This window comes from Amblyomma maculatum, chromosome 2 (assembly GCF_055883805.1).
Source record: "Amblyomma maculatum isolate TAMU_Amacu chromosome 2, ASM5588380v1, whole genome shotgun sequence".
Lineage (NCBI taxonomy): Eukaryota > Metazoa > Arthropoda > Arachnida > Ixodida > Ixodidae > Amblyomma > Amblyomma maculatum.
The window spans coordinates 130,613,371-130,685,459 of record NC_139345.1 but is presented as its reverse complement, the minus strand read 5'-3'; the positions used below and the strand labels follow the sequence as shown (position 1 = coordinate 130,685,459).

General features: G+C 45.3%; 1 protein-coding gene across 1 annotated transcript; it reads left to right on the top strand.

The window, feature by feature from the left end:
• The first annotated feature begins 28,976 nt into the window (after positions 1-28,976).
• LOC146199886 (uncharacterized) lies at positions 28,977-47,923 on the top strand. The gene is made up of 5 exons (XM_084592215.1): positions 28,977-28,991; positions 32,489-32,596; positions 36,423-36,590; positions 39,866-39,973; positions 47,607-47,923. Exons 1-5 carry the CDS (start codon positions 28,977-28,979, stop codon positions 47,694-47,696), a joined length of 489 nt encoding a protein of 162 aa, XP_084448341.1. The 3' UTR covers positions 47,697-47,923.
• The last annotated feature ends 24,166 nt before the right edge of the window (positions 47,924-72,089 follow it).

Below are 72,089 nucleotides of genomic sequence, written 5' to 3'. Positions count from 1 at the left end.
CTTCCAGGCGTCAAAAGGGCTGCGATAGTGGGGTTATGAGATTGTAAGCGGTGTTTTCAAATTTTATCCTCACTTTCCAATGAACGTTGTCTTCCTGGTAACAATAAGATATCCTAATCACAACCTTCAAATTCGCTGAAAATGACGTTTAGTGCACAGGATACAATGCCTGTTCGCTTCTTTCAAGCAGAAATTTTGAACCCTCGCAATTGTACGCCAGGGCTATTTTCTTCCACGCCATTAAACGCATACGAATGGTATCGCCTACCGTTGGCACCGAAAGTATGGAGGCACTAATAAGCAGTACTAGGGGACTAACTGCTTTAACTTTAAACCGCCTTACTGTTAGACAATCAGATTATGTAGTTACTGTAAAATGAGAGAAATAGTTATCCTGTCGACGCTAGGTCTCGATCCATCATCCTTATATGCTCCAGCCGAGGGCGCTAACCGCTACTCTATGACGACTACCTGAGAAGTCAGTAATTCGCCTAGTCCACCTTAAAAGAGCTGCCGGTCGTTCAGGGAGAGAACTACAGCTCTGGGAGGAGGTGGAAAGCAATAATCAACTGGCGGCACGGTCGCAGCGCGCTCGCCCGCCATGTATACGTCGCCACGTGATATCGGAGCTGATAAGATTGATTTAAAATTGAAAGCAGAAAAAAAGGCGAAACGAAATAAAAACAAAAACAATGGTAGACAAGAAATACAATATAAAATAAAGAAAACAAAAGCACCTAAATAAATAGGCACCTATAGGAAGTAAGTAAAGGGAAGTACACTTCGGGGGGAAATGCAACGAGACGCTTGCAGAGCCCATAATAGAACTCAGCGCGAAACTCGCAATGCATGCGCATTTCCGCACTTAAGCAGGCATGACTGCACCCCTGTAGTTGTTTTTTTTTTTCGGTCGTGCCACACATCGCGTTGAAACATTCGCTGTTTAATTTAACTTTGCCACTGTGTTGTATGCTGCCAATTTCATATTTGTGGAACAGCTTGAAAAGGGCGGGCTAATTACCTCAGCTTCTATTTTTTACTTATGCCACGCATTTTTTTTGTAACCTTCGTTGCTAGAAAAAACGAGTTAGTTGTAATAAATATGAGAGACGATTACTGAATGCTCGTCTGGGAAAAACATTTTTAGTAATCTCGCATTGAAGCCGCTTAAAATTTGCCAAGGTGGGATGGAATGCAGATGTTTTATTTCTTGGTAACAAAAAAGTAGAAAGCAACTGATTCGATAGCGAGGGTTTGAAATAATGTTTTTTTTTTTTTAATTTTCATGAGAACCTGCGTATTTTAAATCTCTGCTGCTGGTGGTGCATCAGCTGCAGAATATACCGAATATACGTGCACCTCTTGAAAATGAAAATGGCAATTTAACATGGCGGCTCCACGAAATATATTATGCCATAGCCATTGGAAAACGGAAGTTCACTGTGATTGTTAATCAAAAGAATTCCCGTTTAATTTCGACGTAGGAAAGCAACCCACTAGACCGTTAAATCTGCCTTTGAAGATTGCAACCACTTTTTCGCCACTGGAGTCGGGCGCAATGTTTTGCCTTCGCAGCAGCGTTTTATTCCGCGAAGCCGACTGTAGCTGTTCATAGCAGCACGTACTTTTCTCTTCATAATTGAATGTTGTGCAGCGCATGAGGCGAAGGACCCCTACGCAAGCAGGTGCCAAAGCATTGTTCATGTTTACACCCACATCACTAGGAACCATCTCGGTTTCGGAGTTCCTTATCATGTGCTTCGTGTCTCTTATCTTCTTCGGCTGTTGACCCCCATTTATAGCTTCACTTCTCTGGTATACAGTAATGACAGCACTGTGCTGAAAAAAAAAAAAGAGATTAGTGGCTGAATAATCGTCGGCTGAAGAATGTGTGCTTTCCAAGGCAACACCTCGGACAGTGCCGACATCGGCATTTGTGGCCTGCGGCTTATATTGTTTAACAAGGCACTGTATTCCGAGCATTGAATCTTGACAAAGGCAGATATCTTCATTGAGATTATAGGGACAGGTTGCCTCCACGGCGGGTGTTTATTACAGATACCTACTGCGTCTATGGGGCAATATTGTAGGGGGAAGGGGAAGCGTTACTTCCTGTGGCACTGCATGCCGGTTTTTAGTGTCCTGTTCTATCGCGTCTCCGGGATATTGATAAAGACATATACAAAACAATTTAAATATACATATTCTTGCACATACAATAAGAAAAATAAAAATAAATGTCGCAGCACATTAAGAGGAAGGCAACGAATTTTGTATAAAGTGTACAGCATCCAATTACAAAATTTATTATGCAGCTAAATAGAGGTACTATAGAAATATTGCCTAAAACATGTTCTGCTGTGCATGACAGCTTAAACATTGAGTGGAAATGCTCTCTTCAGAAGCAAATTATATTCTCCAACCCATAAAGTTGTAATCGCTTTTAATATTTACTGCACATCTGAACCTGTCCTATTCACAGAAGCGAATAAGTGATGACGTTCGTGTAGCCTATCCCACGACACGTTGTTACATCTTTGCATTGTACTGTGCCCTCACTCAACGATAGCGTCCTGTCACGCGCAGGATCGCGTGCGTGTTCGACACTTTCCCGGAGTGGCTCCAGCGCAACGACCCGGGATGCGGTTCTACGGAATCCCTGGTCGACAGCCTTGCCTCTGAGATGGCTGGTAGGAAACCCTGATTTTTCTCTTCTTTTCATCAAGGATTGCGAATGGTACATAACACCAGCTCGTATGCAGTGTTCTCTGTGGTCCTCGACCTGAGTGCGCCCTTGGGGCAGCAGCAGTAGTAGTAGAACTGGTAACATTAGGGTGGTTAGCAATATGTTGCCCACAGATGCTACCTAAAGAAATAAACGACATCGAATTCGGAAGTGTTTCCTCTTGGAACTTAGTAGTAAGAATATAACCTTTTTTGCTGGAGGATCTTGTCATGCTTGTTAAGCGAAGCTACTGGCCCTAACACACTGGACACTTCGGAATAAAGATTAGAGCTTCCATTGACAGTTTTTAACAAGAACTTTAGTAAAATTACCAGGTTAACTGGTGATGCCGTGCAAAATCTATATTTGAAATATCTGCGCCACAACATGTTTATACTGCCGTAAAGGTTAGGTGAGCCAATCAAGTAAGAAGCTTCGAAATCAAAGATGGCTTTTCGGCTCTGGCGCCCTTATGAATGCTTTCACTCTAATAAAGAATAAAGTAAACGCCAAAACAACAATGAGCACGGGAAAACCAAAGCAGTCAGCAATTACTTTATAAATCCATCGACAGTCATAGAGGCAGCATCAGAAATGCAGGAAAATCTTTAACCTTTGCGTGAGTAGTTGCTCGGCGCCTCTCACTGCTTTAATGGTTGGCACATCTGGCTCGTTACAATGAAGGTCCATTTCCCATTGTAGAAGGCTCGAAATGCGTTGCCAGTTTGTAATGCGGAAACAGGATCGTACGCTACTAGTATTCCCTTGAGTAGTTTCTTGAGTCCTAACTTCCCCCAAGATAGAGAAGACTACCGTAGTTTTCCTGACAAAATATTATTTCCCCTGCCATAATCAGCGTTCAGTTTAGCTGCCGGAGACTACGAGGAAATCGCTATGACTTAACTAGTCCCTTTATTAGTGCCTCAGATTCTTCTAGCTCTTTGGATAGCGAAATCTCCTTAGATATCCTGACCAGTCGAGAAATGTGCCTGCAGCTCTCACAAGGGTGGGAGGGACTGAAGTGCTATAGCGTGACAGTAGGTCGGATGAACGTCTTTCTCACCTGTTATTGGATGTCAATGCTTTCGAGAATGTACGTTCCAGGAGCGAATCCTTACGAGCGGTAACATGTTCCGTAGTAGGATCGTCAGTTTGTCTAGTTTGTAGTGATTCGTATTGGATAGAATACAGCCCAAAAAGGACGATGGACAGAGGACCAAGATGGACACAACCGTAAGCGGTAACTATTCCGAAAAACAAAAAAGCTTGTTTATAGCTGTTTACGTGACACATAGCTCCACGCACACGCGCATAGTATCAACCCTGGAAGCGAGATAGTATGTCATTGGCCAAAAGCTCTCACACCGATAGCAGGACGGATGTGGAACCATAAAAGCTCTTTAAGAAGCCAATAGAAGTACATCCAGTATTATGAAATGCATTTTTTGTTTTATAAAGCTGATAGTACGCACTACTCGAGTTGATAAGCGCTTACAATTTGGGGTTCGGCTTTGGGATAGGAGTGCGAGAGCAAAATTTATTCTTTCAGTATCTTTGGATCCTGAATCATACATGCTGTCTATAGACCACGCATGGAGATATGCTAGTTCGCCATGGGTGTATATATGTCGGTTGATATTTGATATTTCTGTACTTACGACTGTACGCATGCTAATGATTAATGCGGGATAAAATGCCTGCAGGTAAACTAGAATTCTCAAAGGATGCTGGCAAATGGAACGGCTAGATGTCGCGCCGTTCCTTTAAAGAACAGGCTTGATTGGTACCTCCCACCCCCCCTCCCCTCTTTGTTTTCCTATTTCTTCGCTTCTTCGCAGGTATGAACCAGTGTTGTCTTACTCGGCATTTCGTCGTTTTGGAGCTGGGCTATTCTGGCAAACCACTCTCGAAGATCACGGTGAGAAATTTGGGAATTTTTGAGCTGCACAATGAAGCACAATTCTGTAAATATATAAATATATAACTCCCCTCAGAAGGGCCCCGGAATCAGAACTGCGCCTTGAGATGTTTGGTGAGAAATATTTTTTTTTTGGCGAACAGCTCCTAATTCTACTTAAGACATCATAAATTGCGACAAAGCCTATAGTACGCTTGTGCTTGTTACTGAAGTCTTGATATTCGCTTTTGTATTGTTGAGCTCGTCAAGGCGCTTGTACGGGCGCTCTTTGAGTCGCTGACACAACGGAGCTATTTATTTGAAGGTCTGGCATTGTTTTTGTTTTTGTTTATAAAGGCTTGAAAATTTTCACCGTTGAAGGTAAATGACAGCTGAATTTCATCAAATGGACTTTGTTATGAAGGATTTCTAAAAGGATAACTTTAAGCGTGCGTATAAAGTCCGCCTGATATGAACCCAACGCATGGGGAAATAAGAGACTTGGCTATACAAAGCCATCCCGTCTCGACAACCGAGCATATAAATGAGGTTGATCTCAGCAGTGGCTTCTAGTGTGGATTGTAACAGCGCAAGTGCGCTTCGGCTGCGTCTAAGACCAGTAAACTGCCTCGGAATCACAACAGTGCTAGTGTAAGGTCCGTATACATTCCCACAACCTTACACCATTAAAGGACATCTCCGGTGCTTTTTTCATTATTTTGTGTTTGTGATTGAAATACATTCCTCGGCATGTCCTGACTCCAACACAAAATTGTTTTTTTTTTAATTCCCTATTAGAATTAGTTTTAACAAGGAAAGAACAACATACTGTATTTCCGTAGAAGTCTTTGGTTTCATTATTCTCAGAATATTGCTTTATATATTTTGTACAGAGCGAGCGAGTTGACTTGCTGCTCGTTACGAAAAAAAAAAAAATAGCGCACAATTACCAGTCACGTTTACAGTGTTTTCTTAGCAATGCCCTATATGCTGCCAAATTTAAATTTAAACACCTTTGACCATTCAGATTAACAACATCTTGCTCACAAGGTTACATCCATGAAACCGCGAACCTTGAGGTATAATTTCCTTCCAATTAACGCTAAACTTACTTATCGCGAACGTCTGGTGACAAAACGCACAAATGTTTCTGAACATATTTACTAGCCGGACGCTGTCTGTTTGTCCTAAGAAGGCGAAGGACGAGATGGCTCTAAGAGGGAAACTGAGATCGGGAATCAAATACGTAGAGCTCTGTATACCGACATTAAACCTCTGTTGTTGAAAGCGCTTGCTTGACTAAGGCACTGGCTTCCTTTGTTGAGCCAAGGCGGGTAGGCGGGTGCATGTGCTCGTCCACAGTCCTGTGAATCATGCATGCTAAATATATTGAAAGGTCGCTCGCTAATTCGTATCGTCGCTCACCAAATTTCAAAGGCAAGCTGGATTCTGTTCAGTGCGGTAGAGTATGTTACCAGATATGGTATCACTATGCCATTACCTTGGATGTGAGTTTCTCTGAGAACAAAGTGTTTTTATTACCTCGATCGGCAGTCTCATTAGCAAGCATGATTGCTTGCGCGAGCGTCACCTTCGTGGAGCCTGGGCCCATGGACTAAGACGGCAGTCTTTGGACTCAGAGTGGTTGGCTGCACATTTGCGACGAATACAAAATGAGTTGCATGTTAAGTGTTCATTTGGGCACGCCCGTGTGCCGCAGCTTCGCAGCGCTATCCAGGGTCGCAGCCTTGTGCAGCAGGCCGCGTGCTGCGTGGCGGTGGCCGAGCGAGCCCTGGGCTTCCTGCACCTGGGTGTGGACGCCGACAAGCTGCTGGTGGCCCCGATCGACGCCGAGAGCCTCGAGTACCGCTTCACTCCGGACGCCGATCCCATGTCGATAGAGAGCGCGGGCCTCAAGGCATACCTGTCCGGATGCCTCTCGTGCGCCCTCGACACAGGCACGTGCTCATCTGTCATCCCGGCATATCTATGTCTGCTCTGGCTACCTATTCTTTTTGTAGCAAAAGGGAGCGCTATGCTGCACTCTCTTGAGTTTTACTGCAAAACATCAAATCCAATAAAGAATCGATCGACCAATCACTGAGTGAGTCGGTCGAGCTGTCATTAGTTCAATAGTTAGATCTGTCAGTTAGTCAGGCATGCATCGATGAACTAATCATTTCAACCGATTGGTTCGATGGTCTGATTTTGCTTTTCATCACTGTTGCTTGAACGTCAGCTTTGCTGCCTACCTCACTGCACAAGTAACGAACACATTGACCTCCCGGCTCACGTAGGCATATAGGTGAGCGTGTTTACCGTAGGTAAATGAAAAATATTTTCAGCGCACTCTAGAAAGGGCATACTGTTCTCGAACAGAGGGGTAAAAGAGGTTGAAATATATTTTACAATTCTCAATTGGTGTAAGTAGCACTGCAGAGGTCGGTACTTTCGATGTTTAAATGACGCGAGGTTGCAGATAACCAAACTTACGTGCAGTGTAGAGACTGACGATGTTTCACAAACACTGTCATGCCTCTGGTCCTTCCTTAGCATTCATTATGCGCATTAATATATTGACACATGCCATTCATAGACGACGAAGATTTGGACCGGCGATTCGGAGAAGACGACGAAGCGAAACGGTGCTCCGCTTTCGTGCTGCCCTGACTGGCTGTTGGTGTTCTTCGGTGTCAGAATGCCAGAGCGCCTTCTGTGTAACGTTACGTTACAAATCTGGTGGAGGTGCTGGGTATCGATCCAGTCCTGCATAATCAACCTGAAAATACGGAGCTTACCCCCGTACATCAACGCCTCGGCCGCCGCCTACGTGGAGAGCCCCCTGAATTCGGACCCCTTCCGGCCGCTACAAGGACGACGCATCCTCAGATGGCCGTAGAACCTGTTGCAATGACATCTGAGAGCAGGCTTACCACCCACATCCTGTGTCATCAGCCGCGAACACCCCCCTCTTTCATGGCGACGTGTTCGAGGACGCCGAGGACTGGCTTGAGAACTACGAACGAGTTGCTCGTTACAACGGGTGGACTGATGAGCGCAAGCTCCACAACGTGTACTTCGCTCTTGAAGAGTCTGCACGGACATGGTTTGAAAACCATGAGGCTGCCTTCCCATCCTGGGCAGCCTTCTGTCGTGATTTCAAAGCCACCTTTCCTAGCGCCGACCGCCGGGAGCGAGCAGAAGCTGCGCTACACTCGCGCAATCAGCGCCCGAACGAGAGCGTGCGTATGTTCTTTGAGGACATGACACGCCTTTTCAAGCATGCAGACCCACACATGCCTGAAGATAAGAAACTGCGTCACCTGATGCGGGGCGTTAAACAAGAACTTTTCGCGGGACTGGTGCGCAGTCCACCGCGCACTGTGGCGGAGTTTCTCAGCGAGGCAGCGGCCATGGAGACAACGCTGCAACACCGAGCCCGTCAGTACAACCGTGACGTGAACATCATTGGGTCCGACGCACCTCCTGTGCATATCGGCAGCGACGTGGACGCACTACGAAATCTCATCCGTTCTGTCGTGCGGGAGGAACTGCAAGCGCTCCGGATGCCTTGCAACACAACAGCTTTTCCTTCACTGGCTGAAGTCGTCCGGGACGAGGTGCGTATGGCAGCTCAGCAAGTTGCTGACGTTCCCCAGCAGTGCGTTCCCCACCAGACGATCGACGCGAGGCCCACCTACGCGTCTTACGTAGGGCTCCCCCGCCGGACCATAGTATCAACGCCGCAGCTCCAGCAATGGAGCCGCAGGGTCCTCGCATGGAGGGCCTCGCATGGAGCCGCATGGGGCCTCACTACTCCCTTCCGCCATTCTACCAGCGACCCCGTCAAGTATGGCGGCCCCGGGACCGTCGGCCCCTGTGCTATCATTGCGGGGAAGCCAGTCACCTTTACCGGGCGTGCCCGTACCGCCGCGTCAACATGCGGGGTTTCGCCTCGGAGGAACTCCACCCTCGGAATGACGAACGGCCTACTGAGATTGCAAGCGACCTTGCAGCGCGACAGTATCCCGTCACGTCCGGTTACCAAGAGCGTCGGTCTACGTCCCCGACGAGCTACCGTTCGACAAGTCCCCACTCTTCCCGACGCCGCTCCTCTCCCAGCCCTAGCCGGGAAAACTAATACCAGCGGCCTTCAGAGGCAGGGTCGCTGATGTCGGGAAATGTGAAGATCCTCCGTCATCGTCAGGCCGACCCGACGAGATTTCGCTTGTGTCAGGTAGCGACAGCATCCGGCATACTACCTCCGATTTATGTGTAACGATTGATGGAGTGGATGTCACCGCGTTACTCGACACTGGTGCCGATTATTCAGTAATGAGCCGTGGTCTCGGCCGAGAATTGAAGAAAGTTTTGACACATTGGTCCGGCCCGAAAATTCGCACGGCGGGAAGCCACTTGATCGAACCTGCAGGCAAGTGCACAGCGCGGGTCGGCATCCGTGGTTTTGTGTATGTCGGAGAATTTATCGTGCTTCCTGAGTGTTCCAAAGACTTGATCCTTGGTCTAGACTTCCTGCAGACCAACGGCGCTGTCATTGACCTGAAAGAAGCGCGTGTTTCCTTTTCGACGAAACGAGCCGCGGCGCGCATTGAAAACGAAGATCCGGGTCTGAACGTTTTGCGTATAGTCAACGATGACGTGAGGGTTCCGGCACGTTCTAGTGTGTTGGTTCTTGTAAAGCATGACTTATTCCACGATTACGAGGGCATCGCGGATGGGCACCTTCCGCTACTACTTGAGAAGGAATTAGCCGTTGCTCGAGGACTCGTACAACTCCAGAACAGTTGTACTACTGTCCTCCTGACAAATTTTGCTAAGGAGATGCGGCATCTCGCCAAGGACACGGCTGTTGCCTTCCTTCACGATGTTACTGCCTTGCCTCATTTATGCACCACCGGAGCGAACCCAAAATAGGAGGCCGCACCTTGTCATGCTTTGCAGACCGTTAAAATTAACCCCGACTTGAGGCCCGATCAGAGGAATCTTCTCTCGGCTCTTCTGAGCGATTTCGCAGACTGCTTCGCCACAGGCTCTAAGGTTGGTCGTACTCTTGTCGCCAAGCACCGAATCATCACCGATGAGGCCACGTTACCGGTATGCCAGCGCCCGTACCGGGTTTCTTCTAAAGAACGTGACGCCATTAAAATGCAAGTGGATGAAATGCTTGCGGACGACGTGATCCAGCCTTCGACGAGCCCATGGGCATCGCCAGTGGTCTTTGTCAAAAAGAAAGATGGCACCTTGAGATTCTGTATCGATTACCGAAAGTTAAATAACATGACTAAAAAGGACGTCTATCCGCTGCCCAGGATTGATGATGCCCTCGACCGACTACGCGACGCCAGGTACTTCTCCTCATTAGACCTCAAAAGCGGATACTGGTGAATCGAGGTGGATTAGAGAGACCGAGAGAAGACTGCATTTGTGACGCCCGACGGCCTATACGAGTTTAAGGTGCTTCCGTTTGGTCTTTGCTCTGCACCGGCCACGTTCCAACGTATGATGGACACGGTTTTATCAGGTCTGAAGTGGCAGTCGTGCTTAGTGTATTAGATGATGTCGTTATTTTCTCGCCTACTTTCGAGCAACACTTGTACCGGTTGCGCATCGTGCTTCAAGCACTCAAAGGCGCGCAACTAACGATCAAGCCTGAGAAATGCCACTTTGCTTTCAAGGAACTACGCTTTCTCGGTCATGTTGTCAGTGCACAGGACGTTCTCCCTGATCTCGAGAAGACTACCGCAGTGTCAAATTTTCCACGCCCCACCGACAAAAAGGCACTTCGACGATTTCTAGGTCTTTGTTCATACTACCGACGCTTCGTCCAAGATTTTTCTAAGATAACTGAACCACTGACAGCACTAACAGTAGGCATACCCTTCCTGTGGGGAGACGATCAAGAACAAGCCTTCCAGGAGCTTAGAAGCCGCCTACACAGACCCCCAATGCTCGCCCATTTCGATGAAGACGCCGCAACCGACGTACATACTGATGCCACAACGTTGGCCTCGGCGCGATACTCATTCAGTGGCAAGGCGGAATAGAACGGGCTATCGCCTACGCGAGCCGAACACTCTCACGATCAGAGGCGAACTATTCGACAACGGAGAAGGAGTGCCTTGCGGTAATCTGGGCCATCAGCAAGTTTCGACCATATTTGTATGAACGACCCTTCCGTATTGTCAGCGACCATCATTCCTTGTGCTGGCTAGCAAGCCTTAAAGACCCGTCTGGACGCTTAGCTCGTTGGAGCCTCCGTCTTCAAGAGTATGACGTCACTGTGGTGTATAAGTCGGGACATAAACACCAAGATGCGGATTGCTTGTCACGCGCGCCATTGGACTCCACTGCAGTGGAAAACGCCGACGATTTTCCCTTTATTGGGGCCATTACCCAATCGCATATGGCTGACATTCAACGCAAGGACCCGGAGCTGGCGCCGGTCATCGATGATCTGGAAGGACACGGTGGTAGAGTACCACTTGTTTTTCGTCGTGGCTTGCAGTCATATGCTTTACGAAGTGGAGTTCTCTACAAGCGCAATTTTGAAAGATCCAAAGAGACATTTCTACTCGTAGTGCCTACGCCCCTACGGCCTGACATCTTAAGCGCTTGCCACGACGAACCGTCCTCCGGCCACTTGGGAGTTAGTCGTACGCTTGCAAGAATTCGGGAGAAATACTATTGGCCGAAAGTATTACCTTCAGTGCGATCTTACGTAAAAACCTGCCGTGATTGTCAACGCCGAAAGACTCCACCCGTCAAACCAGCTGGATTTCTTCAGCCGATCGCTCCACCGAAAACTCCTTTCCAACAAGTGGGGATGGATCTTCTTCGTCCTTTCCCGAAGTCAAGTAATGGAAAGCGTTGGATTGTTGTCGCGACAGACTACTTGACCCGATATGCTGAGACCGCGTCGATCACAAATGGAACTGCCACCGAAGTCGCAGAGTTTTTTGTCCACGACATCGTGTTGCGTCATGGCGCTCCGGCTGTGATCATTACCGATCGCGGGGCAGCTTTTACGGCCCGCATGACTAAGGCTGTACTGAACCTTACACACACTAGCCATAGACGGGCCACGGCATACCACCCACAAACTAATGGCTTGGTGGAACGGCTAAACAGAACTCTGGCCGACATGCTGTCTATGCACGTGGATATAGAGCATAAGACCTGGGATCAAATCCTCCCATATGCCACGTTCGCATATAATACGGCACTTCAGGAGACGACGCGGCTCACACCCTTCGAGCTTGTCTTCGGCCGTCGAGTGACCACTCCACTGGATAAAATGCTGCCCATATACACCAACGACGAAGATGAGCCTGATCTGGACATCGCTAGTTTTACCCAGCGTGCGGAAGAAGCACGGCAGCTGGCAAGGCAGCGCATATACCTACAACAGCAACTAGACGCTGACCGTTACAACAAGGGGCGGCGCTTCGCTGCCTACGAGCCCGGAGACTATGTCTGGATTTGGTCGCCCGTTCGTCATCGTGGGCTGTCTGAAAAACTGCTGCGCCGGTATTTCGGCCCATATCGTGTCCTCCGCCGCCTCAGCGACGTTACTTACGAAGTTGAATCCGCGACCCAAGATCCCTCAAGCCGCAGACGACGCAAGTTCACTGATGTTGTACACGTCGTCCGGATGAAACCCTACCACGATCGCCCCGCTGACTATTCTTGAGACTGATGGTGCCCCGTTTTGTGTTGTGTATCCCACACCAACCTAGCATAACATCTGTCAGCTCATCGCATCAAGCAGCATTTGCAGCATCGAGGCGATGCTGCCAAGAAGGGGGGCAATGACACATGCCATTCATAGACGACGAAGATTTGGACCGGCGATTCGGAGAAGACGACGAAACGAAACGGTGCTCCGCTTTCGTGCTGCCCTGACTGGCTGTTGGTGTTCTTCGGTGTCAGAGTGCCAGAGCGCCTTCTGTGTAACGTTACGTTACAATATTTCAAATGATAAAGTGCAGGGGCGGTCAACGGAAGGTTTGGTACCTCGCACCGATATACTAAATTCACACATGCATATAAGTGCAGCGAAAAAAACTGATCGGGGCCAGTATCCCTCAACACGCAATGTCGAACATGAATATCATAGTTTTACTTCTCTGATCGAGATTGATTGAGCGCATTTGCCACAGCTCAGCTGCCTTAATTTCTTCGACCTCAACTGTTTATAAACTATTCCGCCATGTATGTACACAACTCAGTGTCCCAAACGTCGCATTCATGTTTCTAAAGATGGATGAAACAGTTCACTTGATTACATGCCTAATGAATAGGATAATGTCAGGAATCAGCGTTTAGTTGGTTTTAAGAAATTTGAACTCAAACCTGGCATTTCTTATGGAAGGAAATTCCAGCAGACAACTTCCAGCTTAATTTCAAAGTGGAAGAAATTCGTATTACATACTCGAATGCTGCCACGTGCCTGAGCTGACTTTTCTCTTTCCGTCTCCCTGATGACAAGAGATACGCAAATATCATAATCTACTTCTGTAATAAAAAATGCTTGTGCGGTCCTGAAATTGTGAATTTTGAGCAGCCATCTCAGCGGCGCATGCGAGAATATCCAAGAATGTTAAATTATCGCTAGGCAACATGCTGCGCTCCGTAATCACACAGAAATGCAAGGAGCCAATGTATTGCTTTAGTGTTGGAGCCCACCCTTACTTTAGCTATCCAGCACTCCACTTATGCACTGCATAGAGCATTCCTACTGGGTTCCAAAACAGCTTTCCTATCAGTTTAATGAATCTTCTATTCAAGCCGCCTTTTCTATTAACCGGCCAAAGCTGAAGTGCGCAGAATAATATGTGTATAAAAAGACCAATAATGCTAATATGGGTGTGGCCGTTAGGTAGCCCTTACTTGTTAACGCCAGCCTTCTTGCGGCGGCAATCCGTTAACAAAAAGCGTTCATTTTTGTCCTTTTATTACGAGAAAACAATAGTAGTCGTGCCCTCCGTGTTGTACAAATGCATCTAACTGCGCAAAAATAATTTATGCATTGATGCATCGGATGATTTTCTTGGATTTTGCTCTCCGTTGTCATGGTGCAAGTATTGAGACCGTCAATACTAGTGTTAACCTCTATTTCATTCAGCGTGAGGAAGCCTAGCTGTTGTCTCCATCTGTGCTAATTTCATTTTCTGCTTTCTCTCAGCAGCAAGTGACGAGGATGACTTCGAATACCACGAGGACCCATTCGGCAGCCCGACTTCAGATTGTAGGTAAGAGAGGAGATAGAGAAATGAGGAGATTTGTACACCGAGTGCTTGTTGTTGACATGAGTGGCAGAGATGTGCATGGGCCTGGTCCTGGCTCAAAAGTGCAGTAAAGGGATTAACTGTATCTGGAGATCTGAGCGGAAGAATGGTTAAAACGGAGTAAATAATTGCTAATATTACAAGGGTTATAGGCGAACCTAGAGGTATAAAAGACCAACTTACCCTGAAGGGGTAATGGAAGGAGAGAGAGAGAGAGACGGCAGAGGAGGTTAACCAGGGATTAAGGGCAGGTTTTATTCCAGGACAAAGATGCCTGAACACATTACGATAAAAAGCGACGGAATGTTGATATCAAAAACATGGGAAGGCTACCTGACCGGTGCGACAATGGTTGACAATGAAACAAACCACGAGTTCATTTGCCAGTGGTCGTCCAAATGCGGCTTTCTAGCTGCTGCCCTTTGGTATCTTATTTTAGTCGACGAAGGAACAAATTATATCTTTGACCTCCTTTACAAATAAGTAGTGCGTCCTTACGTAGTCTCCTTACTTGCATGAGAGTTGGCAGAAAAATAGGCAGTTTTCAACCAATATACGCTCTCCTCGCGCCCTAAACGTATGGTAGGGTTTTGCGCAGTAACTCTAAAAGTTCATTATGTCAAAGCTTTACCTATTTGAACAAAAGAAATGAGCTGTAATCGTATGCGGAAGGAGCTTTGCTTCGAATAAATTCATTTTATGAGTTAGGGGCACCTTGCAGGTTAGATAAGATAACATCGTCCATAATTGACAGTCTAGGAACTACCCCCTGCGTTCTCATATGCTTTCTCCTATGCTGTGCTTTAAAGCTTATATTGCAGGTAGTGTGCATTTTTTCTACAATGTGTTTATAATCTACAATTCATTCCTCCCGAAGAATCTGTCCGGAACACAGCGAGGTAGTCCAGCTATTCAAAATTAACAGATTATTTAAAAGTGCAGATCATCTTACTCACTTTATCTCTTTCCGGTACCGGCTGCAGCAGCCGGGCGACTCCTCGCTTTTACGGGAACGTGATGTGGCTCGCCGCGGTGCTGGACAGTGTGCTACGCAAGCTGCGCTCCGAGGTTCCCGAGCCCAGGGCGCGAGCAGAGCGAGGCGTCTTCGAGGGGCTGCTCGCTTGGCAAGGCCGGCTGCAACAGTGCAACTCGGCCCAAGAATTCGTCGCTGCCATGGCGCTAGCGGCGCAGACTTAATAGACGCCGCAGTGCCACGTACCGTGGTGCTAGCCGTGGTGCAAGCCGTGGTGGTAGCCATGGTGCTAGCCGCGGTGCGAACTGCTGTGAGCAGCGATGCAGTTATGGCGAGGAAACTAAAACAATTCGGCGTAATGTATGTCCAAAATACGGGTATACCACTGATTTTCATTCTACAACTAGGGTAAAGGGAATGCAACTTCATGAGTATTCTACTTGTTGGTACTACCAGTATGATCGAGAACCAAATTTCGTTTATATTTTTGCGATTCAAGGAACAATGCCGGTCAGAAACTGCCAGCATCAACGCAGAATTAACATCGTTCTTTTGGTCGAACTGATTGTTCGTTTCCAAAGGTAGTTAAATAATGGACATCGATCGGAGGAAACAATAGAAGAGGCCACACTGCACGGAACGTTTTAATTTGAGAAGCACCCGCAAGAGTGCAGTTTGCATATGCCGCTGTCCTTGAACTTGTAACGTCGTTTTGAAAAGTTACGAACCTGCATGAAATTTGCGGTTGTTGTACATAGGGGTACACCTGGAATACCAATCGCGTCGAAAACATTACGAAAATGGCTATTTCCCACTGTAGCACTGTGACCAGCTGTAATCCTTTCCCAAAACATGTCATGATCCGAACCATCTTTCCCTGACTGTTACTTGCCTCATCGACCATGCGCGTTTGAGAGCGAAACGAGTCACCCGGGTAAATTTGATATTGTAGATCTCTTTGGCACTGTTTTTATTTCACTGATCTATTTAAGATATTCCTTTTTAGTAGCTTAACTCCTGCATTGCCGTATTCTTGTTTTGTATTGAGTCTGATATTGAGCCATTTTTTCTACACCATTTTTCTACGCTTCCTCTTGTACTTGCCTTTGTTTTCTTTCTTAGCCCCACCCCCTCTGTAATTCGACGGCCGTGAGGGCAAAGTGTATGAAACTAAATAAAATATTGCGTAATAACGTGGAGAAGTTGGATTAGTGGGTGTGTATTTATGCCAAGTGAGCGCAAAAGGACAAACACAGCAGAGAAGACAACACGATACAAGTGCTCACTCGCAGCTGAATGGTTTATTCGGAAAACACAGCTTTAAGAAAAGAAGAAAGGGGGGAAGATACGAAGCAAACAAAACAAGAATCTACATCGGGGATCCTAGTCAGGATGTACAAAACACACGCGTGATTAAACTTAAAGCAGATAACACCGGCACAAAACAATCCCGCGCATAATGATTTGACATCAAAGAATGCATTTTCAGGGCTTGTTAGGGTGACTGGATGGGGGGGAGGGGGGGGGGGGGGGGGGAGTGCAGACTCACATGTCAACTGAAGTTGCAGTGTTGCAGGACTCTTGATAAGCTCGCGCATGAAATGGCTTGAGTGCATAGAAAAACATGATATTCTCGAATTTTGGCGCACGTAGTTTACGCTTTCCTAATCTTCTGCAGCCCCGAAAGCGTATTGCCAAACCATATCCCGTAGGCGCACTGGAGCAGACGACGCTTTCAGCGAGTTAAACGGCGGTTGTTGCTGAAAGACCTCTCTGAACGCAACCTAAAGGTAACATACACTCACCGAGGCAGGAAATGATTATGGGGAAGGTAATTACTAAGTGTAACTGTTGCCATATCGATTGTTACATAAAGGTGTCGGTAAACGCAACGTTGAAGGCAGGATATAATTACTGTGAAGGCAGCTGCAAAAAAAAATATCCAGAAAGAAAAAAATACAACACAGGAGTCGAACGCATGTTTAGGTGGCGTCAGTGAAGAGATGCGTAGTGTGAATGCATTGCTCCACCAAAACTTTTTCTTTCTTTGTTGCCTGGTCTTGACACGAGAACAAAATCAGTAAATATCACTGAAATACTATTTACATATGACACTAAAATTCACGCATACACAACAAAGGCTCTAGCCTTGAGAGCCACTCGGGAGGTTCTGCTGTAGCTTTCTGGATTGGCAAATACCTGTCTACGCTTTCACGAAAATAAATTCTGGCAGGCCGATTGAGCCACTAAGACGACGACGGGAACGGTGGCCTTTAAATGTGTTCTTATTCGTTTAGACAACATATCCACTATTTGTCGCGTTGCTCAGAGGAATCGCGCAAGAGCTTCGTCTGCTGGAGGCTCCAACAGGATATGTTCTTATTATTATTTGAAACTTTATTGCCGCCGATACAGGAGGTTCCCCTACTTCACCACTCAGGTACGCAAACTCGAATAGGGGGCTGTGACTCCGCGACTAGAAGCGTGCAAAGATGCATTGATTCTTCGCGGCCTCAGCCGCCAGGCGGACGACTTCTTTTTGGGTCTCAAGGGTTTCGCTTTGGAGAAGGGATTCCCAAGCTTCTGTGTCATGAATGTTGGCCACTGCCCCAGGAGAAAAGGAGCATTGCCAGATTATCTGATCTAGTGTACCTCTGTCCGCAGTGTTTACAGTTTTTGTGTTATCTGTCATCTACTTTCAAATGGTGCAGCCTTACCGGGTTGGGGTAATTTCCGGCCTGTAGTCTGCGAAGACGTTTGGCAGTCATTCAGTCGTGTCCGACTCTTCGTGACCTTATGGACCATGTCACGCCACGCTTTCCGGTCTCTCACAATCTTCCTAACATCACATAAATTCATCTGCAGTGCCTCGAGGATGCCATCTAACCATCGCGTTCGCTGCCTACCTCTTCTCCGGCGACCCTCAACCATTCCCAACATCAAATCTTTCTCCAGCGACTCCTCTCTTCTCATCAGATGACCAAAGTAGCTGAGCTTTAACTTTAGAATTTGACCCTCCAATGAGCAGTCAGGGTTTATGGTCGACAATATCGACTGATTTGATCTTCTGGCAGTCCAAGGAACTCTCAAGAGTCTTCGCCAGCACCACAATTCAAACGCATCAATTCTTCGGCGGTCAGCCTTTTTCACAGTCCAACTCTCGCACTCCATACATCACAACTGGAAAGACCATAGCACGAGTTATACGGATCTTGGTTGGCAGAATAATGTCTCTGCTCTTTACTAGGTGGTCAAGGCTAACCATTGCTCTCTTTCCCAGAAGCGGGCGTCTCCTAATTTCATGGCTGCAGTCTCCTTCCGAGGTAATCTTAGAGCCCAAGAAGAGAAAATCTGTCACAGCTTCCACTTCTTGTCCATTGATGCTCCAGAACTTGATACGGCAAGACGCCATGATCTTTGTCTTTTTAATGTTCAGTTTAACCCCAAACTTCTCACTCTCTTCTTGTACGCACATCAGAAGTCTCTTGAGTTCCACTTCACTTTCTGCCAATAAAGTGGTATCATCCGCATATCTACGTTTTCCAGCAATCTTCACTCCAGCTGAAGACTCGTCCAGACCGGCCTTCCTCATGATTCACTCTGCATATAGGTTAAATAGGCAGGGCGACAGAATGCAGCCTTGCCTCACTAATTTCTCAATCGGAAACCAATCAGTAAGACCATGCCCAGTTCTGACTGTGGCCTCTTGTCCTTCATACAGGTTCTTGAGGAGACAGATGAGGTGAATTGGAACTCCCATCTCTTGGAGAGCTTGCCACAATCTGCTGTGATCTACGCAGTCAAACGCTTTCGCATAATCAATAAAGCAGAAGTAGATGGGTTTCTGGAACTCTCTTGCTTTTTCCATGATCCAGCGAAGGTTGCCAATTTGGTCTTTAGTTCCTCTGCCCTTGCGAAATCCAGCTTGCACGTCCGGAAGCTCCCGATCCACATGCTGCAGCCTGCCTTGGAGGATTTTCAACATCACCTTGCTAGCATGCGAAATAAGCGCGATCGTGCGGTAGTTGGAACAATCTTTGGCACTGCCTTTCTTTGGAATGGGGATTTAAACTGACCTCCTCCAATCCTGTGGCCACTGCAGGGTTGTTCAAATCTTCTGACATAATGTATGCAGAATATTAACAGCGTCATGGTTGAGGTTTTGAAGCAACTCAGCTGGAATGCCATCAATTCCGCTAGCTTTGTTCTTAGCAAGGCTGGCTAAGGCCCATTCAACTTCACGCTTCAGGATGCCCAGCTCGAGATCAGTAATCACAACCGTCTTATGTTGGGTTTGCACATTCGGGTCCTTCTTGTACAGTTTTTCTGTGTATTCCTGCCACCTCTTCTTAATCTCTGAGGCTTCAGTGAGGTCCTTGCCTCGTTTGTCCTTTATCACGCCCAGCTTAGCACAGAAGCTTCCTTTGATATCTTTGATTGTCTTATACAGAGCTCTTGTGTTCCTTAATTGGCTGTTGTCCTCAACTGCTTGGCACTGTATGTTCAGGAAGGCATTCTTGTCTCTCCTTGCTATTTTCTGAAACTCCGCATTGAGAACCTTGTATCTTTCTCTTTCCCCCATAACGTTTGCCATCCTCCTTTCCTCTGCTATTTGCAAAGCCTCTTCAGATAACCATTTTGCTTTCTTGCATTTCTTTTGCTTTGGAACTACCTTAGTAGCAACTCGTTGAATTATATCACGAACATCAGTCCACATCTCTTCGGGCTCTCTGTATTCTAGATCTAATTCTTGAAATCGATTCCTCACTTCCACAGTATATTCTAATGGAATTTGATCCAGATCATATCTGAAAGGCCTTCTAGTTTTCTGCGTTTTCCTCAATCGAAGCTTAATTTTGGCAACAAGAAGCTGATGGTCCGTGCCACAATCGGCCCCAGGCTTTGTTTTTACTGCTTGTATAGCGCTTCTCCATCTCTGCCGGCAAAGAATATAATCGATCTGATTCCTGTACAGACCGTCCGGTGAAGTCCATGTGTACAGGCGCCTCTTGTGCTGTTGAAAATGAGTATTCGCTATGGTCAGGTTGTTTTCTTGACAAAACTCTACTAGCCTCTGCCCAGCTTCATTTGGCTCGCCAAGACCGAACTTGCCTATAATTCCGGATATTTCTTCACTCCCGACCTTAGCATTCCAGTCTCCTATGAGCAAAAACGACGTCTGATGATGGGGTGCGGTCTAAAAGGCATTGTAGGTCCGCATAAAATCTCTCAACGTCAGCTTCTTCAGCAGTAGTGGTCGGTGCATAGACTTGGATAACTGTTATGTTAAAAGGGTGACCTTGGATCCGAAGTGGAATCATTCGGTCGTTTTGGGGGTTGTACCCTAGCACTGCTTTGCCCATTCTCCTGTTTACTATGAGAGCGACCCCATTTCCTCTCTTGAATTCGTGCCCACAATAAAATACATAATGGTCGCCGGAGTTAAATTCTACCATTCCGGTCCACTTGAGCTCGCTGATACCCAAGATATCAATGTTCAATCTGTCCATTTCTCGCTTGACGACATTCAGTTTACCTTGCGTCATAGATCTTACATTCCATGTTGCTATGTGATATATCTCCTTACAACATCGGACTTTCCGGTCGCTTCACGACACATCCACAACTGAGCATCCTTTTGGCTTTAGCCCAGCCGCTTCATTCCTCCTGGAGCTATTAGGAATCGCCCTTTGTTCATCCCCAGTAACATGTGGGACGCCTTACAACCTAAGGGGCTTATCTTCCGGCGCCATATCATTAATGGTATTGTGACTCGCCATAGGGTTTTCTTGGCAGGAAATACTGGAGTAGGTTGCCATTACCTTCTCCAGTGAATCACATTTTGTCAGAACTCTCTGCCGTGGCCTGTCTATCTTGGGTGGCCCTACACAGCAGAGCTCACGACTTCATCGAGTTTCGCAAGCCCCTCCGCCACGACAAGGCACTGATCCATGATGACCACCAGGGTGAAGTCGGTACTTACATCTTGCTCGTCAATGATGACTTGAGATACAACCGGTTTCCAGCTTTCGCAACAGGAGCACCAAAAGTGCAGAAAAAGGAGGGGCGTGACAGCACATATTAAATCGTACGCTGTAACCTACACTCGAGTACAAGTTCAAATTCTTGATGCCAAAAACACTGACAGTTCATCTGAGGCTCACTTTGACGATGAAAACGCTGGCGTACCAGGGCTGTAAATCAGTACTGGAAATACCCAGCTTCAGCTCGACGTTTTGACGGACACCCTTCACTTCATGCAGCACTGACACACACACGCACACACTCCGGCACAACACGACATTCTTACAAAACACTCTGGGTTTCCACCGTGATCTTTTTCTGCGCACTGGCCTTGCTTTCTTTCGGTGCCTGTGAAACCCTTGCCGCCACTTTACCAGGCTGTTCGACGTTTAGTTGATTTTCTCCCTCTTCCTTGCACACTGCATAAGTTCTTGCGCCATTGCCTGACCTCGTTCTTGAGTTCGGGCGTGTTTCTTTGGCACATTATTTTCAAAAGTCCCACTTCTTAGTTTTTAGAGGGAGGCTCTCTGTTGTTCGCTTTCTTTGTCTTGCACGGAGCCAGTGAATGCACTTCCGTCTTTTTCTGTTGTTTGCTCATGGATTCTTTTAGATTCTCGCTCCAAGGGTATGTCATCAGGTGCATGATCAAGATATTGTGCTTTTTCAATCTTCTTCTGATGGCGGTTTTAAAACAATCTCTCGTACACAGCAAGGAATCCTCTGTCCGCCTTTGGATTTGTGTAATTGACTCGATGTTTTTGCTCTTGGAGACCTCCACTTAGGTCTGTCCTTGATTGCAATCACTCTCGCATAAAGGTGTTTCGCGCAGTAAGACAGGCGCTCCTCAGTGACTGCTGATATCACTCTGGACTCACTTATCATCACTCGTATCAATGAATTTCTGCGATGCCTCGTTGTATTGTACTTCTTCCGTTGATGCCTTTGGAGTTGGCTTGAATAAATTAAAATCGGACATCGACTTCTTCTCTGTGGAGAAGAAGTGTTCAAGAAAGCCCGGAAGAAGGAAGAAAGAAGAGTTGTTTGAGGGATGCGAGTTCCGTTGAACCATATCTGGTGGTGCCTGTGCTACTGTCCCGCTGACTGTGTGAACCTCACCTGTCAAACATGCGAGATGGTCTTCCTGGTCACGTTACGGGCGTGACAATATGCATTCATCTAGTTCGCGGAGCTAGCAGAGAAACTTCAGCTAAAACAAGTACAGCATTGCGACAACGGGCAATTCGACACAAATCGTCCGATTTCGGTGCCTGGCTTCAGTGGCTTGGACAGTGTCCATAAACTTTACGTTCTTTATAGCAGGAAAACACATTGCCTTACGCGGTGCATATCTTTGCTTACAAAATACGTTCTCTTGTTACCTTGCTTGCTTTCCACATAATAACCCTTCGTGAAGTTTTTATTGTTTTGTCTTTTTTGTGAAGGTTGACAATTATCTGCTTTATTTGTTATGTGAATAGCAAGTATTTACGGTTCACATTCTTTTGTGATTGCGAAGCTACAATGGTGATTTTTTTGTTTTTGGTTTCTAGTTGTCATCACAATAAAGTTAGTCGTAATCATGCAATACTTTGTTTTAATGTTTTACGTTTTAGTACGCAAATAAGTTTCAATTGTTCAGGAAGAGCGCACTACTGTCAGGTGAGAAAGCACCTTTTGCTTGCAGTTCTTTGATTAACATGTAAATAAAAACGAACATGAATAAAAAGAAAGAGACGAAGCAAAAATTTTCGCATCTGTTTTTCTTACAACTTTGTTGCGATCACGCTGGGAAGTAGATTAAGCTCCATGAGGAGTAGTACGAAATTATTGTCTGCATCCATCAGAGGCGGCATTCCGGGTACGATTTCATAATTTCGGTGCTCAGTTCATAACTGAGATTCATGGCGAGTTTTGTTGGCTCGAGGTCTTGGGTTGCACGGCATGCAGCAATATCTACAGTTGCTTGGCGATGGTTTTTAATCATCCTGTAGATGAAATTCATGAAGTTATATTCTGCACCTAAAAGTACAAAGAATAGCAGATAGCTGCGTCCACAAATTTTCCTTTCGTGAGGTTGAATCCCAGTCCCTATGTACCCCTTTTCGCCAAGATATTTGCAGACATAGGCAGCATTTCCATATTTAAACTCAGTCTACAGTTGTTCCAGGACAGCACATAGCGCTCACTAACAGCCGCGACAGTTTTGGGCGCCTCTGGGACGAAGCGAAACATCGTTTCATACTTGGAATTTGTGGATTTCGATTTCAAATTCCGCAAAACTGCTATATCTAGCTCCACGTTTATTAATTATCTCGTCACACGTGGCGACGAAAACTCTGGACAACCACAGAAACCACAACCGGAATGAAGGTACGTCCGCACAAAGGAGCGAAATTGACCGACAGCTCTTAGGCGGCGCAAGCTGGTGCAAGGGTCAGTCGCGTCGTGCACGCGTCGTGCACGCATCGCGTCGTGCAGCCCATCGGTCAGCCGAGAAATAATTCACTTTAAACGGCGACTCGCACGAAATTTAAGGCACGCAAGAAACCAAGCCGAGATTTGCACTCTCAAAATAGAATTGGCTGAGAAGTTCAGACAGGCAGAGCACATTGTTATGGAAGCACGCTCCAAAACCCTATCAGAGAATCCCCTCAGAAGTTGTGGCAGTATTCGTCTGAGGGAAAACGTTTCATAGACCAAATAAAATAAATCTCAAAACATTCACAAATATTAAAATAACCTTTGATGAATTCAACTCTACATTTCAAATAGTTTTCTGACACTGTGGGCCTGTACCCGCGCATACGGTTAGTCTAAACCTCTCTTCTCTTGCATACAAGGTATCGGACATTGTTATTTCTCGTGATGGCCTATTTTCGCTATACTTTTGAACATCAATATAAAGAAACCTTGCGAGCAAATAAAATGATCCCCGGACTTCATCAATATGCTAAATTAGCTTCTTTTTAAATTTAGTTCTTTCGAGCAATGTTTCGTACCCAATGATTGGTTATTTGCGAGAGTGCGACGGTATAAAAATCGGGTAATAAGTTTTAAGCTTCAAAATACGTACCAATTTCACTTATCAGCATTTATTGCAAGGTTGAGGAGACATTATCGCCAGCCACATATCCACTTTCTTGAAAACAAATAACATTTTTGTTGATTACCAACATGGGTTCTGTAAAATTGTTTTCAAATTTTGCGGAGGTTGTCGCCTTTCGTGATTCTGCTTCCAATATCTACAAACACGTTCAAATTGATGCCGATTTTCATATTTTTTATATCTGTCAAAGGTAGTTCACCATGTCTCGCTTTGAATGCTTATACAAAAATTAAACGAAATAGGACTTTTTGACTCCCTCCATAACTACATGGATATCCGCATATTACCATAACCGCACGCAGTTTGCGGAAACCGAATAGACCAAATCAAGCAAATTATATGTAGGACGTATACCCGCAAGTTTCCATGCTGAGGGTTCCTGGTCTATGTTAATAATATTGCGAAAAGTGTGGATGACAATATAATTGTGAAATTGTTTGCTGGCGACTGCGTTATCTATTCGGTTATCAGCAGTGTATCTTCTCAATACGGAAAGTTGAGCTAGTTGGTACATATGATTGCAAATTACGAGCGCTGCGACGGAGAACCGAGAGAGTAATGACAAGGACAGGCGCTACTATCAACTGAAAGTTTATTCGAAGAACAGAGATTAAATACTCGCAGAGGACAACCAAAGGCACATGTGCTTCACAGACTTTTCCGAGGTATCCAGATATAAAATCTCACATTCTTGGATGCTTACAGATGGTGAGCTCACGCACGTGTCACTGTTCTTATGGATGTGATATGACTGACAGTTCTCTAGTCATTTGATCTTTGTGTCTGAACTTAATCTTGGTTTTGTTAAAAAGCGGTAGGCATTTTTTCCTACTAGGCACATTTGACCCACTAGGTTTATTCAAATGACAGTCTCTATAATGAAGGGCCAAATTGGATGAAGGGGCACTATTAAAAGAAGTGTTATGTTGGCGCAGGCGCGTATTAACACATTTGCCGGTTTGCCCTATATAACTTTTCCCACATTTAAAAGGTACTTGATACACAACCCCTTCTTCACATGCGACAAAACGCGAATCATGGTCCACTTGGCACGCACCTTTTCTTGTTCTACGTTTTTGTTTCTGATCTCTAGCCCTTCTGTCAACAACCGCACAAATTTTGCCCAGCTTATTAGGAACCGAAAACAACACTTAAACTCCACATCTACTGCCGATTTGCTTAAGCCTATGGGATAATCGATGGATATACGGGATCACTGCATACTTCTTTCTATCGCTATTGATATGGACCTGTGTATCTTCTCTATCAAAAGCCTTAATCTTCTTTATGATTTTATTGCTAGCTAGAATTATCACATCCATCGGGAAGCCCACTAAACTTAACCTTTGGACCTGTTGTTCGAAACTGCTATCTATGGCGTGAACACATGATTTGGTAACAGCAGAACTTAAACAAGACACTGCAATGCCACATTTTACTATCTTTGAATGACCTGAATGATAACTAAGCAAGGGCTTCTCTGACCGCTGTAGAAAAGACCAACAAACATGATCCAACTTTTTTTCCAATCTTATATCCAAAAATTGAAGCTGATTTCCCTCCGGTGATTCAAACGTAAATTTCAATCCATACCCACAGTCTACAAATGTTTTTAAAACCATATCCACTTGACTATTGAAGTCCTGGGCTTCAACAAAAACCAGATAATCGCCTACATATAGGAAGACTTTTTTTACGTAGTTACCTAATTTGTCATTAATGAATCTGTCCACGTAAGAAAGAAATATGTTGATAAGAACTGGAGCCACTTTTGAGCCAATACACACCCCAGATTTTTGTATAAATAGTCTACCCTCTCATTCAACAAATGTGGATTTATGATAAAAAGACAAAAGCTCTAAAAAGGAGCCAACCGATACACCGCACTTTGAAATGAATACAAATTTCTCAATACAAATTTTTGTAAACTGGGGGATCGGTGCGAACGTAAACGAATGCAGATTCATTTCACTAAACGATTTTCATAATTACCACGAAAAAGGATCCTCTTTTTTCCATGGTCATGTTATTAACAAAGCTACCTCAGTTAAATATTTAGGCTTGACGATTACCAGCACAATAAACATGGAAGAGCACAATCAGAGCCTATGCACAAGAGATTACAGTAAGTTATGCTCTTCGCGCAGAAAACTAAAATATGCTCCCTATATCGTTAACCGCGAGGTTTATCGCACCTTGATTTGCCCTGTCCTCGAGTACGCGGCAATCTTGTGCGACCCGTGCTATGTGAAAGATATTGCCGTGCAGAAACGGATACAGCGACTCTCCGCCAAATTTATATCGTCAACTGCAGGCCTACGTCATCAGTGACTGAGATGCTGAAGCGGCTTTAGCTGGAACAGCTCCAAGCAAGACGAGCTATAGCAAAACTAAAATTCCTGTACTTACCCTACCATAACAAAATAGGCTTACCAAAGACAAATATTTGCTTTCCCCAGCAAAAATTTTGTTTTGTCGCAATCGTTTTTGAAGCCATACGACCGCTTTTGTTGCAAAAACTAAACTCTGTAAAAAATATTTTTTCTTTCTGCATACCTTCGAGCAATGGAACTATTTGCTGTTCTTTGTCGTTGAATCCGCTGACATTATTATGTTCCAGTACCCTGTAAATGCGCTCTTTCTGTAGCCTCTCCTGCTTGAGCAGGCACGCTCTCTGCAAGATTGTGAAATAAATAAATAAAAACTTTTCAGGGCTCTCAGATGTATTTTTCAGGATCGCTACTTCTACGTATTTATGCACCTTGGTAAGGCCTGGTTAAGCCAGCGATTTGTATTTACTTTTGGTAGTCCATTACAACTGGTAGCTAGATAGCGTCGTGTCTTAGTACTGTATCGTAATAAGAATCTGCTACTTATTGGAGCAACAATTTAAGGGACTGCTAATTACGCAATTATGCATTACAGCATGTACGTGAAGGAGGAACCGTTAACGGAGCAGCAGACCGAAGCATTTAACGTTATGGCGTCATACATTTAAAGAAGAAGTTGAAGCATCCCCACAATTTTTTATGTCAGTGAAACTCCATTGAGCTGTTTACTTTAAAAACATCGATTATTTATTTACGTAACTGAAGTGCAATGACTTGAGCTATACAGTGCAGAGTACAATTCAAAACACCCCACCTATAATCTATCCTGAAACTACAGTTAAAACTCGATTTAACGAAGTTGAGGGGAGCCGTGAATTATTTCGTTAAATCGAGAATTTCGTTAAATTGAATGAGGCATTTCTTGGGCACATAATTCAGTATACATTCGATTACAGTAAAACCTCGTTAAAACGTACCCGCTTAAACAGTACTTTCGTTTTAAAAGTAGTAAAGTCAAGTCCCCGACTGAGCACCCATTGAACATAATGCATTTTGCATCCGCATAAACCGTACCAGCTTATCGCGGTCGTATCGGTTAGCACGTACCATTTTCACTTTTCGTCGCACTCGCGCGTGACGAATTCACGCCGGTAGCACCGACCCAAAGGACGGTTCGGCTAGCGGCGCGACAATCTTCCCTAAATGCCGCCGACGGGACGGCAAGCCACACAGCTAATGACAAATTGGCGCCAAAGTTGGTAATCATACAACTAGCGCAATCTTTGAGGGTCCGTATGGTCATCGTCATGACCCCCCGCGCTACTTTCGAGTGGGTAGCGCCAACACCACGACTGGCGCCGCTAGCGCGTATGAAAAGAAACAACAAAAATTCTTACTCGACAAGAAAGGCCCGAGGGGACTACAAATTTATTTTCCGCCAAAGAAGCCGGTGATCTTTGCCTGCGTGCGCTTTGTGAGCAACGGCCGCACCGATTTCTGGGGTGCTGTCTACAAAATAGACCAAAAATTAACACTTTTTCACCTTTATTTCTCGAAAAGAGGTTCGTTAAATCGGGACAGATCACGGAATCGGTTTCGTTATTTCGGGTTAGCCAAAGCATTGAACCCTATGGGCGTCTGAGGGGGAATTAGGATACCTTCGTTAAATCGATATTTTCGTTAAATCGGGTTTCGTTAAATCGAGTTTTGACTGTAATCCTATAACCGCTTTCGCACTGAAACGATGGGCTCAATCTCTACCTCTGTGCAAGCGGCCCAGCAGGCATTAGTGAAACACTACTGGAGGTAGACGTAGCTTACCACTAGTTACTGGAATAAGTAGGGGCAGACTCTAGCAACACACTTTCGTCGCGAAATTGCGTAAAGAATATGGAGTACCCTTTGAGGGTGTATGCTTGTGAGGACCACATTTGGCAGCCTTTGCCAGAAAGAAAATAATTTTAAAAATAAATAAGAAGTATCCTCGGGGGTTATTTTTAGAATGGAATCTCAACAAAAGTTTCTTTGCTTCTATGGCCATACTATATGACGTTAAACTACTATTTGATTCCCGGGTTTTCGCCCATCCGCTTCAGCGAAGGGGGGGGGGGGGGAGAGGAGGGGAGTCCATCCTCTTCCCAGACAACATCCGGTGTCTGGGCCATCATGCAATTAGACGTCTGAGCAAAACTGAAACAGCGTCATCTGAATGCGACAATTAAAAAAGAGGAAGACGCTGAGGAAGAAATGCCTTCTCTTGTCTATACCAGTGTTACTATCGTTCGCTGCGATCGCCAGTGTTTACATTGGGTTCAATACGAAGGATTCTTTAGGAGTACATAACTACAGCTAGTAGGTTGAATTTATAACTCTTTAATTTTCTTGAGATCACCCTTTTCTAACAAATATTATGTTTGTTATTTGATTTTAAATAAATTTCTGCCGTTTTTATGAAAACATTTTTGAAAATTCCCCCTTGGCGCTATTGTTTTGTCGTAATCCTCTGCGGAAGCCTTCATATGCCATCACACTTTGGTTCATCCGCCATGTGTGTATGTCATATTTCGAAAAGCCGAGAAGAAGAAGAAGAAGAAGTGCGCCAGCAGAAACGCCATGCAAAACCCGTCGGTGAGTATTCTGAAGGATGCGAAATGCTCTTGCAATCAAGTCGCCATTTCTTGTGGGAATCGGTATACGTTACGAACTGTTGCTCTTTTGGGGGCAGTAGGGCACGGATGCGGCTCCATGAGTCCAGCAGCGGTGTCTGCTTGTCTTGAGCTGCCGCAGTGGTTGCTATTTTGAGCGATCACTTGATCATCATACAGGGTCCTCAGCACAAAAATATCTGGGGATGCCTAAGGTCCGCCTTTAAGGGTTGTGGCTTCACAGCGTTAACAGAACGCGTCCCCTGCTCCTACTGCGCATCCTCTATTGTGTACGTGAGGTTTCCCACTCGTCTAAACATTAATCTCATAATTATTGCGTTCATTTGTGCGCACAATCTACAGGATACAGTTCTAGGGCTACCGTAGTGTGCGAAATATCAGCCCGACATACAAAACTCGTACGAACGTCTCTACGCAGACGAGTAGTACCATGTGTGGGTCGGACTGCATTTGTTCAGTATGATTCGATTGCCCTCCCCTGCGCAATTGAATAAAGACATGCGAGTTAGCAGCTCTTGGCGAATCAGCCAAATCACATGGTTTGCGTGGCTTGCAGCAGAACGAATAAGTGCGCTGCCTTCAGCTGCCATAGCCGTTGCCGTGATTAGTCACACACTAAACTGATGCCTCCTACACCGAATTTGGATTTCCTGGTAAACGGGGCCTTTAAAGCTGTGACGTTATAACGTAGTTGAAGAATCAGTAACGGGCCTTTGCCTCGCAACTTCACAAATGCATGAAAATCGGCGCCGCTAGCCCCTTTCTTTCTCTCGCTGGTGAGGTTTCTTCATAATACCAAAACATAAGACTGTGCCTATTTAAAAGACAGAAAGAACAATAAGACAAGAGAATGAATATAATCATAGGTTACAGAACTACATATATTGTTCACTGCACTGAGTTATTACAAATTTCAACAATTCATGGAGAAAAAAAAAAACGAGAGGCACTGAGAAGGGGCTGTTTATAGTGTTTGGAGTCCCAGAGAGACATCGGCTAGTAGGAATAGCATAGTGCTGGTGTCCAGACAATCAACCCCATGGTATTCTGTTACGAACACTGACATCGCGCACCACATAATAGCACTGATTTTAACCTTCACAGCAAAGCGGCAGCCGCGTTCGAGTTTGAACTTGTGGCCCAGGAATCATCAGACGATTGCATTAATCACTGTGCTACAACGCCGGGACAAGACAAGATGGGATAACGAAATGTTCTGGTAGCCGTAAGGGGTAGCCTGAGAAGAGGCAGAACTACAACAGGCAGGTGGTTACCGCTTGTGGATCAGTATAACGAGAGACGAAACATGCGTTACTTTTATTCATTTTATGGCTTGGGTTTCGCTGCAGAGTTGACTGGAGCGGCCAGCAGCCTGAAAAAGTGATACCTGTGAAAATGATATGAGCGTTGTATATTGCTATTATTTCAAGCTAGGGCAGACTGAGCTGAGAGAGTACAAAACCATGCGGTAGGCGTTTATTAGCGCCATATAATAAACCGCTTCCGGAAGTCATCTTCACAGCACCCTGGTTAGGTTTCTAACCGAATAATCCCGTTCCCAGACTCCACTCTTGCATTATTTGAAGAAACGAGCAGGCGGAATTTCGTTATATGAAAACTCGGGATTCGCTCCCTTTTATTGCTAAACAAATCAAGTAGAGGTGTCGGAAGGGTGCAAGGCTTGAATACCACCTCTTTATATGTGAAATAGATTGGAAATGATGCAAGGAGTGTCCAGCGCCTTGCTCCTCGAGCGTGACTGGTTTCGACCCATTCTTCAAGCTCTCCCTGCCACACGTTCACGACTCGAAATCGTGAATGCGCCGTGAAGAGGTGAGGCGCCTGCTCCTTTTAATTTCACCAAAACTATGAGTGTGCAGTGGTAACGAGACCATTTGGTTGGAAACGAAGCCCTACAGGGATGCTGATTTATGCAGTTCCGCACGAAGACCATGCCATATCGCCGGTTCTTTTATAGGGCTACTGAACGTTACAACCAAGTGCTATTTGAAGAATACCGGAGCTGTAGTGGCGATGTCCGTTTAAAGATTTCAGCCCGTGTCAATATAACATCCGCACGGTGGTATAGACTTATTTTACAAAGTACGGGAATGGCCTCCCATTTTTTTCAACCCTTAGGAGCAGCATGAATGCCATAAAGAGCTGCCACCATGGCCTGGGGCTATTTTGTGTGCAGTGGTTCCTAAACATTCATGGCGGAAAGCTAGTTCATTAGCCTCCAGCAGTGCACAGCCTACATAGACAGGAAGAGTCGTACAGAAGCTTCGTAGAAGAAGGTAAATTCCCTTCTGGTCTTGGGTTTGAACTCAGGGCTGACGCCTACCCGGACGGGAAAATGGATGTTCCGAATAGGTTCACCAAGCCATTAGCCCATGAAATGGTATGGCGAGAGAGAAGTGCTCAAGAACCGAAAGTCGGTCTTCGAGTTATATGCTTAAGGAAAATGACTCTCTTACTGCAAATAAGTTCGCTTTGTGGGATTGCTTTATTGTTTGGACCAACAGCATTCCAAAATTGAACTGGTCTATACTTGTGAACTTCTCTCTCACTTGCCCTGATATAGCATAGGTGTCTCCTGCTTGAAGACCTTGCTACTGTCTACTGTTATATTCCTTCCAGACAATTTCTCAGTTAACAGTGGGATACAGAAATGGCAGTTGAATTCTTATATTGACACTGGAGAAATCGTTTACTTATTTTGTGTAAATAAACATCGATCCTAAGGCTCTTGGTCTGGTAGAAAAAGGATCATTTTTGGTGAGAGAATCCTCTTTAGGATATTTCCCCTTGTTTGATTCAACCTTGTCACGTTCACACGCAAAAAGGCGAAGTACGTCTTTAATGGAATAGTGGCGTAGCGTAGCGCCAGAGATGCGCACCAAAATAACCTATACGGACATACCGCTCTTTGCTCGCGAAATCAGGCGATGATGATACTTGAATTATATGATTTTGTCCTTTTCAGATCTCAAAAACGTAGCTTTAACTGAAGAATGAGGTATTTTTATTACGTTTGTAATGTATCGATAAACGCCATCCGCAGTTTACCTAATGCGCAAGTTTAAAGGAACCATTGAAACAAATTGATGTTGGCCTGTATCAAGAGACCGTGCATTCATACGTCAGACACAAAAATAGCTCTTGTTCCCTGTAGGTGAAGGGAACAGGCTGCATCCCTAGGCGAGCACGAAGCAGTGAATATGCCAGCGCCGATCCTTTGGGTTTACGTGCTTGCCAGTATCGTTATACAATGTTAATTCGCTTAGTTTTTTGTAATGCGAAATAGATTAAATAAGCGTCACTGCACGTGACATCTTTCACAGCGAACGTTTGCAATTTGACCAACGTAGCGCTTTTATATCTCCTTAATCGCCAACTGCTGGTCATACCTGTCCGCAGTGTGCGTTTCCGATAGTTTCCCTCTTTTATATTTCGCAGATTGCCAGCCCCAGCCAACCTATTGGCAGTCCCGGGACCGGAGCACCTTTTGTATTCAGCACGAAATACATCCAGACGGCCACTGGCGCGTTAAACCTCGTTGAAACGGTGGGTTTTCCCAAGCTCTTGTTTGGTAGGAGCTGCTTGCTAGCTAGATGTTTTTCCAAAAGTCTTCAGGTCGCCTTCTCAGTGCTGTAGATTGGTAACAAAACAGAGCTGTATGCCTACGGTTAGTGAAGAATGAAATTCCTTGCTCGCAATAGATATCAGGACGTGTTGCAGTCAGCGGGTTTCAAAAATATCCGTTGCTCCTCGAAAGAGACCAAAAGTGCCTGAATATTTCTTTTTTCTTCACGGGCCATTTCCTGCTCCGCCACTACGTGATCGCGAAACAGTGTTGTTATGCTCACTTATAACACTTTAGTTAACGTGTTAAACAGCTCTTATGTCGCAAATCGGATTTTGTTCCACGACTGGCTTTACCAATGCGCTTAGCAATAAAGGAACGAAGCCTGGAGTATATAAAATGTTTTTTTTTTTCCGTGTGAAATATGCCGAAAGGCCTACCTGTGCCTTTACATGGTATGCAGGCGGCAATGACAGGAAATATTCCGATGGAATGAGCGCATGTTAAGGGAAGGACTTTATATCTTGCAGCACCCTAGAGAGAATTCCAGGAACTGTTCCAGAGGAGGAGGAGGATAAACTTTATTTTAATCGACAGTAAGTAGTAAAATGTTGTGGGGTTATAGCCCCATCAAGTGGTCGTGAGCTCATGGCGCTCGGGGACTGCTAGGGCTCTTGTCACGACTGGATCTGTGTGCCCGAGTCGGAGCTGAGCAACGCGGCCTCCCACTGGTTTTGATTCGAAAGCTGCAAACCTGCGGCAAGGGGCCAGAGGGCAAGGCCAGAGTATGTAGGAGAGTGGCGCTTTGGCCACATGTCATACAGATGAGGAGTAAACCCCAGGATATATGCGAGCATATATCGCAGGGTTCGGGAAAGGGTTTGTTTGGAGTGGCCTCCATGCAACATCTTGTGGTTTCGTGGGAGAAATATGCTCGGGGAATAGATTAGTCTACCTATGCGGTTGCGAATGGCGATGTTATGAAACGTAACCCTAGAATCTCTCGCCGTCCGCAGAACGGGTGACGGCCCAGCCCGGTAGACGAAATCCTCGGTGTAATTGTGGACCACCTCGTTCCCTGGATGAGATGAGTGCACTGGAACCCAGATCAGTTGGATAAGGCGGAGATAGAAGCTGTTCGAGAGCACCGCTTTTCGATAGCAACCACTGGCAGCTGCTTTGCAGCAGAGAATCGCCCGTGTGCTGTGTGTTGTCAGTGAACGATAAATATCTCTAGGCAGTCGAAATTACTCCGCAGACATTCATTACAAACACGTTTTTTCTCTTTCCACTTTCACTCCCACCTTCCTCCTTTCCCTCAATGCACTGGTCAGATGTCCAGACAGAATGTGTGAGACTAGACGCTTTTTATTTTTGTATATATAAAATTAAAAAAAAACGCGGATTGAATGGCGGTAATAGCAGAGATATCTTAGTTTCGCTGTGGTCAGTAGGTTCAAGCCATATTATGAAATAATAATAATAATAATAATAATAATAATAATAATAATAATATTAATAATAATAATAATAATAATAATAATAATAATAATAATAATAATAATAATAATAATAATAATAATAATAATAATAATAATAATAATAATAATAATAATAATAATAATAATAATAATATGAACAATAGGTTTACAGAAAACGAAAGACGCAGCATATGGTAAATGTTTGCCGTGAATACCTAAACGCTGTGTGGTATGAGGTGAGAATAAAAGTTGAAAGAGTAGTCGTAGTGGAGGGCAGCAATTTCGGCCACCTGGAGACGTTTTACGTGCATTGACATTGTACAGCACACTGACACCTCTTCGTTTCGCCTCCAGAAATGCCGCCGCCGGTTGTCGGGATCGAACCCGGGTACTCCGGAACCCTAGTGCGGTAACGCCTGCGCTACTGCGGCGGAGCCCTTGCCTAAACTCCTACAATTTTCGGGAACCTTCCAAAACAACTCAGGCTACCAGGGATGTAACAGCGGAAGGCTTGAGAATATTTGACCACCTGGGGTCCTGTTTACTATACACTCTACACGGGAACGGTACACAGTACAGTGCACAGTGCATCAAAAAAGCTGTCGCTGCGGCTAGGGTTTGATCTGGACTCCCTGCGACACATTAAAATCTGTGCGCCACGCAGATGAAAGGAGTTATCAGATGAAACAAAAGCCGGAGCAAGCGCTAGTAAGCCAAGACGTAAGGATAGCCCATGCTAATGACACGCTGGAAATACTTGAGCCTAATGTCTTCCCGGATGCCAATTAAGGGTGAACTCGCAAATGTTTAAAAGAAGAACAGCAATTTTCTCCATGTTTACTGAAACTCGGCTGGAGCAAAAAAGGGCGTAAGAAGGAAAATTGTGCATATCGAAGCCAATACAGACCCGCGTGTTATCTTACATCTGAAAATTATTTCTGTGTTAGGACGGGGAAGCTACAGCGTGTGGTGTTAAAACTCCGTGAGTGCTACCTTCTCAGAGAAGCAATTCTACAGGGAATGGCATATCATTAAGCCATATAGTGTTCTCGGCGTCCAATAACCGTTTCGATGGCTGTGTGGTTAGGGCACTCGGCTACACGCGTACTGCTTGCGACGACTACTCCTTTTGGGCTCTCAGGTCGAAGAAGGCGAGTAGTGTGGCCTCTCAGTACTCGCGGGAGAGGTTCGTGTTGGTGTGAAGGCCGGGATAGAGGGTCACGCCCACTCAATATGGAAGAGAGGGAGTTCCCGCACTGTTAGGAAAGGTCTTCGAACCTTTTCCTACAGTGCGGGTACTCCCTGAGGAAGACAGTGTTAAAGGAGCCATGGCCGTAGCGGAAGACACTGGGGTCCCGTAGAAGGAACTCCACCTAGCGTTTGTGAGGGGAAGGTCACTAAGTCTGTTGCCACAGTAACCTCCATATACCTCCCTTTATGAAGAGGCAATAAACGTTTTTATCACCACCTCTACCACCACCACTACTAATTGACTACTGAGCTTCGAGGCCATCGAGCGTAAGCGAACCCGGCCGTGGTGCCACGTTTCGATGATGCAAAGCTTTTGCGTGCAGCGTGCGCGATATCAGTGCACGGTAAATAACGTCAGGTAGTGTACGGAGGAAAACCTTTATGGAGCGACTGTTTTCGGGTTATTTAAGAGCATAGGGCAACACAGCACGGTCCTCAGCTAAGCTCATGTGTTCAGTGCATCTATTGCCATGACACTAGCACCCCGCTTCACAGGCGTGATTTGGAGGCCTTGCGACGCAAGAAGGGCCTCCAATGCCTACTGCGATCCGATTTCAGGTTGTCCCAGCGAGGGTAATCAGCGAGGGTGCCGAAGTGAACATTGTGTAAAATTGCACGTGATTCTGCACAAAGGTACCTATACTCTGTAGAAGAGGTTTGGTAGTAAGATGAGAGCTGAGAAGTGGCAGTAGAGTTCATGTCTGGTGACGCCTCCAGAGGGGTTATTAAGCTGTGGCACCTGGAGGTGTGGAGAGGTAAGTGAAGACGAGCAAGAAGTACTTGCATGGTGAGCTTAGAATATGTACGTAGTCGCTTTAAAAATAAAAGAAGCTGTATACTTCTATTTCCTTTTGAAAAATAAATCACAACAAACGTAGACGATATAGATCCTCAGCGGCCAGTGATTACGTCGGGCGGTTACCAGTTATCTAACCGCCATCGAACGAACATTAACCGCTATCTAAGAAAGCCTTGTGAAGCGTGCTTACGTATTTCGGCGACTGTTATCGAAGCGATTTCAGCCGCAGTGGTATTTTTGTTCATGAATGGTGTGAAACGTGCGGGCTGTGTGCAGTGCTTATCGGTGGTGCTGTTCAATTCGCTCTGCTCGCACTCCGACGAGAGCCTCTCCGAGACGCTGTTCTTGGCCTCGTTCGTCTACTCCATCGGCGGCCTGTACCTGCTTCTGGACGGGAGCTGCAACAAGTCTGCATCGGCCCGGCAGCATCCTTCCACTCTGGTGGTGCGTACGTGGAGCGTCTTTCACGTCTGAAGCTCAATTACGAGGGGCGAAATAAGTGAGATTAACATTACATGGGCGTTTGAAGTGGACGTTAGTTAAGGTATCTGACAAAACAATAGCCCTTAAATTTGACGTAGTCCCAAACAAGTCTGGCTCTAGCGCGCATGATGCGCTATTGGCTTCTTTTTAGACCCAGAAATTGTATAGAACCAGTAATTAACATATATGGCTTATAAATGGGTGCTACTTTAGAACGTACGAGCGTAGAAGGTATAACTTTGAGCTGAGGCTGTGTGCCGAACAAAACAGGATGAGCCTGAGGCGACTTAGTTTCCGATATGAAGACATTCAAAGCTCAATGACAATTGGCGCCACTTTGCGTGTTTTAATACCTCGGGTGGCTCGCATATACTTACTTTATAGACTGTGATAAACGACTTCGTTTTCATAACCTGCACGAAACATTAACAGTTGTAAATAATGTGACTGAATTGCAATTTGCCATTGGAATGCTTGAGTGAGGTTAGTATGTTCAGATGTGGTCACAATGAAGGACATGCAAAGGAATACATAAAAAAAGGTGTTTGAAGGAGAACGTTCAGGAGTACTGCGTGGCAGTTAAGGCATCGGGGCCAGAACCATTTTATTGATTGAGTACAGCGGTTATCTGCCGCTCAGCGCTCGTGCGCTAAATAACGTCCTTCAGAATCAATATGCATTTCTTTATGAAAGAAGCATTGGGCTCCACCACTGGCAAATATAGATCCTGACTTGCCTTTCTAGAGCAGCGGCTAAAACGTAGGATGGGGTTGCGAACAACTAACATATGAGCACAGGATGTTGGCAGACAACCAATAGCTTTTATGACTTTTTGTCATTGTTAAATGACTGTGGAATTTTACAGCCGAAAGACTTTTACTATTTGTGGAACAAGAACAAAAATAGGAATATTGCTACAGGTGGGAAAAAGCAACAAGGAACAGTTCAAATAAATTTTCAAAATAAAGCATGTGTATGCCTCTAACCTACGTGTAAAATGGGGGAGAAAAACAGCTGAACGACGTCATGATTGTAGATCACACGACCAAATAGGATTGTTCCATGCAGAACACGAGCCGATACAGCTGTATAACAGCCCATAGAAAGTACATCACACTGACAGATTAGCACAAGTAAAATAAAGCGCACCGACAATACAGCGCACAGAGAAATTACCACTGTGCTGTGCAGTTCGGTGGAGTGTTACTTGAAGAACACGTATGGCAGCATAGGTGATAACAGGGCCATCGGCTGCTTCGCTTTAACAATGTAGGTTCTTTCTGCAGTGCCTATGCAGAAACCGGGCTAACCATTAGTGATATTATCCGGGACCTCCATCTGCTTCGATGTTTTTTTTTGCGTTTTGTCACAATCACATAAGCTACAATCACATATGCAAATAGGTTTTGGTAAACTGATTTTCGTCGAGACAGCAGCGCGTTTTTATTGCATTGTCGTATAGGAAGCCCAATTCTCTGTGAATTCTGATGGTGGTGCACCAACGACAAAATTTCGAGTGGAAAGACAATGCATAAACGCGATGTCGCTTAGCAGCATTTCAGACAATCAGACAACCGTGAAAAACAGGTCGATGGCAGACGGAAGTCTTCTGCGAAGTGCTGTGCCACACAACCTAGCATGGCCTACTCTAACATGAGATTGTTAAAATTAAACACGCTGCTCTCGTATGAGGTATGGTTTACACTTTGTGGTTATGAATATAATAGCTCACCTGTACAGCTTCAGCGCACATTGGTTCACTTCGCTATTTGGTCGGTAAACTGTTCTTTTTCACTCCGATGTTCTGTACTCATGCTCTTTTTCCCTGTGCTTTTTCCACGCACTGTTTTCGCGTCCTCTAATCTCGTCACCAGCCCCTCATTTTTCTACCACTGTCTGTTCAATTGGGGCAGAGGATCTCGGGTCTGGCAGTTGTGATGACCCAGGGGGCATAAGAGGTTGTTCACAGAGCTGACATTTTCCCTGTTACATCGCATTCCACTTGGCATTCTCGGTTAACAGGACGTTCTGTATCCGCCACAGTTTCCGACAGTCGCGTGATGAACATCCTCAAGGCTTCATGCGTAATGAGGGCGAATGCGGGAGGTTAGATTGGGGCCGCCATAGCAGAGCTCCTAGAACACCGGACACAGTATGCATCGTGCGGAAGTAGTGGGATTAAATATAATCGGTGTCATGTGATCATTTCCTATTAGATATACTATGTATTCAGTTCATTTTCAATCAAAATTGTCATTTTACTGATTTTACGTTAACAAAACCCACAGGTATAGACTGACATTCCCAACGATTTCCCTGGTTTAAATTATTATTGACTTCGTTTTGTGCATGCCGTAAAGAGCTCCTTATTTCCGGCTGTTGTCTGCTCTGGGTATGCTGGCGTCTAAAGAGATCACGAAAGGTTTGGTTTGGTTTACGCGGTTTAACGAGAAAGCACGAAAGATGTTTGTGAAAAACTTCAGAAAAGACATCAAACAAACGCAGTTACGTTGTATACAGCTTTTGTTCACGATGCCGCAAGAATATCTTGTAGTGTGCATATAAACGTTCGCCTGACACTGTTTGTTTTTACATTTTGCCACAGACTGAAAGCACAGCACTGCCTAGTGCAGGTTTCGCACCAAGAGGGGAATAGTGGTGGGTGGGCACATACGGTATGGAGCCAACAGAAAGTAGGCGATATGTACAGCCCGAACCGACAAGCGGTAGGTTGTTTCGACGGGTGATTCCTCTCGTCACGTGGTTTTTTTAAGCGAAGACCTTTATACAAAGTCCTTTCTGGCAGAAAATATCTTTAACAAGAGGTTCATGAAATAAATAACATGGTGTTCATGTTCAGTAGACATGCGAGTGTAGTACAGGCTGCCACAAAAAAAGCTTACACTTAGTCTTTACTGCCAGTGTTAGCTGCTAGAAAATACACACAGCCGAACGGCGATAGCTTTCGCTGAGTGCCTTGCGCAACACCGCGAACAGACTTGGCAATTTTGATGGCAAGTACGCTTGCTTATCCCAAAAACCAAGACTAACAGCTGCCGGCAAGCCGCTTAAACGCACTTCGACACTGCAATTTGTGGCCCGACAAACATAAATATACACATATATAAGTGCATTCCTGCGTATATAATAGATATTGTTACGCATAAATAAGCACATGCATAGCCAACCTGTGACTGGGTAAATTTTGGCCTACTCATCGTGAATTCTCTGCGCAGGTGCTGCAGCTTCTCACCTACCACACCATGGGAACCGTCGCCTTCCTTGTGTGCGGTTGCTACGTGCTCGCCCAACACTTCGGCGTGGCCAGAGCTATCGTTTCAGGCGTGAGTGCCTACAAACTCACGCCCACCTCTTTTGTGTTCAGTCAAATTGATGAACTCGAGCTGATAAACCTTGCTTGTAAGAATCTGTGCCCGAAATGTGATGACAGGTAGATGACCTTGTAACATGAAATTGGGAGCATGCTTATCAGAAGTCGTCGGGCTCCCTGAGATGGGTTCTGTGTTATTTAGCATTAGCTTTGAACTTAGTTCGACAGAATACAAAGAATGCGATCCTTGCATTCCAACTAAGCCATCCAATTTTACGGCCAGCCTGAATCGGAGAAGTGCAGCATGGGGCATAATTTTTCCTTTTTATTTTGTGGGTATTCAAGTACTGATAGCTAAAGGGGCCATCGAAGATGAAATTAAGTGTACACAACGTCACTAAAATCTAGATTACGGCCTCTTTTGCCGGGGGCGCCATCGTGTTCTAGGTTCCGCGATGCAGCGGTATGAAGTAGCCCCATTCTGAACCACGTTTCGCCACCAATGAGATCACGCTAAGGGCTTGTCCTCAGTGAGCACCTGTTTAAGAGTGGCGTGACATGGAACGAAACAGCCGTATTATAGCATACAAAGACATACATTCCTTCTTGTAGGCGGCACCGCATCCTGGCATCCTGACGCCGCTGAGATGCGATTCTCTGTAAAGGATGCTCTCGCGCATGGGACGAGAGCAGAGATCGCACTGCAATCGGCAGCGACCACTGCTTTGCTGAAAATGCGAATTATAGAAAAACGCACGTGCGCAAACCTGGGATAAATATTTCTCGGAATTGATTTTTAATGAGAATGGCAAGGTGTTGAAAAGTGCACCAGACATCCTGCTACAATTACTATGTTTAGGGAATTTCCATTGAATGAAGTAAGATTATTTACCACGCAGGTTTGTTATGTGCTATGTGCACCCATTTTTCCGGTCAAGGCTGCCCCAGTGTTCTGTCTTTTCCTATTACATCTAAGCCTCCTAGAGAACACGTTAAACCATATAAGTAACCGATTAATGATATAATTACGGTATGTAACTGATAACAGTGGTCAATGGGAGTTCCTGAAAAGTAACTGAACTGCAATACTACTTCATTTCAGCCATTCGCGTAGTCACGGCTGGTAGGCACGTATGGCCTTTAAAGACCCCAGGTGACTGTGACGTCATAGCAGCTGCGAGAGATGGGCTATCAAGTCTAGTCGTCTGGTGGCGGCGGTCGGTAGGAATGACGCGCTGCAGCTGAAGCCGCGCTGCTACCGAGTTGAGGCGCTGCTGTCACCTCTTCTCTCGCAGTGGAGAGGAGGAGGAGAAAAACGGTGGGCATAGAGAAACATACGTAAGTATGTTTCTCTATGCGGTGGGTATATAAATGCTCGCGTTGCTCAGCTGAGGCAATCGCTATGCATCCTGATAAAGAGAAAGAAAAGCCACGCCGTCTCGATGAAGCCAGGAAACGACAGCGGGCAACAGAGACAGATTAGAACGGGAACAGCGTCTCGCTCGACGGCACGCTCAAAATGCAGCTAGACGAGCGCGTCACGCTTCTCTTGAATCGTCCTCAACCGGTAACGACTCCGAATGAAATGTAATGGACAGCATCCAGTATTTTTATTACATTAGTTACATACACATTCATTACAATAGATATATTAATGTCATTATATTACATGTGTGTCCTGTGTTAATCGTACGGTCAACATGGTACACCACAATTGGCTACACTACGAGTTAAACTATAGCGTAGCCATGCTATTATTGCTTTCGCAACCTACCGGCCTTAACTGAAGCTAAGTTCCGGCAAATTTTTATTGGAGCTCTGATTCCATTTCTTTCGTTGCAACTCGGTTCCGTTTTGCGTATGGTCCTGTACTTTGGAGCAGGTTGGACAATAGTGAAACGTATGGCGGGAGGCCTAATACGACGGATGCGTTTCGTTTGTCAGCCGCAAGGATTACTATACTTTAATTTTTTTCTTGAGTCTGTTTAGGGCATGCTTCTTGTAAATTGTAACTTACAGGATCTAGGCGATGTTTAAAATACGCCCCAATAGCTCTTCAATCATCCTCCCTTAAAGCATCCGTGGGACCGATGGCTTGAGGTCGCGTCGGGTGGCTGGGCGGCGGTTGCGTGTTCTTGTCCTTCGGTTTCTTTGGGGCGTTCGGCTCTTTGCTCTGATCTCGCCTCTGATAAGTCCGTCTGTTCTCCTTCTCATCAGATCCGGGCTGGGGGCGGGGCGGCGGTAGCTGCGGCTGGTCGGGTCTGGGCTGGAAGGGCTCAGGGAAGCTGCGTACGGCGTCGAGGCTCCTAGGTGAGGATGGGGTGACGTAGACCGCACCTCCAACCAAAATGTTACGTGGTGACAAGAAATCAGGCGGTGCAACATGGAGACAGGGTGAAGGACGATGTTATGACTGGACTAGCGCGAGAGCTCTTCCAGCGCCACTGCCGATATCCTTCTCAACAATATTTATTCAGGCTACAATGAAGTAGTGTGGCTGGTTTCGTATTCAGTTATACCTTCTCAATTTTCAATAGGAGCCGTATTTAGAACAGGGCGTCAGAATGTTTGCACATTTCCTTGTGAGCAGATCAGTAGCTACGCTGAACGCCCATTCAACGCATAGACTGAAGAAAGTGCAGGAGTTTACAGGCATTTCGCGCCAGGTAATAGTGGAGCATTGCTTCATGCTAGAGCGTCGCGTGTGTTTACGCGTAAGAATCTCACAAAGCGAGCTCCGAACTCACGGAGGCGCTTACACTTTTTTTGAAATAGGAGTGAAACATCAGGTTTCGTTCCTGATTTCTCATCCACGAGCAGACCGCCTAAAGAGTTCTGGGAACTTTTTTTCTTAGGGGTTCTCTCCGACTGCCGAGTTCAACCGGTGGCTCAACAGGACATCTTGCGAGGCAGACGTTGCGGTTTATGAAGGTCGAGGCTCATACAAGATTCGCTCACGGTGGTTGAATCGGGTGGGGCATCATGCTTTCGTACGCCGTGCGCCGAACAGACCCTATTACCTAGTAGGGCGTGGCTCGTGTCTATTTTATGAAAGTGATGGTTACCCGGGTCACTGCAGAGCCGGAAAGATGACTTAGTGTTCAAAGCATCCGCCTAGCATTACATGGGTACTGAATTCGATCGCCCGGGCTTCTGAGGGCCTTCTGGTTTCGTAATCAGCAACAAAGTTTCAAGGCTCTTCTGAGCTGAAGCGCTTGAGCAAATTAGCTTCGACTGACCCATGCCAGATGAGAAACATCTGGCAGTCAGTGTTAGCTGTCTCTATTGAATGCAGGCTTGTCTGTGCGTACACCTTCTAAGATAATTTTAAAAGACCTTACAGAATTCGTGCCATTAAAGCTATTTACTGATGAGAAGAAAAGGAGATGCGTGGCGAAAACAGAATAAATATTGTTTTGTTTTTTTTTCGCAGAGTTTGGCAAACAAGTCAGTTTCGCTGCTTCGGTAGGCATATCATTGTTTTGCGGTCGTCCCTTTCCTTCTCTCTGTTTTTTTTTTGTTTTAGTTGTAGGAACCTCTACAATAGCACATTAAATGAATAGAGCTTGAATTTTAAGTAATTCAGTTCCAAATGCTGGAGAAAAACAGCGCTAAGAACGCAAGAAAGAAAATATACACAGAGCGCTTTGTTCGTGGCTTCTGGGTGCCTTTTTGTCCTCGCCTCTGCTGCGCTGTTATTTTTGTCTATGTTAAAGGTTACGTTGTTCACGCACTTTCGCCTCTGATGCTAATAAATGCTCGAGCAAGAGTAATGGCTTCCATTGATTCCATGCCTTGAGGTCCTTCTTGAGCTCTGTCCGTGCGTTAAGGCTCAGCGTGTAAGCTGCCATGTTTGGCGTAGTGGGAGGGAAGATGCAGTGCCGTCTAACAGGATGTGAGGTCCTTACAAGAGTGAACGCCTGGTATTTCAGAGGACTAGAACTGCTGTAAGAGCCTGCGCTGTCCCATCTTGGCGAAACAGAAATATAAGCGACGCTTTGCCGCAGCCGGTCAGTTGCCGCTGACTCGAACAGAGCACTCGAGCCAGCACCAGTGCCTGCTGCCAAGTGAGGTTCTAAAGAGGAAGAAGAATAAACTTTATTATAAAATTGCCGGCGAATGCATTACTTTCTATGCGAAATTTGAGACGGAGCTGGTCAGCTGTTTCAGCTTTTCGATAGATTGAGGTGTGCGTTTCGGCTCGGGCAGTGCACATATTGAGATCCACCGATACCATTTCGGCGCTCTGATTGCCCCCGCTCAGGGTTGGCTTTGAAGGAGGAGCGAAGAGAGCAAATAACTTATCAGGAGGTCGCGGGAGGCAGCGCGTGGGCCCATTGGAGCGTTAGGCGTCGAAGAGATAGCAGCGACCGACTGATGCCGCTGACGCCGCTAGCGAGTGAAGAGAACGTGACTCTGTGTTTCGGCTTCGGATGCACGCACCATGATCCGATGATAGCGGGCCGGCGTTTCGGCAACCGGAGAGCACTGTCGCCGCCACGAAGGAAACGGGAGGTGGGGGTCTGCGAATGGTGACGGCAGGAGCGCTCGCATTAACTGCAGAGCACGCGTGGTCGCCGCCACGGAAGAAGAGGGAAGGGGGGTGGGGGGCAGGGTATGCGCAGCGGCGAACGGGGGCGGCAGGAGCGCGCGCTTCCCCGGCTGCGGAGATGAAAACGAGGGACAACAGCGATGGCGACGACGACGTGAAACGAAGGAGCGGGCGCCAAAGAGCTGCACTCTAAAAACCTATTGCCTCCTGGGAGGCTTCTTAAAGTACAGGAGCCCTCTGATTTCCACCTCACGCTTCGCCCGGATGACCAGTCTTCGCTGGTTTGTCAGGTCGGTGACAAGCAGTGTGTCCTCTCTGAAAGAACGAGGTGGGTCCTGCATGATCCCGAAAAACTGCTGTTGAGGCAGACCCAAAGATAGTGGTGGAGATCTGCCGCTGGGTCTGACAGGTTGAACTCTCAGCGGAGTATAAGGCCGGGTGCATGCGGCTCACTGTTACCGGCGAGACAGAGTTAGTCTGGAGCTGCCTCCATACTTCGCTGTCCTGTGTGTCGAGAAATGATGTGGTGATAAGTAAACGCGCCAACTGTGATGTAGTACATCATTACCTCATAATAATCTGGCATGCCATCGTGTCGCCGCCACCACGAGGGGGTTGGGAGAGGGTTCGTAGGACTGTATCGTTGGTTACAACTTGTTTCTTTTTTCTGATATTCTTTATTTCTCTTTCAAAAAATGAAAGAAGGAACTGCGACAAAAGGCGGTTAGGCCTGACGGGGTCACAGTTCCCCATACAGTTCACAGCGGCGCGCAACACTGACAAACAAACGATAACAGAACATTACAACAAACGTGGTAACTAGACATACTGGAGTAAAACCTAAAAAAAAGGAACAGTGTACACTGTACACTCAAAAAGAAACAACAGCATATGGCACACAAAACACGGAAAGGGAAAAAAAAATTGTACAGTAACATAACATGATGAAAATTTGCATTTGTCAAATACAAAACCAGACTAAACAATTATTCCACTTCGGAGAGTATCAACTGCTTTTTTATTTCTCTTTTAAATCTGCGTTTAGAGAGATTGAACATTGAACATAGGGATGGGTTTTTGAGAATAGTTGGAATCTGGTAATTAAGCTTCTGTTTACCGTAATTTGTCCTTGTTTTTGGGACGATGTTTCTGTGTTGTCTGAGAGGGTATTTAGTAGGAAATCGATTAGGAAAGACGGAGAAAAGCCTATTGCTATGGATATGTTGTAACAAGCGGTATGTGTAGACTCGGTTAGCTTGAAGTAGATTATGTTTTTGGTATAGAGGTGATGTTGGTAAGTGTTCCGGTCTTCCATGATAACCCTCAATAGCCCGGAGTGCCTTTTTTTGCAGAATCAAAAGCTTGTGATAATTGCTATTTGTTGTGGTGCCCCACACCAGTGCACAATAAGATAACTTAGAAAAAAATAGAGCATAATACATAGATACTTTTAATGAAACAGGTAAAAGGTCACTGGTCCTGTAGAGACAGCCAACAGTTCTGCTAAGATCTGTGGCAAGTTTAGAAATATGTGTATTCCAGGATAGGTGTTCATTGAACCAGACACCGAGAAACTTCTGAGTGGTTACCTGCTCTATTTGTTTGTTAGCATACCTTATATCAAGTGAGTAATGGATTGGGGCGTTGATAGGTCTGAAAATAATATAACTAGTCTTGGACAAGTTTAAGCTAAATTGATTTGCCTGCATCCAAGCGTGCAATTTTACCATGTAGTCATTTACAGTAGTTTCTAAATCTGGCAGAGTTCGGGCTGTGAAAAATATATTCGTATCATCAGCATACATGACCAAATCAGGTGAATCAGCTATGTTACAAACATCATTTATGTAAACTAAAAATAAAAGTGGGCCTAAAATAGATCCCTGCGGCACACCTTGAGTAACACACAAGAAATCTGAAACAAAATTATTGCATTTGACATATTGAGGTCTGTTGCTCAAGTAACTTCTAAGCAGGCTCAAGGAAGTACCTCGTATTCCATATCTAGTTAGTTTGCCTAAAAGAATTTCATGCTGCACGCAATCAAAAGCCTTTCGGAGGTCCAAGAACAAACCAAGTGTATATGCTCGGGACTCAATGTTGTCAATAACTTTCTCTTTAACAGCAAGTAAGGCTTGTTCGGTCGATCTATTCTTTAAGAAACCATACTGGGACGGGTTAATTATATTATGAGCACTGAAGAACTTTTCCATTCTGCTGTGAATGGCTCCTTCGAATACCTTAGAAAATACAGATAATACGGAAATTGGTCGATAATTCGTAACATCATTTCTATTTCCTCCTTTATATACTGGGCACACCCGGGCTATTTTTAGTTCATCTGGAAACACACCGCTGGTGAAAGTTAGATTTATAATATAAGCTAGAACGTCGCAAATTGATACCGATACATACTTTAACGGTATGGCTTTGATGCCGTCATGGCCGGCGGAAACATTGTTTTTTATTTTACCAATATAAAGAGCTACTTCTTGTGGAACCACAGGTAACAGCACAATAGAATTAGATAAAGGTTCAATGAGGTCACGCATGGAGGGGTTTGATAAAGATTGATCAAAAGTGGGTTTACCAGCTTCAATGAAAAAGAAAACAAAATCACAGATTACATCTAACTGATCACACGGGAACGGAATTGGGAGTCCTGAAGGTTACTGCTCGGAGCAGTAACAGGGTAATTAAAAGTAGACAGGGAACCGCAAGTGACTACGAGTAATGAGTTCACGCAAAATGTTATAACTTTGGTATGCGGTTATTGAGCTGCTGTTACGCCTAAAAAGGAAGCGGTAAAAGCGCAATAAGCTTGACCTTATTCTCATTATAAGAACAAATTCTAAGCCCGCAATCGAAACATAGACCGTGCACCAAATGGACAATAATAAATGAGATCACATATGCTCTCATTTGGAATAACTGCGTTGAATAAACAGACTTAATATCTTCCATATGTTCTTCTGCGTAGATTAAACATACTTAATAATTTTCATATGTCCTTCAAGTTTGTTCTGTCCGATGCATTTGATTCGATTCTGCGTTAGACGCTAGGGCATCACATGTTCCTTTTCTCTTTTTGCAGACGGTGTCGGTGATCCAAGCAGGTGTACACCTCTCGCACGCAATCTACATCTACCGGAGCGACTTTCAGCCCTGGATGGACGCCGTGTGAACACAGCGTCAGCGAGGCCTTCGGAGATCGCTACTGCGTTGCTCCGCCGAGCGCTTTGAATAATTAAGTCAGGCTCCAACTATCGCACCATGTAATCGCGTTACTACCATTGAAGCTTTTTCTTTACCATGTTTACATGTCTTACATCCATACGGTAGACACTGTTCTCCAAACACGTATGAACACCAAATAAATTATAATTTCGACTCTGAGTGCCACCTCTCCAACTCAGCGACTTCTTTTCTCGCTTATTCGCTAAAACCAGTTTTCATTTCTTGCTTTCTTGTGCCAAATAAATATATGCTGAGCTGGCGACAACTCATACACCGTGGTAGTGTTTCGTGCTATTGAGCAGACAAAAGCACGAAAACAAGGGGCTAGTTGTGACAAAATATTCGAGAACACTTTGGCGACTAAAGTAATGAAAGGCAAAAGCCTGAGTGCTGCATTCTGCTACGCGACAGTTGCGCATGTAGCAATGAACGCTGCTACGAGTAAAGCGAGCGACTACCCTTTCACAATCTGTGATTGCATTTGTTCAGTGAATTCTGCTTGGCAGCGGCGAAATCGTGTCTCTTGTATCTTCGCAGTATCTGGTCAATTTTACCAGATGCGCGGCATTAATAAGTAATAATTATATTTACGCAACTTTAACTAATTAGTAACTATAAATTACTATTCAGCAATTAGCAAATAAATGGGAATTGGCAATTCATAATTAGTAATCAGTAGTTAGTAATAATTTATTATTTGCACATCCTGTAACTAATCAGCAATGATTACTTAATTATTCAATAATCAGTACTTAGTAATAACTAGTAGTTAGTAACTGGTAAATAATTTTTAGTCTTAATTAGTAATTGATCGTTGATGGGCATATGATCATATAAGGCATGCATTCGCGCATACTTTGGTGGTGCGCTGTGATTGGTCGAGACCTCCATGACGACATCCCGTTGCGAACAATCGGAGGCGCTGCAAAAGCGTGACACTTTTGCTAACTACAACGATGAGGAGATAAAGGCATTTGCCTTAATATTAATAAAATCAACAGGGTAAGGAAACCCACGGAAAGCATATGCGTGACACTCCTCAAAGGGAAACTAGTAATCTTAGTATTCTCATTGGTGGAATAGGCTTGATTAAAAAGTAGAAAAAACAATGATATGTCTCCAGGAGAATCCGAAGCTACATTCTGCGTGTGGTGGGTACTGTACGAGAGGCTCTCTCATGTGCGCCTTTTCTTGAAGAGAAATTAGTCCTTAGTAGATTGGATAAAACTTACCTATTGGAAGAGGCGCGGTATTTCTCACACTTCTTGGTGGACACCTGACCCACGGTTCGACTGCCTGTTTCGGGGACAACGACCACTTCAAAAAACGGGGTGTTTTCCGTCGAAGTCAAGACACCTCCCGCATATACGCTCCTTGTGGCACCTGGAATTCCTGTTGTGTTCCCTTAACGTTTCCTTGTTTTTTTTTGGCTTTTTTATCTTTTGTATAGATCTTTGCCTACCGCTAGTAGACGGTAGGTAGATAGATAGATGGATTTATTGAAAAGAAAAGGCAGAGAGGTTGGCCAGAATAATTCAAATCCGGCGGTAGGTAGAAATTCAAGCCGGGTATGTAGTTTAAATCAGTGCGGGCAGACGTAGAAGGGTGAGCCGGTGCACTGGTCGGCAAGCGAGCTTCGGGCGAGGGGGCGAACGCGGAGAACGCGGTGACTTTGGCCACGAGGACGTATGTGACCAACTAGATCGTCATAATCAGCGACACCGTATCGGCCTTGCATTGAGCATCCGCAGCTCGACGCGTCCTCAACCGGTCCTTGAAACACGGCTGCTAAGGCACCGTTTGCTAGTAGCTCGATCGAACTTCTTGGTTTGTCCCATAGTTCGCTCTCTGTTTCCTCCCTCGTTGGTTTGAGATTCGTTTCTTTTCGCAACGTTGTTGTACAGCCATCTCCGTCGTGTTTCCATTTTGAACTCAGTAGCTTCACTTGTGTAATCGTTACCTGTTTATTAGTTGCGGCTGGCATTTGTTGACCGATATAGTGCTTTGTAAGTTTCCTTGCAGATATCTATGTACGTGAGTAAATTCTGTGGCTACCGAACTTGTGTGGGCCTCCAGATTATGGCTGAAGGTTTTGTTTAGTTTAGTTCATTGGGTTGAAAGCCCAAAGTCAGTCAGGTAATGAGGGACGCCGTAGTGGTTGGCTTCAAAAAAAATCGCCACCTTTGGTTTCTTAACGTGCATGGAAATCGCGCAGCAAACAGCGCGTTTCCTTTTGCGTCCATCAAAAAGCGGCCACTGCGGTGGATATTTTATCCCGCATCCTTAGGCAACGTTATCGAGTGCCCTAACCACTGCACCACTACGGCGGAGCTTCAGGCAAAGCCTAATCAGCCATGGACCCTATCGTCGGTCAGCTGTCTGTTGTTTCGCGCGCTGGGGATTGGAGGAAGGATTTTGTTGCTCCGCCTCTCCAACTTGTGCGGAGTGGAACGGTGGGCATGATTAATTATAATATCAGCAATGACCAGCCACGAAGCTGCCCACAGTATTCAGTGAGCAACATAGAGGCGAAGCGCTAACATATGCATTTGTACTCGGCAGCTCGAGATATATCTCCATGAAGGTAGCAATGCAAAAAATGGCTAATTACGCACTACTGTCCGATAGGACACCGAAACAAACTAAGGAAAAATCAACGGAATGGGCTGATAGTGCTGTTTTTTCCCTAAAGAGTGACTTATAACCATGCATCCACCTTTTTAAGAGAGGACAAAGGCAGATAGCAACACATGTTTAGTTGCTTATTATGCTGCCTCCTGTACCTTTAGGAGCAACAATTCTTGCCGTCCGCAAGCTTACTCGAGCGACCCTAGCGTTTCCACGTCACGTCGTATCCCGCTCGCTTTCCAATAGCAGTGACATATATCTGCCTTCCCCTTCATGGATCACTGCCTTGTCGTGGCGGAGGGGCTTGCGAAACTCGATGAAGTCGTGAGCTCTGCTGTGTAGGGCCACCCAAGATAGACAGGTCACGGCAGAGAGTTCTGACAAAATGTGATTCACTGGAGAAGGTAATGGCAACCCACTCCAGTATTTCCTGCCAAGAAAACCCAATGGCCAGTCACAATACCATTAATGATATGGCGCCGGAAGATGAGCCCCTCAGGTTGGAAGGTGTCCCACATGTTACTGGGGATGAACAAAGGGCGATTCCTAGTAGCTCCAGGACGAATGAAGCGGCTGGGCTAAAGCCAAATGGACGCTCAGTTGTGGATGTGTCGGGAAGCGACCGGAAAGTCCGATGTTGTAAGGAGATATATCACATAGCAACATGGAATGTAAGATCTATGACGCAAGGTAAACTGAATGTCGTCAAGCGAGAAATGGACAGATTGAACATTGATATCTTGGGTATCAGCGAGCTCAAGTGGACCGGAATGGGAGAATTTAACTCCGGCGACCATTATGTCTTTTATTGTGGGCACGAATCCAAGAGAAGGAGTGGGGTCGCTCTCGTAGTAAACAGGAGAATGGGCAAAGCAGTGGTAGGGTACAACCCCAAAAACGACCGAATGATTTCACTTCGGATCCAAGGTCACCCTTTCAACATAACAGTTATCCAAGTCTATGCACCGACCACTACTGCTGAAGAAGCTGACGTTGAGAGATTTTATGCGGACCTACAATGCCTTTTAGACCGCACCCCATCATCAGACGTCGTTTTTCTCATAAGAGACTGGAACGCTAAGGTCGGGAGTGAAGAAATATCCGGAATTATAGGCAAGTTCGGTCTTGGCGAGCCAAATGAAGCTGGGCAGAGGCTAGTACAGTTTTGTAAAGAAAACAGCCTGACCATAGCGAATACTCATTTTCAACAGCACAAGAGGCGCCTGTACACATGGACTTCACCGGACGGTTTGTACAGGAATCAGATCGATTATATTCTTTGCCGGCAGAGATGGAGAAGCGCTATACAAGCAGTAAAAACAAGGCCTGGGGCCGATGTGGCACCGATCATCAGCTTCTTGTTGCCAAAATTTAAGCTTCGATTGAGGAAAACGCAGAAAACTAGAAGGCCTTTCAGGTATGATCTGGATCAAATTCCATTAGAATATGCTGTGGAAGTGAGAAATCGATTTCAAGAATTAGATCTAGAAGACAGAGAGCCCGAAGAGATGTGGACTGATGTTCGTGATATAATACAAGAAGTTGCTACTAAGGTCGTTCCAAAGCAAAAGAAATGCAAGAAAGCAAACTGGCTATCTGAAGAGGCTTTGCAAATAGCTGAGGAAAGGTGGATGACAAAAGTTATGGGGGAAAGAGAAAGATACAAGGTTCTCAATGCAGATTTTGAGAAAATAGCAAGGAGAGATAAGAATGCCTTCCTGAACATACAGTGCCAAGCAGTTGAGGACAACAGCCAATTAAGGAACACAAGAGCTCTGTACAAGACAATCAAAGATATCAAAGGAAGCTTCTGTGCTAAGCTGGGCGTGATACAGGACAAACGAGGCAAGAACCTCACTGAAGCCTCAGAGATAAAGAAGAGGTGGCAGGAATACACAGAACTGTACAAGAAGGACCCGAATGTGCAAACCCAGCATAAGACGGTTGTGATTACTGATCTCGAGCCGGGCATCCTGAAGAGTGAAGTTGAATGGGCCTTAGCCAGCCTTGCTAAGAACAATGCTAGCGGAATTGATGGCATTCCAGCTGAGTTGCTTCAAAACCTCAACCATGACGCTGTTAACACACTACATACATTATGTCAGAAAATTTGGACAACCCTGCAGTGGCCACAGGATTGGAGGAGGTCAGTTTACATCCCCATTCCAAAGAAAGGCAGTGCCAAAGATTGCTCCAACTACCGCACGATCGCGCTTATTTGTACCTGTACAATCCCTCTCGTAGGTATGTACATTATCTAACGGCACAATAAAACAACAACAAGAACAGCAACAGCAGCCTGCGGTAAACTCCCAGCGCTCATGATCTTAGCTGGACGATGATTGTAGAGCTCTGGCTTTAAAAAAATTGTTTTCTTTTAGTTTCTTCTTTAGCATAATCATATTTCGAACTTTTGTTTGTTCTCCAAGCCCCATGGTGTACATATTCTTCTGAGAACTATTCTTACGCTGTACTGGTGACGAAGGACTGAGCTTTTCTTGTGAAATAAGCCTCCGCGGAAAGCAGTACACTTTTTATTTTAAATATTCGAGGCAGGATCTAAGTTAAGATTCCATCCTTCTTTCGTTTAGGTTTCGCTTTCAGTCACTTGAAATTGCATGACTGGCGCTGTCTGTCAGGTTATATCGTTCTGTCTTGTAAGATAAATACAAAATGATAAATATTAATATCGCTCACCTAACATTTGATTAGCAAACCATTTAGTGTTCAATATTAAATCAACAAGAACTGCTGTAAAAAAAGTCAACGAAATGTCGTCACTTTGTTTTCTTTTTTTCTTGTTAGTATAAAGATGTTGGTTCATCCGCATATCATTAGAATGCCTTCTAGAACTATATATAACTGCAGAGCAATCTTGGTGACGCATTTCAGTGCTTCGTCACTTCGCATGAAAAAAGACATGGACGACGACGCGACAGGACAGGCCTTAGTCCTGAAGTCCTGTCTCGTCATCGTACCTGTCTTTTTTACTGCGCTATGCTTTTTGAGTCACGATGTCTAACCAACAGGCTCAATCCTATTCCCTTCTGAATGTTTACTCTGCAGGAATGTGAGAGGAATTTTCAAACCAAGATTTTGCTATGGGCTGGGAAATTCGAACAAAGGTTATCATCGATATATACTCATAACGGTATCTCACAACTTCACGCAATCGCTTCATAATAGACGTCATAATATGTACAGCAGCTCTAACTATACTGAAAGCAAGCGCAGGACAGGAATTTGACGCACAGTCTCAATAAAAATTAAGAGATTAAATTATTCCCATCACAGTGTTAATAGCAGCATTTTGCAATGCGCCGCTGTTTCCTCATAACTAAAGGATAGCCACGAAAGTGGAGCATGTTGGAGACCGCCAAGGCAGTTATAACCTAACTTTGAGCCATTTCCTTACCAGAAAATATGCGACATCCTGGGCTTGGGTTGCGTCAGCTTTATAATTATGCATGGGTCTACTCAGATAAAGGGGGGAAGAAGGTACGACTACGCATAGCTTATATAAAACCCTTTATTGAACATAAAATATTAGACATTATAATTGAGAACAGCTAACTACCACACCATAACTTTTCGAAATTATGTTTTACGCACTGTTGTGAAATGATCGCAGTTCACTAAATATAAATCGACGGTTGGAAAGAAACTGCACAGCTGCCATTTACACTTGAGTATGCCAGGTTTCCAAAACGTGGTTGCTATCCTGTGCGTGGGTGCCGTTTCTTGACGCGTCTTGCTCGGTGGTAAAGTCCACGGTGCTCACAGCGGTAGCCTCATTCGGATGACCTCGTGCCTTCGTAGAGCTCTTATTTCCCATGGGTTTCGACGGAGCGGGCGACCACAGCGTAGTCAGTTGATCTGGTTGCTGCCTTCGAGTTGATTGGATGAGGAATACCGTGCACCATATGGTTGCGATTAAAGCGACCATGAGGTAAACAGGTACGCATCGATCGCAGTTGACTCTACACCAGTGGCTCTGTTCTTCCAGTTTGGCAGGCTGCTTTTGTTCTAGCGTCGGTAAGGACGACTCGGCTTGCGAGCGTGTCCGTCCATTCTGTGAGTGCTTTACCGGAAAATACGGTGACGCCTGGTTCCGGTGCTGAGCTGCTGGTAGATGGGTGAGCGCTGTGTAGTACAAGCTTGGAGGGGAGTCGGAAAACTGACGCTGCGACCTACCAGGAGATTTTGTACGGTGCCTCTTGGTACTCATTCTTCTTCTTTATCTTCCTCTTCAGGATGCGATGCTAGCCCGTTGTATTTGTTGGCCTCATTTATGAACCGTAGACAGTGAAATTCAGAAACGCCTAGGCTCGACTTAGGGAATTTTGAAGGGTATTTTATTTTTTTAAGCACAGCAGAATGCGACCTAAACGATAAGGTGCATTTCGCATAAAGTTATGTTTTTTTCCCTTGACGGTGATAGTTGTTTGAAAGAAATAAAGACAAGAGAAAATTGTGCACGGCTCTAAAAATCGTTTCTTAGAACGTCAGGGAAAGCAACCTAAATGGCAAGGCGTCCTCGAGAAAACTAGCCATGACTCGCTTGGTTTGAGTTATTACAGGAAAATGAGAGCATAAGTGAACGTGAGATTTGAACTGCTGCTGTGAACATTAAAAGTATAGCACTAGGCAATTGCACCGCAGTGTTTAAAGGGAAATGACGTGCCGCAGAAGCAATGGTGTTCGACACTGATAACAGTAAAATAATCTATTTCGCTCAAAGCAGCGCGGCTGGTCTCCCCTCTCCTGTTTAGGACTTTAAAACATGATTGGTGTCTGGTTGATTAATAGAGTAGAAAACTGATAATTGAATGTTATGACGCAGACTAGAGCCACCAAGAAAAGTGGTTGCTGTATGCTTTGGAACTAAGATATCTTTCACAAGTTTTCTGAGGTGCAGAAACGAGGTCGTTTATCTTAACAACATTTATTGCCTCAAGGAATCATACGGGTGTAATGAACGATGTAGAAATAATTAAATTTTATATTGTTTAAATGTTTATAGGGCCATGAAAGATGGCGCTCAGGTCATAAGAGGCGGCATAATTTAGTACTGTAGAAATTCCGAATATTGCTGAATTCAACATGAACCGAAGTCGTTCACCACACAAGGCGTCTTGCTTTTCAAGTACGTCGAAAAGCATCCACTGATTCCGGAATCAAAGGCGCTCTGGGATCTGCGCTTCAGCCCCATAATCAGTGAGCCACCATCGATGGAATAGAAAAACGGATCAGTGAACGTAACCTCGAGCAGTATGTTTCTGTTGCTTCCCCGAAGACGAAACAGTGTGAGCAGTGATAAACTGAATGAATAACTTTAAAAGTCTTGTAAATAAAATGAGCAAGAAAGCAGAGAGCGCGGATCGCTTAACTAGCAATGTTTTTAGGAGAGCCACAGGCAACATTAACTTCGCGTAGCTCAAGCTTTCAAATGACGGCCGAAGCGTAAAAGCTGCACATTAAGTTTTCTACTGTGTTCTAGCAAGCAATGTGAAGTACACGTCGCAGAGCATAGTGTGTCCTGACCCTTTGTCACATTTTATGTAATGCACATTTGATACATTCCGAGCAGAGGGTACATTCTTCTCATCTCGCCGGTGCAGCGTCGCCATTGCAAGTTAGCCCTCAAACAATATGAAATGAAATCTTTTATTTGCCATCAAATACAGATGGGGGGATTGTAGAAAAAAAGCTGTCCATGGACAGCTTGACGGGTCCACAATCCCTTCTTTTCTTTCGGCAGCATGGCAGCATCACATATGCACACATACTCTTCATTAAAACAAGTATACAGGTACATATTTAATATTATGTAAACATAGTAATCATTAGTTAATATTTAAATGAAAACAACATAGAAACGCATTGTTACAAAAGCAAACAAAAACATCAGCAGGGTTAGACAATATTACATAGAAATCGAAAACATCTCCCGGAGGTCTTTGCAGGATGCCGTGAAAAATTTCAAAACGAATTGAATTATAGTAATTTAAAAGTGATGGTATTATGTACTTAAGACTCTGTTTCCCGTAATTCGAACGTGACGTGGGTACTGACCAGTTTTCAAAATGTCTGGTGACGTAGCTTTGAGTGCTGTCCTGTAATTGAGATAGGTTACGTAGATTGTTGCCATTCCTATGGGTTTCCTTTTTATACATATGAATTAAGCGATATTTATATAAATTGTAGCTGGAATTACACCGGGGTTCTTAAAGAAAGTGGATGTTGAAGCAGTATAAGAAGCATTATATGTGTGTCGGAGATACTTTTTCTGTAAGAGGTGGATGTGTTCTATATTAGTGGATGTTGTGTTTCCCCATACTAACTGACAATAGTTCAAGTGTGATTGAAAGAGTGAATTATAAAGCAAAAGTTTGATGCGTGTGGGAAGGATATATTTTAAACGACCTATTACACCAGATATTTGACTTATTTTGCTGAGAACATGCTTGACATGATTATCCCAGGACAGATTAGCGGAAAAGGTGACACCAAGGCATTTGAAATTCTTGACTAAATCGATGCATCGTGAGTTTATTATATCTTGATGCGGAGGTATGAGCTTGTTTTTTGGCCTGAATATAATCGCTTTCGTTTTGCTTTCATTTATCTTCATTGCATTTACTCTCGACCAATCCTCTAAGGATTTCAACGCACTGTTACATTGTTCAATGAGGAGATTAATATCATTGCCGGCGAAAAAAATACTAGTGTCGTCTGCATAGATGATAAATTTTGCTTTGGAGTTAATATTGACGATATCATTCAGATAGAGATTAAAAAGTAGAGGCCCTAAAATGCTTCCCTGCGGCACTCCACAATGGACAGTTTTAGTATTCGATGTATAGGTACCTATTTTCACAACTCGAGTTCTATTGGATAGGTAAGATTTTATAAGAGCTAGTGCCTGTCCTCGTATACCGTAATAACTTAATTTTTCCAGCAAAATGTTATGATCTATGATCCACTAAATCGAAGGCTTTAGAAAAGTCCATAAAAATGCCAACAGCTAATGTCTTGTTTTCAAATGCCGTTAGTATATACTCTTTCTGCTCTAGCAACGCTAACTCTGCTGATTTGTTTTTACGGAAGCCGAACTGGTGTGGTGTTAACAGATTATGTTTTTCAATAAAATTTGCCATCCTCGAATGCAAGACCTTTCCAAACAGCTTTGAAAAGGTCGGCAAAATAGCTGCCGGCCTGTAATTTCCCAGCTTCCGATATCCCTCCGTGATATTGGTTAAAGCGTTTACGCAGAGTATACTATTATCCATGGATTCTTGGCAGAAAATAACTTTTCTCTTCAGTCCATTATGCATACAATGAAAACCGTTGTCACCACAAGTATCATGCAATGTGCATCACAGAAACAGAAAGTCACGAAGGCAGGAACTACGCATAGCGGGACTCTTCGTGGAATGCCAAATAATGTCCGACGTCGGCATCGCGCACCTGCAAGATCGGCGGCCTAATCATACCATTAATACTCTTATACCATCACCCTTAACGTCACCTGCATGATACAACAGAACACGACAACCTTCGCCTGTTCACAGCCCTCGCCAAAGCGGCGTTTCATTAATAGTGGGCTACCACTATACCTGACTCCTGCAAACCGAAACAATGAAACTGTCTCGCACCATTCACTAAATAAAACGACTGATCTAGGCATTCACACTCTAAAATCTACAGGAAGCTGCCTCACTCTTTGGCGTCCGCAACCCTCGATACTCAGGCAACTGTCCTCACCTCTCAACGTACTCACATCCTGATATTGCCGCAGGTATTTCAATTCCAACAATGCAAACACGGGGGCCAGTTAGTTGATCATTCTGTGGAATACTGCGCTACTTGATAGATAGAGACAAATGGAAGACGACACACGAATGAAGCGCAAACTTACAACTATTTATTTTTATCGACAAAACACGTACATATATACATATAGCATTCTTGTCAAATCACAAACACATCATTCATGCGTGTGATCACGCACGTTATCATTTCGACCACAACTCCGCATCTGCACAGCTATCATATCTAGCTCCTCTTTTGTGAGAGCCACAGAAGATGTACTAACGCATGTACCTTTTTCTGCTGACTCGATTAGGAAGGCTTCTACGATTTCTCTTTCAATTCTTTCCTTTTGTTTACCTACAATTTCAGTCCTGTGGAATAATGGTTTGCAGCCAGTTTCGCATCGCAAGCAATGTTGCGCAAGATTTCCAGGGTGGCTGATTTTCCCACAGTCATTATGATGTTCCAGGAGCCTCTTATTAACACATCTTCCCGTTTGTCCGATGTATTGCTTTCCGCACAAAATCAAGTTTGCGCTTCATTCGTGTGTCGTCTTCCATTTGTCTCTGTCTATCAAGTAGCGCAGTATTCCACAGAGTATTTCAATTCATCATACGTAGGACTAATAAAGTCCATGCTTTCTGGTTTTAAGAGGAATCCCCTATTTGCAAGTACTCTCCTAACTGCCTCTGTCTCGACCCTTCAGCGCTGAATGTGTATCAACTCTAAGGTACCCGAAGTAAAGCCCACGTTCGATATCTCCGAAAACAGCAATGAAACGATGCTATGGTGGTATACGTGAATGCGGACTACTATCGTCTCCACTGTTAATACAAGTTTACAGCTGTGAGTGAATCCTTCACCCGCAGCCTTACTGCATCGCTTGAAGCCCATGACCGAACTAGGACGAGGCTATTACCACTGCAGGTAAAATTAAATCAGAGTCTTAAGAAACGCTGAAAGTCCATACTCTCAACGACTCGCAGACTACATGTCCTGCCTTCACCGAAGACGAGTCTCCAAACTTGCCTTCAGCATTTTGCGCCAGTGTCCATCAAGATCACAAACCTACTTAACGTAGCTTTTTACGTATGTACGTACTGACCCGTTCAAATTGCGCATTTCCTCACGAACCATTCAAACGCGGAATAAATTACCTGTAAATATTCGCTCCCTTGTAATTGAAAAGTTTGCCACCACCACACAAAACATATATAGTTCATGTTCATGCATTGAATCTAACTTCAGACAACGATTTAGATTGCCTCATTTTGGTGTTTTCTTAGTGCGTTGTCACATATTTTCACTTTGTTGTTGGTGCATTATAGTTAAAGATGAAGTTCATATTTCTATACTCGATTGTCTTGCCTATTTTTCATCCCCCACACTATATTATTGCTATCTCTTATATGTTTTCATTAATCCCCCACTGCTGCCATAAAGACCAATTGCGCTGCGGTCACCATCATCATCATCCTCAGCTTGACTTTACCCACTGCAGGGCGAAGGCCTTCCCCATATTCCTCCAATTCACCCGGTCCGTGCGAGCTGCATCCACTTGACTCCTGCGAACTTCTACCTCATCCGCCCACCTAATTTTGTATGAATAAATGTATGAATAAATAAAGTAAACCAGCTGAGTACCGAGTAACGAAGATCTTGAAGACGACTTCATGGCTGGATCTTAGCTCGTTACTGCATTGACTGGGCGGGGTATTCCATCCAAGACCTTTCTTCGATCTGCTACTCTCCGTGCCTTGAGGCTTTACGACTGAATCTACGCATCTAACCCTTTCCTGACAAACGCCCTTCATTGCTACATGCTTCAATAAAACCGGACTCTCTCAATTCCAAAGATCCTTTGTTAACTCCGCCTCCCCCCAAAACTGTACGTTATGGGGTATACCGAGCTATACACCTGAACATAATAAGTCATGTGCGATTTCGCATGCGAGTTAAATCGGAAGGGGGGGGGGGGACTGAGGCTGCCAAGACTCCAGGCAAGATAAAGCGATGCTACAGCTCGGCTTTGAAGGTCTGTATCTTCGCAGGCCTTATTGTTTTCATCGTATAAAATACTTATCAGGTATGAGTCCTATATGAGCTGGATGGAGAAAGATCCCCAGGTGATCGAAATTTCCGGAGTCCTCCACTAAGGCGTCTCTCATAGCCTCAGTCGCTTCGGGACGTTAAACCCCACAAACCAAACCAAATCAAAATAATCACACCTGTGATCTAAAGTTATTGGCAGTGGCCTTGCAAAAGCGACAGGTTGGGGTAATTTATACAGAACTCTAGCTTTGGCTTGTTAGTAAGTTCATGATCCGCGAAAGAATATGCGTGAAGGACGAGGACAAAATGTGTTTCTATATTGTCCTCGTCCTTCGCGCAGTATTCTTCTGCGCTAATTTCTAAATTAAGGAATCTGGAAATCATATTTTGATTAGGGAACGAATCAATTTGAAGTTTCATCCGCACCATGTTTCTCTTGGATAGTGCGCCGTGCGGTGGTGGGTATGGTGGGTTTGCTTCTCCGAATCTGTAGCGTGTGCTGCAATCGTGGTATGAGGTGAGAGGCCCTCTGAACAGCGTCAACTCTAAGGCAACATCAGCAACGTCTCCAGCTCCTAGACGAACTTATTTGTTTGCGGCCTCGCTGCGTAGGTTCAACGCATGTGCTGGGCCACAAAATAAATCGATAGCTTGGATGCTTCCTGTTATATCATTTTATATGGCACGTTAGCACTCGCTCACAGGAGAGTGAATCCTAGGGTGTAGACTAAGGCCGATGCGACCACGCCTTCATCCACGGTTTTAGGTTCTCAGACTGTCTCTCTCTCTCTCTCTCTCTCTCTCTATATATATATATATATATATATATATATATATATATATATATATATCAGGACTGCTCGTGAATTGCTGCGTGTCCGGCCAGAGAGCTTTTCTCAAAATCTTTATCCTCGCCCGCTATTCTCTTCAACTTCTGCAAAACTGCTACACTTTCTCCCTGGACAGCCGAAGCCCCCTGGAGAGGTAGTTATACCCCTGTCAGACGAGCACGTTTAGTGTCACTTTTAACGAGTGACACAAGCCTTTAGTGTCATTCGCATCGTGTCACACGATGAACTTCAATAATATTCGCTGCCGAACACACTCGGCGCGAAGTGAGTTTGGCGAACTCACTACACTTTGCCCGGCAGGCGAGTGTGTAGTCTCGATAGCAGGGCACTCACATATTACTCGTACACTTTTTTTTTGAAAATTACAATGCTTTGAAATGTTTATCGTGATTTCATGAGTGTTTCTTTTAATAGGAACGGGATTTAAGCTGTCACCAAATAAAAAAGATGCGTATACTTCAATTGATGCCATCGCTCTCAGTGCTTGCGCTAAGGCGAAGGCGTTCGTCTGCTGCTACACTTCGATGGTATGCGGTATGTCAAGCGACGTCACCGAAGTTGGAGGTATTTGCAACTCAATTTCTAGAAAGTCGTCACCTGGGACGGCAGCATTTCGCTCAAGCACCGGCCGGATGCAGCACCGCCTTTCCTCCCGCAAGCAGCACCGTTACGGTCATCCGTCCCTGCTATCACCGACGTGAAAAAAGTGTGCGAGAATTTATTTTTTTTCGCAGATAATAATCCCTGGAGTAAAGCAGTGCAAGAAAATAATCCTTCTTGAGGATTGTTGACCCCTACTGAGTCGCTATTAGGAGTAAATATGGCGATACAAGCAAATGTCTGCTCACAACTTCATAGCCGTCGTCGCCGGCGGCATGGCGCAGCTCACCCGTTCAGCTTGTACGTATACGCTAGCTCCACTCCTAAGGTGTCGTCAAATTGCATCGCACCTTTCTCTTATTATCAACAGAGAGTAAGGTTGACAATAAGGCAGTGCCACGAGTTAGCGATACATACTATTAAGCTGGCCAATATGAAAGCGCCGCCCTCTAATACTTCGATACCACAGAGGACCGCACTGCCAAGCGCTACTTGCACTGAGCGCTCTGCCGTTCACGGACGCTCACGGGCGGCACTACAGCGGAAAGCTACACAGCATCCGGTGCTGTGAACGCTGCGAACGTCTCGCCTACTTTCGTGATGCTGCAAGAACCGGACCTTTTTATACGTTGTCTACAACGACACGCCAAGCAAACGCCGTGAAGACGTGACCATACTGCCGTAGATGGGTGCTGCGCCGCTGGATAACGAAGTCTCCTTAAAAGCGCCGTCGGGAACGATTTCGTGTGAAAAATGCACGCTGCTCTGAATCAGACAGCTCGTGCACTTTTCGCGCTCAAACACCAGTGGCCCAGTTGCGATAACCGTAGTTAGCAGCGTAACTATACAGCATATACGAGGTCAGTTTTGCATGGCCTCACACAACAGTAACGCAGTAATCGTGCACGTTAGCGAAAAGCGCAGTTGAGCTAACGTGCCCATGCGACATCGCGATGCTTTTTAGTCAAAAGCATATACTCAGATTCATACATAAACGCTGAATATTAACGTGGGTTAATTGTACTTGTAATAAAATCGAATTTTATGGTATTTTCGTGAAAATTAATTTCCACACAGGGCTGCAGCATTCGTATCGGCACTGCCGTCATTTAAAAAGGACAGTTTGACTTTGCCCTGTGTCAGCGAGCTCCGAAAGTGTCATTCTTCCTATGTAAGTGCACTTCGTGAAAGTGTCACTAAACTTTCCCGTGTGACTGGTTTATTACTCGTTCCCACGGGAGTGACATGGCTCCATCCTGGCGACATGGGCGACTTACCGTTGTGGCTGAGCGAAGATAAATTGCGGTCTGTGACAACACAAGAGTCACCGTAATGCTCCAACGTTTTATGCGCTAAGCCACCCTTCCGGAGAGGTCATCAAAGCCACACTTAGCCTCCAGGGTCGTAAGACCCATGGTGATGCCGGCTGTCGTACTGGGTTTGGAACCCTCTTGCGAAGCGAGAGTCTGCAAACGGGTGAGACGGCGAGCTTCCTCGGCCCGAAAGAATTTCGGCGATGAACGATACGTCATGGACGGATGTCACGAAATCGGCGCACACTTTTATTAAGCCGGCGCGGCGCAAGGCCGACGCGGCGCCGCATGGAAAGTTAGAGAAAAACCTCCTTCCCCGCGTGAGAGAGTGCTTAGCTTTGTACGCGTCGCCGTCGCCCTCTTTTTCCCCATCCGGCAATGAAGGTGATTCATAAGTCCGGAAAACGCCAGACGTCTCTAGAACATTCTACGGGACCTAGCCAATGACGACGCGCGGCTCGACGGGAGAAAGAGAGAGCGCTCTAACTAGCGAAGCTAAGTGTGTATGCGCGCTAGCTTCGGCGCGTGTTAACAGACAGACTCGGCGCGCCCTATTTAAAGAGACCGCGCCGCTTGTGTAGTCAGTCAGTCAGTCAGTCAGTCAGTAGTTGCGGCGTGTTCGCAAGCGCGACAACTCGACTCCCGGGGATCACGCGCTGCTGGGAACCCCACGAACCTGCGAGGAAACGGCGCTCGTCTTGTATGGCGGCCACATCGTGACTCTCGAGGCGTCGGACTGCAACAGTGCCCGGTGAACAATTTGGTGTTTGTTTATGTGACTCTCTCGTGTTTCTTCTGTGTTGTAAAGCCTCTGTGTTTTTGAATACCTCTGTTATTGCATACTTAGCGTTTGTTATTCTGTGAACCTCTCGTTTGTGCAATTTTAGTGTTTGCGTGTTTTTCTGTATCGTCTCTTGCTGTGTATAAAGTTTATTTTGTTTGTTACTTCTGGCTCCGACCCTTACTGAGGCTTGAACCGGCGACCGCTGGGCACCAAACGACCACCCCCTTCTGTCACTACAGGGTAGTTGAATTCCGGCTGAGCTTGCCACGCAGGTCGAGGGCATCTCCTTTGTGACCGGAACAGCTACCCCCCCCTCACTCTAAGGGTGTCTGGGAGTGTGCGCACCGTTAAGGGCGTATCGTTAATACTCCCCCTAATTATTAACGGGTGACAACGGACTACAGAAGAATGACGCCGAAAGAATACCGAGGAGCATGGGAATAGAGAAGAAAGAACGGGCTGTAGCAGTCGTGTCACGCGTTGCAGTGTTGAAGGTAAAAGTTATAAACTGCAGTATGGTATCCCAGTTCCTGTGGTCAGATGTGATATACGTAAATAGGATGTTGACGAGTGCGATTTTTTTCGCTATGTCAAACTGTTGGTTTGAGGGTGATATGGTGGGAATGATGATGGGGGATCAGCAAATCGCAGACATTGCCTTGCTAAGCAACTCGGGGGATGAACTGCAAATAATGATTGGTGACCTAGACAGGAAAAGTAGAAAGGTAGGCTTGAAAATCAATATGCAGAAGACTAAGGTAATGTTGAACAGCCTCAGCAAGGAACAGCAGTTTACATTAGGTAGCGAAGTACTGGAAGTAGTAGGCGAATATGTCTACTTAGCACAGGTAGTAACCGCAGATCCGGACCATGAAAAGGAAATAACAAGAAGAATAAGATTGGGATGGAGCGCATTTGGTAAGCACTCGCAGATTATGACTAGCAGCTTACCAGCATCGCTTAAGAGGAAAGTATACAACAGTTGTATCTTACTTGTACTCACCTATGGGGCTGAAACATGGAGGCTAACCAAGACAGTTCTACTTGTGTTGAGGACAACCCAGAGGGCTATGGAACGGAAAATGGTAGGGGTAACATTAAGAGATAGGAAGCGCGCAGAGTTGGTCAGAGAAATAACTCAAGTTACCGACATTCTAGCAGAAATTAGGAAGAAGAAATGGACATGGACAGGACAGGACATGCAGTGCGAAGAGAGGATAACCGATGGTCGCTTGGGGTAACGAACTGAATTCCAAGGGAAGGAAAGCGTAGCAGGGGGCGGCAGAAAGTTAGGTGGGCGGATGAGGTTAAGAAGTTCGCAGGGGTCTAATGGATGCAGCTAGCACAGAACCGGATTAAGTGGATAAATTTGGGAGAGGCCTTCGCCCTGCATTGGGTATAGTCAGGCTGATGATGATGAGGATGATGATGATGATGATTTTAGAGAATAGGAGAAGTGGTAAATTTCCAAAGCCATCGACATTAAGGTGTTGTAGGCGCCGTTGGCAGTGCTTTCTTGAGAACCGCAGTCCAATAGTTGTTCTGGAGTTTGTAACGAAATAAGTCTACGATAGAATTATTATATTTTGATACGTAATTATTGACAGTCGCAGCTTTACTTGAGGAGTATACCATGAATAGGCTATAAATATAGGACACTGATCGCTGATGCCAGAGCTAACAGTGCCAGCCCCCAGCACGAGAGTATTAACATTAGTAATGAACAGATCCAAAATAGCACTTGCTGGAGTTACACGAGTAAGGGTAACGATTACATTCCAAAAAACAGATGATGTTATTCTGTTCAACTATTCTTTGGTCGCAACGGTTTAACCAGAAATATTAATATTCAAATCACCACCTAAAACCAGCCTTAAACTGTTAGTTCAGGCAAAATTAAGAACCAAGTCCATAAAATCTAAACAAGCACTAGTACTAGAGTTAGGGGGCGATACATAACACAGAAAAGATTGTTGCTGTTCTCTAAACATAGGGCCCCGTATTCGGGCTTACAACAGTAAAAGTGGGCATTTCTTCACAGAACATTGTGCCCAAAACATAAATCGCCACACTGCCACCGCGTTTGTCAGTTCGGTGCGAAGAAAAAGGATTAGAGCCACTTAGGTTAGGTGCACAATCCTTTGCAGTAAGCCACGTTTCGGTTATCATTATATTATAAAATATGAAGGCAAATTGGTCAAGAAATAGCGAGAATTTATCACTTATCTTAACGAGAGAACAAACAATACCATGAAGAACTGTTTCTACGTATTGGTATCAGGACAAAGTTGCAGCAACTAGGGGAAAACAAACTCTTGATAATCCTCGTGCATATTCATGAACAAAATGAATAATCTGGTGTCTTTAGTAGCCTTGTATTATGCGATCATATTGGGGCTTTCAGCGGAGTTGATTTCGACCACTGTACTACCATCGACCGGGAGTGCGTAAACACGCCCATTTAGTGTCCACACTAAATTCCAGTGAACTTGGCGCTTTCTAGCAACGGCCAGGGGCAGAAGCTCTTTCAATCGGGGCTTAGCTGCTTATTTACATATACTTGAGCAGAATTGACGGCACTGACGGCATTGGCAGCCCTGTCACCGGAACATGCTGTTAGTATTGGTCCTAGCATGGACCATGGGAGGCAGCAGGTCCAGCGAAGCAGTTATAAGACGTTGTTTTCTAGCTTTTTCAAGAAAGCGGCCGCGCATCCCATGGTTTTTAAATTGCACGACAATGTTGTTGACTTATGCGTTTCGTGTTGGTACGCGATGACAGGCCTCGATATCTGCAGGAGATATGACTTCTCTCACGGCATCACCCATTTTCCTGACAATCGACTCAAGGTCTTCATGATCAGTTTCAGTCTCACTTTTTATCTCTAAGTTGCACCGCCGGGAGTACTGCTCGCCCTGAACCAGTTTACCTTCAAGTGCAGTTATGCACTTTTCGTTTTCAGAGCATCTATTGTGGGGACACTCATTTTCTTCTATTAATTACCAGGTTCGTTCCTCTGTGCCGCCGGGTAACCAGCGGTTTTTCAATGGGTACAATCTTTCCTCCCCCGGCCTGGTGCTCGGCTCTTTGGGGGGAAATGCTTGGGAAATGGCCGCTTAACGGGCTCTTGCCGCGCGAGCCGGACTTACTGTTGTCCGATGGCGGAACGGATCACTGTCCCATCGGCGCAACTATTTGGGGTCTATGACCCCAAAAAAGGGGGAAGGGCACATAATGAGGTTTTTCCGTTCGAGGCGGATTTATTGCTGTCCGATGGCGGAACGGATCACTGTCTCATCGGCGGAACCATTTGGGACCAATGCCCCTTTTTCAAGCATTTCACACCAAAGAGCGGAGCACTCGGCCGGACGAAAGCTTCTGCACATTGAAAACCGGTTTGTATCCTGTATCCGACGGGGCCGCTGAAAATCTTCACTCTTACACATGCTTCTCAGAACTCTAAACAGATCTCTCAGCACTTATAGATCATTTGTGGGACAACTACCTCTACAGTATAAAGTCAGGCGTCGTTCTATGCGGAATATTATACTTATGAAACGAGTTTTGCTCAATAACTGGCATCTGGCTGCATAGCAGTATTTGTGCCCCTGATTCTATATCATTGTGCTCAGAAACCAGCTATAAGGTCGCTCAGTTCAAGCATCGAAACTTTGTCTACCATCACCTTCACTAAGTAAACTGTTTCGGGACATCATAATGTGAACGGCGTCATTAGCAGTTGCGATAGCATCCTACACCCTAGAAACCTACACTGGCCGATTGCCATATTAACCTCATAAATCTTGGTACCCCCTTTTGGCAGCGCGAGCAATAAAAATTATGCAGTGTGCGTCTATGAAGTGATATGCAGCAGATGACAAGTTGAAACGTTGATCATTCGGTGGGTTGTCTGACGTCACGATTCAAGATGAGGTGATCAAGTTGCTACGACTTGCCACTTCGGGCAAGTCCCTCCAAATGAAAAAGTCAGACGAGATCCAAATACCATCCAAAGCAGCGCCACTTCGTTCGGATTAGATAAGCTATTTCCTGACGTCGCAGCCATGTGTGCTAGCGCTGGGAATTCAAAGGTTACACTATGACTGATCAATAGCTCACCGCTGCCTGCCCTTTTGCCAGTACTTCTGAAAACACTGCCACTGGCGTAAACATGTTAAGCCTTTACTGCGATGTATAAGAATCCCCTGCATTTTGGAGTACGCTCAGATGCTTCGCGCTAATGGAGAAGGCACACTTGCTCGGCCTCGAGTGAAACTAAAAACAAAAATTCTCTCAGTGGCGCCCATTACGTGTGTGCTTCAGACTATATTATCGGGTCATATACGGCAACCTTTGTGATGCGACTACAGTTAAAAATTGGTTTACCGAGGTTTAGTGGTGCCGCGAATTGTTTCAGTATTCAGGTACTTCATTGAATCTGGGGAAGCACTCTAGTGAGTGAAAGCATTGAATCATATAGGTATCCAAATGGGATTCAGGAATTCCTTCGTTAAACCGTGTTTCGTTAAATACAGTTTTGACTGTACTATTGAAAACTCCACGCCTTGCCCCTCACTCATTGATATGGTATTTAAGGCAACGTTTTGGTGTAAAAAGGTCTTCCAGCATCCCTTTGCCACTGTAGCTAAGAGTGTATGCCGCAATATTTCAGAATATGGTACCATTGTCTTAGGTTTCACGGCACTAGTCCATTCCCATGAGCAGAAAAGGCGTAAAGCTTTTATGCTCAAAATAAATGGAGGAACACGCATCAAACCCACGATGCTGCTGCTGAAGAAATGAATGTCTAGCTTTTCTCTGTACAGAATACAGCATTCAGCATTCCTTTAGCGTGCCGGGAACGCAGCTCGGTGCTAATGGGACGATGCTGCTGTGCGGCTGTGTCTTCATTCCAAAATAGTTCGTCTTTGATTTCCTAATCAGGAAGCCACCTAACTACGTTTCTTGTATTTATTCTAATGTTACTAGAGGAGTAGTAATGCTTTGAAAAGCGGAAATTTTTATATTTTCAGATTTGAAGCACCCGCGGGAGGATCCTCAGTATGAGCCTTCTATCATTGTCAACCTAATCGGTGACCACATCCACGAAGAAGGCTTGGGGCCCGAATATTTCCCACCTGTTCCGTGGGCTGACCCTACATGGTGGGGCTTGTTCGGCTATAGCATCAAACGCATTGTGCTCACCTCACACCTGGATCCCGTTGTCTTCACCGACATCGAGGACACCACCTGGGGACTGTTTACTTACCACATCTTCAACATGACGGTCGACGGACTAGCATTCGTGCGAAGAGGCGGGGACAACTCTTTATCCATCGAGGAATTACGGCGCGCGCCGCTTTGACCTTCGAGAATGTCTGGATCAGGGTTTATGCCGAGACCTTCTTGTTTAGAGTTCGAATCGACGTTTTCATCTACGAAGCTGACTTGGTCCTCGAAGTATACGAGTGAGTAGGCAGATCATTTCACACGTGAATCGTTCCTATTGAATGCCGAATAGTTACAATTCGGTTAAGTTCTTTGCAATGAGCTTGTCAGCACAGGTTGTAGATTTCATGTTAATGTGCCACGGACAAATGTCTTGACAATGAAACAGGAAATAGTCGACTATTCGATGCCTGGCGAGGGAAATTTAGCTCATGTTAGGAAATTGCACTGGCCGTGGTAACAGAGGGAAACAAAAACACATAAAACATAAAGATATCGACATTTCGGCCCTGGTACGGCTGCCTTGTTCACAATGAAGATAGAAGGAGATGGGCCATTGGTTATGAAGCGAAAGCGTGGCGTAGACAGCGCGTGTACATATCGGGTAGACTTTTCGGCGTTCTGTTAATCGCTTCGCTTGTCATTAATATGCGTAATGATTTCTTATGTAGGCGGGTAGATAACTGTTTTTTCTCGTTCAAGTATCTGTGCGAAATCACAGTCAATCAGTGGACCCGTGTCTTGATTGTGCTCTGCTAGGGAGTTAGAAGTCACTTTTTTGTTCTTCACTCCACGCTGGGGTTCTTTCAAGCGTTTTCTGAAATCGCCAGTCGCGCCTATGCGGGAAGGGCTGCAATCTTTACACCGCAAATATACACAGTGCGCCAGCGTCTGCCCAACCCCTCATGATGTGTAGCTTGAAATGACCGCGCTAGTACAATTACACCTTGCGATCACATTACACCACAGGTGGTCGCTTTGGTGTGTCTTTCTCAGAAAGAAAGAAATATATGAATGAAATCAAAGGGAATGAAACCCCTGGCTGGCAACTTCAATGGCATAGGGAGGCACGTCGCTCTATGCTTGTGAGCAGAAAGCGCTCACTCTCGAAAGCGCACTAAGTTCTTAGTCTTGCAAAATAGCACTTGCTGGTATGGCATGTGACATTTAGAATTGCGAAGGTTTTCACCAATTTGTACAATGTGCTACAGCAGTGTTAGTAAAGACGTTCGGTTCTACCGTGAGCATAGCGTAACCAAAGAGCCCCATAACCTCTTTTCTTTAGTGCCTTCAGAAAAGTTTACATCAAATATTATTCTTTTTTAAAACCGCGTATATGCAGGGTGTCTCAGCTGACGTAACCAAGGTTTTAAAAATGTAGTGAGCGCTATTCCGGAGATACTGTCTATAGCTCTTCAGAGTTGCCTATCATAACGTGCAGTATGTTTTGTTGGCCATGGTTAATCAGTCAGTAAATGCTAATTAGCTAACTTTTTATTTACTGGCTCTCTAAGAAAGCAGTCCCATCAGCAGTTGTTACCTAAATCACTCGGCTACTGTGCACGTAAGTTTTATGACAGAGAGAGAGAGCGCTTTTGCCGCGCTATCTTGGTGTACGGGATGTTGCTAGTTCTTTTTCGAGAATACTTACAATTTTTATTTTCCACAGGGCATTGAATAAACAATTATTGTTTACTGCTTTACTAACCATCGCGAATGTTAAAATACCGGAGTCAAGGCCATGCTAGTCAGAACAGCCCTTTGTTGGCCTCCCTGGGTTAGGGGTCACCGTGTTCTTTAAAACTTTGGGAACAGTTAATTGGGACTTGCCCGATATATGTAACCCACAACATAAAATGAAACCTGACAAATTATTATGTTTCAGTAACGTGCATGACGATTTCGGCACTGTTTCAGGAGTGATAAGAAGCTGAAGATTCAAGATTACCGGCTCAACTTCACTGTTCCCATACGGATGGATGCCTACGTACTCACGCCCGTTATCGGGCCATTAGCTGAAGTGTTTGGCAAATACACGAACCAAAATTTCAGTGAGGAAGAAGCCGAAAGGCTAAAACGTGCATCGAGGAAGTACGTGGAGCGCGCCCTGCTCAAAGTGAAAGAATTCATCATTGATCCGGCTTCTAAGATGCCTTGGGACAGATCAATAATCGAGTCGTACCGCAAGTCCAAAGAGGTGTCTAAAATATAGAAGCACTGAACGCAATTTATAACATGCGATTGAAAACTGCAGTTAAACTTGTCAGTGCTTGCACAATGTCGAATCTACAGGTAAGTCAAAGGTATTGACTCTACCGAAACAAATGCTTGCCTTGTATTGAGCCTCCTAGGTAGATGAAATCTTGAGTACTTCATGCACTGTATCCCACTAAATAAAACTGCAGGAGGCCGACCAGCTGTGAGGAAACTCCGCGCTGAACAGCGCTTGCGTACGCGGTCTCAGCAAGTTGGCGAAAATTTCACGAGCTATATCGAGGACGTCGTCGACTTGTGCAAGCGCGTTAACCCACACATGTCAGAGGCCGAGAAGATCAAGCACATTCTGCAAGGCATCGATGACGATGCCTTTCAGATGCTGTCGGCTCGAGATATCCGCACCGTCGCGGAAGTGGTCACACTGTGCCAAAGTTATGATGAACTGCGGAAACAAAGGGCCATAACGCGCGCGAACACCATGCACTCTGAGTCCCGTGCTGGCCTGACAGATGCAGGCGAACATTCTGCGCTCCTGTCACAAATTAAGAGCTTCATTCGGGAAGAAGTTGCTCGACAGCTCTCCCTTATATCCTGCCATCAAGAGCCTTCCTCACACCTAGCTCCCAGTTTACGCCACATTATTCAAGAACAAGTAACTGAATCTCTTCCTCCAGCCCCTCAACCAATGCCTGTTACAGCGCCGTTAACATATGCGGCTGTTGCGGCCCGACCGCCACCTACATATGCTCCACCGCCACCTGCCTACGTTCAGCCGCCTCCTGCGCCTGCGCGAGAACCTGCGCAGTTTATGCGACCGGCTCCAAGACCACGTAATCCCTGGCGCACCACGG

Bases quoted from the DNA above. Each gene is read 5' to 3' on its own strand.
- LOC146199886 (XM_084592215.1), top strand. The intron at 32,597-36,422 runs GTGGGTTTTCCC...GGCTGTGTGCAG, and splicing joins CGTTAAACCTCGTTGAAACG to TGCTTATCGGTGGTGCTGTT. The intron at 36,591-39,865 runs GTGCGTACGTGG...TTCTCTGCGCAG, and splicing joins AGCATCCTTCCACTCTGGTG to GTGCTGCAGCTTCTCACCTA.